The 72,089-nt window shown below is 35.0% G+C and overlaps 1 protein-coding gene and 1 non-coding gene across 2 annotated transcripts; both read left to right on the top strand.

Moving 5' to 3' along the window:
- The first annotated feature begins 42,017 nt into the window (after window positions 1-42,017).
- LOC141674251 (uncharacterized) lies at window positions 42,018-42,890 on the top strand. Its single transcript, XM_074480970.1, has 3 exons — window positions 42,018-42,354; window positions 42,496-42,557; window positions 42,609-42,890. The coding sequence occupies exons 1-3, from the start codon at window positions 42,018-42,020 to the stop codon at window positions 42,888-42,890; spliced, it is 681 nt and encodes a 226-aa protein (XP_074337071.1).
- An 18,014-nt stretch (window positions 42,891-60,904) lies between these two features.
- On the top strand, window positions 60,905-61,011 carry LOC141675405 (small nucleolar RNA R71). The gene has a single exon (XR_012556061.1). It is a non-coding gene; the product is annotated as a small nucleolar RNA R71 (small nucleolar RNA).
- The last annotated feature ends 11,078 nt before the right edge of the window (window positions 61,012-72,089 follow it).

Below are 72,089 nucleotides of genomic sequence, written 5' to 3'. Positions count from 1 at the left end.
TATAATCTATTGCTCCGTGCCTTCCTTGGTCTTTCACCAGCGGGTGGTCTCTTTCTTAGGAGGGTAAGTGACAAAACAGTCTTTTGTGGTTCGTCAATCATTCAGAATCTCAAATGATTCCTCTATTTCCTTTAGCCAGGCTCTTGCCTCGACTAGGTCAGCTTGTTCCATGGAACTCTGAGAGCTTAGCGACTTAAAGGTCCTGAAAGAATTTCTCACCGCACTGTCTCCTCAGGGTGGTGGTTGGGGATAATAGTCTAAGTTCTTTTAAGACAGGTCCATGAATTGCCGTATAGGAGTACCGTCTCGGGTCTCCTTTCCTTACTCGACTTTCTGTTTCCTTAGTATGAAATGTTTCATCCTACTCCCCATAATTGGGGTCATCTTTTAATTTAAAATCCTCATTTTCCACTCCATTATGTCATGGGTTCCTTCTATCTTGATGGCGACCTCCCTGACTATCACGTTCAGGGTTTGCTCTAAATCTTATTCCTCAAACTATGGCTCTCATCTAAGTTCTCATCCTTACGCTCTTGAACTTTCGGAACCCAAATTCTATAGGAATACCTCATTATTCCCTTATCATCTTTCTCGATATTAATCTTTTATCTAATTGTTGGCTCTCTGCCTTCATTCATAACTTTTTCTGGCACAATATGATCTTTTCCAATAATTCGGGCTGTATTGCAATCTCAAACAGCTTTTCGGTACCGGCTCCGGTTACCTTCACTACTATTTCCAAAATCTCTTATAAACTCTCCCAAAGACATTATCATCTTGAGTCTCTCCTTTTTTTACTAAGGGCATCAGCCACCACATTGGCTTTCCCCGAATGATAAAGAATCTCATAATCGTAATCCTTGATTAGCTCTAACCACCTCATTTGGCACATGTTGAGCTCTCTCTACGGGAAAATGTACTAGAGTACTTATGGCTTAGGTAAATCTCGCACTTCTCTCCATACAAGTAGTGCCTCCAATCTTTAGGGCAAAACTATTGCCACGAGCCCAAGCTCATGGGTGGGGATATCGAATTTCATATTACCTTAATTGTCTTGACATGTACGCGATTACCTTACCATGCTGCATAAGCACGCACCCTAAGCCCTTGTGCGAAGCGTCACTACACTTCACAAAATCTCCTTTTCCATCCGGCAACGCCAGCATAGGGGCCGTCACCAACCTTTGCTTCAGTTCTTGAGAGCTGTTCTCGCATTTCTCTGTCCATTCGAACTTCTCAGTCTTACGAGTAAGCCGCGTTAAAGGGGCTACTATCTTTACAAACTTGAACGAACCTCCGGTAGTGACCGGCCAATCCTACCTCTGGTAGTCGACCAAACCATGGTCATCAATTCATCAGTGGTCCTTTATCCAATCCTGTCAGGATCCTCCATGGGATCCTCCTTAACAACTATCCCTTCTAGGACAACATCATCAACCGCTACATCCTCAATATCAACATCATCCGGTCCTGCATTAGGACACTCTATCGGATCCACAATCCGATCTCCAATTAGTAATAAAATATCATCGCGATGTTGCTCCTCAACCTCAGGGTTCGGAGTCCCGCTACCATATACGATAACGAACTACGCTCCTATCACGATATTTATAAGGGTTCCCATAAGGGTTTTAACTGTCAGTACTACGTTAGGTAGCCCGACTATGAACTTGGCAAGAGTTCTTATTATCTTAGTGAACTTATTATCTTAACGTCCCATCATCTCTGAGGTTTATAACGCTTAGCTCTGATACCATTTCTGTAACACCCCCAGATCCGGGGTCGGGGATCCGGGTCGTCACGGTCTTTCTTTCCACAATATCACTTCACTTAATTAATAATAATAACCTTATGCTGTGACCCCACACTAACACACACCACAACCCGTTATAGTCTCAGAGATGAAATTTAAATAAGTACAAGTCTTTGAATCCACAATTTAAAAGTTATTACAACCCAAAATGATTTCTTGATAAATTTACAGTTAATTGCCATTATCTGCCACAAGTTATAATTATACATAATTGATTCTCAAAAGTAGATGATCTGATCTACAATAGATCTACCTCTGCAGCTATAGCAGCTACAACATCAACGAGAAGACGCGTGACGCTTCCCACGCGCTTGCGCTGGGTCTGCTGGAGTCTGGCCATCTTTCCTAACTGTTGTTGTGTGATGAAGAAATAAAGCAAGGGTGAGCAGCAAGCCCACCAAAATAATATGTATAATGATTTACAATATATGAGCCTTCTCATAGTACTCATGAAAGTCTTGGTCAAAAGAAATGAACCAAGTTTGATATCTTAATGCGATGAAGTCGCAAAATATTCAGTATATATACCTATATACTTTTCAAAATCTTGGAAGTCCTCGTCCATGCATAATATACACAGAGTTCCAGTGTATAACTGTATAAAAATATCGTTGCAAGGTGATCTCATATATCTAACCTTGTCTCAACGTTTTTCTGAAAATCTTTGTCATGCATAAGATAATCATTTACTAGATATAAGTTTAAAAGATGAAGTTACAAGATACTCCAATATACTTATATCTTTTCCAAATACTACTTGAACTACCACCGTTCAAGTTATAATTAGATTAAAAGTTCATCACATAGATGAGACTACAAGATAATACTTGAATAGATTCAACCTTTAAAATATCATCAAAATAAAATGAAGTTATGAGATACTTCATTTGATGCAAACATCATTTTAAAAACTTGACCCTTCCAACACTCAACAATCGCCCAACCATAGCCTTTCTATCGAAGTGCTCTGGGTAGTGTTGCAGAAATTATCCAATTGGATGATGAACTCATTACGGGAGTTTGCCGCGCCAGGAAGACCACTTACGATGATCAGTCGTAGTAGTACAACCCCACCATTTTCTACATGTAGAGGAGAACCTGTCGGATTTACTTGTCAACCGAACACTGAACTCCTAAGGAATGGACCGCCTTAGCGGAACTTCCAGGCCATTTGGGCCAATATAATAAGGCTGGGCCGGCGCTACTCGGCCACTTACGCCACTCCTAGTTCAGATGAAATCCATGACTCTGAAACGTAAAGCTCGTCCCCACTTTCCCCAAGTAGAAACTTGTTGATACGGCTTCACCAAGAAGTCGTATCTAGTTGGAAAGGAGAACTCACCGATATTTCCCAGGCGATGCCTGTTAATGGATTAACTTGTTCCAAGAATTTTACTTCCCGAGTGTTGGGTAAGTAATCGATTCATTTAACAAAACAGCAACCTTGTTGCGAATATAAAACACACCACAGAGCCGGATCCCTCAGGTTTTGAGCGAGTATTTAAATCCCCTTCGAAAGGAGGATCTTAAATATAAAAATGAGTTTTGGGATCCGCTCTAACTTTTAAAAATCATTTTGAAGACTCGCAAAACATTTTTAAGAATGTTTGGAGTGATGCTGATTTAACAAAATAAATCAGTCCCAATATATTAGAAAATATCTGAATATTATTATTTAAATAATATTCCCATAAAGAATAATCTTTATAAAAATAATTGAAATAGAAGTTTTAAAACTTATACTTGAAATGAATATTAAATAACCAAAGATATACCTATACGAAAGTACTATCTTTATTTGAATAATCAAAAGTGAGTTTGATTATCGACACCTTATTCTTTAATAAAATAAAGAATATATCTCAGCAAATAATCGGAGTCATAGATCCTCAAATGAATATTCAAATAATATTCAATAAATAAAATAAGCTGAGTCATAAGCCCTCGAATGAATATTCGAAATAATATTCATTAAATAATAAGCTGAGTCATAATACCTCGAATGAATACTCAAATTAATATTCAATTAAGTAAAATAAAGGTATCGAATAAACCTTATTCGATCCATAGTTATAAAAACTATATCCATATATATATAAATATATATATATATATATATATATATATATAATATACTCGGGAACATCGACTCCCGGTTTAGAAATATATTTTCACCTTTGGGTCCCTATACTAAGGGTATACGCAAATTACCGCTATCCTCTAGCATAGGTATTATGCAACGAATAAGCATTTGAACCAACAGATATATAAATCAAGAATACGAAACAGGCATGCATATATATACCATATCAGCATGCTTCAATATATCGCAACACTTGCTAATTAACCAACATGCATCTATCGCAAGATAATGCATATACATATATTCATCACAACAACAGTATAACGGGTAGAAAACTTGCCTGAGCGACTGGGGGTTACGAATGGCTCGAGACGAGTCTGGTAACCTATAAACAACAAGTAAGTTGGAATTAAACCAAAGTCACTTGTAAATCTATACTTTAACTAACTTAGACTCTAACGCTTGTTTTGCGCTTACTGATTTGCTTAAGTCACCCGGGTACCCTCGGCTCCACCATTTTTAATAATTTAATCCTTTACGAGTTTTAAGGCGATTCCTTCGCGAGTGTCTTACCAACTGCCTAACACACTTACCATAAATGTTTCATGCATTAATTAACCCTTTTTGGTCTTTAACCTATGTTTCAAAGTAAGGCGAGGGGAAAAGTTTCGTTCGCGAAACGCCGTTACTTGAAACGGTTGTTTCTCCTAAACCGTACATCGGAATCGAACGAACTATATATCAAAACGAAGCTCGTAACATGAGCTATCTAAACATGGCAGTGGTCATAATATAGCAGGGGGTTCTCGGGTCCTAATTCTATGCACAAAAACAGTCCAAAGAAAATCGGACGTTACGACGACTATGTTTACGCGATTTCCAATATTTTAAACCATTCAAAACCATCCCAAATCAACCTCAAATCCAACATACAACCAACATCCATCCTTATCACATCATAACAACCCCAACCAATTCAATTTAATCATTCATACTTATGCCTAAGCTTAACTTTAATCATACTTAAGTTCTTTTAATCAAAACAACAACATTTACCAATCCAACAACATCCCAAAACTCACTAATCTCTACATACACAACCATCAAGCCTCTCATGAACTACAATACTCATATTATGCTCTTAACATTCAATAACAAAGCTTGGTTAAGAGATTATACCTTCCTTGAAGCTTTTTAACACAACACAAGAACTTTGAATGCCTAAAGAACCTTGATCCTTGCTTGTATAACCTTAATCTTTCATAAAAATTCAAGAAAACTAAAGTTATTTCTTGAAGGTTACTATTCACCATCTTCTTCCTTGATTTATTGGAAGAGATTGTGAAGGAATTAGGAGCTTAAACTTATAGCATATCCATATCTATGTACAAGGAAGCTTAGATAATTACCTTGTGATTTAACAATGCTTGGAACTTGATTTTTGATTTTTCTTCCTTTGAAAAAGATGAAAAGCCGAGAGCAATGCTTGAAGAATGAAAAATTTTGTGTTTGCTTTGATTTGTTTTGGCTAGCTAGGTTGTTTTGGTTTTGTTTTTGGTTAATTACCCTTCTAACCTTGAACTTTGTGTGGTTTACAATCATCCAACAATTCCTTCCTTTTTTGTCATGCCTATGTCACCTTGCACATGTCATAATGCTCCCACTTGTCCACACCTTGTGGTTTGATGATGTCACAATCCCTGGCTTCTTGTACAAGCTTGTCTCTTGGTCACTTATTTGTTTTACGGTTCGCTTATCTTTCGTTCTCGTTTATCGTTTGAGGGATCATACCGGGGATCTTATTACTTAGGTTCCCTTAACCTTTCTCAATATATTATATTCCTTTTATGATCCTCTCCTATAATCCTTTAATTTAAATCCTTTTTTATCCTGTTATCTTTTTCTCAATTCTTTCCGTATCTAGTGGATTTCCGGGAAAAATCAAAGTGTTCGGAATTGGATTCTGACGATCTTTACATACACTTATATACCATATAGAGTACTAATAAAATCTCAGAATATCCATAACAGAACCCCTACATAGTGTGGCATGAAAAGTTTTCTCGTTCAGCAAAAACACTATTCATAAGGGTTTCAAAATTTCCCAAAAATTGGGGTTATTACAGAAAGGACGTCCAATGTTTTAAATGTGATTGAAAAGGCCATTACGCGTCAGAGTGCAGTTTAGGGAATCCCGGAGTTACCTGCTTCAAGTGTGGGAAGGTTGGACACATTGCCAGAAATTGTAAGGTCGCTACTTAGGGCAGTGTGGGAGGTAGTGCATCCCAAGGACCGACAACCAGCACAACAAGAGCCAGAACCTTCAAGATGACCAAGAGATCTAATGCTCAGGACTCGGATGTAGTTGCAGGTACGCTTTCTCTTAATTCCGTACCTGTTAAAGTTTTGTTTGATTCGGGAGCGTCTAAGTCCTTTATATCAAAAAAATGTGTGAATAAAATGGATTTAATGTTGGATGACTTAGCTGAGCCCTTGACCATAGAAGTGGCCAATCAGGATAGAGTTTCAATGAGCCAATTTTGTCCTAGGTTCCAACCAGAAATCCACGGGCATTCTTTTTTCAGCGAACCTAATACCCTTCGAGTTAGGAGAATTTAATGTGATTTTAGGAATGGATTGGTTATCCTAGCATAAGGCAATATTGATTGTAAGAAAAAGAAAATTGTGATGTATACATAAAATGATGACAGGATAAGTTATCAAGGAAATAAGCAAGAAAAGAAATTTCTCTCGATATTGGAAGAAAAGAAATTGTTAAGACAAGGATATGAAGCCTACTTAGCCCATATTGTAGACACTGAGAAAAAGCCACCTAATCTGGACGAGATTCCAATAGTTAGGGAATTTCTGGATATTTTTCCAGACGAGTTGCCAGGATTGCCACCAGATCGTGAAATTGAGTTTTCTATTGATTTAATTCCTGGAGCAGAACCAGTTTCAAAGGCTCCCTATCGTATGGCCCCAGTGGAAATGAAGGAATTAGCTAAGCAACTTCAGGAACTTCTGGATAAAGGAGTAATTAGACCAAGTGTATCCCCGTGGGGTGCACCAGTGTTGTTTGTGAAAAAGAAAGACGGAAGCATGAGGTTGTGTATCGATTATCGGGAGTTGAATAAGTTAACCATCAAGAATAAGCATCCCCTACCCAGGATTGATGACTTGTTTGACCAGCTTAAAGGAGCGTGTTATTTCTCGAAGATTGATTTAAGATCGGGTTATAATCAGCTGAAGATCAAGCCCGAGGACATACCAAAGACCACATTCAGAACCAGATATGAACATTATGAGTTCTTAGTGATGTCGTTTGGATTGACCAATGCACCAACATCTTTCATGGATTTAATGAACCGGGTGTATAAGGAGTACTTGAATAAGTTTGTTATTGTATTTATTGATGACATCCTCATTTACTCAAAGACTAAAGACGACCATGCCGAACATCTAAGGATTGCCTTGCAAAGGCGGAGAGAGAAGCAATTGTACGCTAAGTTTTCAAAATGTGAATTCTAGTTAGATGAAGTTTTGTTTTTGGGTCATATAGTGGGTAAGGATGGTATCAAAGTGGATCCTGTAAAGATTAAAGTTGTATCCAGATGGGAACATCCAAAGACCCCGACATAATGTAGAAGTTTTCTTGGGTTAGCAGGTTATTACAGAAGATTTGTAAAAGACTGTGCCAAGATCGCGACTCCATTGACCAAGCTGACCAAGAAGAATGAGAAGTTTGTTTGGACTGAGAAATGCGAAGAAAGTTTCCAGGAATTGAAGAAGAGATTGGTGACAACACCAGTGCTAACATTGCCAGATGAAACGAGAAATTTCGTGATCTACAGTGATGCTTCTTTGAAAGGTTTAGGTTGTGTGTTGATGCAACATGATAAAGTTATTACGTATGCATCCAGACGGTTAAAACCCCATGAGCAAAAGTATCTAGTGCATGACTTTGAGTTAGCAACAACAATGTCCGCGTTAAAGCTGTGGAGGCATTATTTGTACGAAGAGAAGTGTGAAATATATACGGATCATAAAAGCTTAAAGTACAAATTCACCCAGAAGGACTTAAATATGAGACAACAAAAATGGTTGGAGCTGATCAAGGATTATAATTGTTCCATCAACTATCATCCGGGAAAAGCCAATGTGGAAGTGGGAAGAGATTGCAATGGATTTCGTAGTGGGATTGCCAAGGACCAGAGCTAATTATGATGCTATCTGGGTAATTATCGACAGATTGAAAAAGTCAGCACATTTCCTCCCGATCAATGAAAGATATTCTCTGGAAAAGCTGGTTAAGTTGTATCTGGATGAAATAGTAACCAAGCATGGAGTTCCTGTGTCCATCGTATCAGATCGAGACCTGAGATTTAATTCAAGATGTTGGATTAAGTTTCAAGAGTGTCTAGGAACCAAGCTAAACATGAGCACCACTTATCATCCTCAGACAGATGGCCAAAGCGAGAGAACGATTCAGACAATAGAAGATATGGTGAGGGTTTGTGCTTTGGATTTCAAGGGAAACTGGGATGATCACTTGCCATTGATTGAGTTTTCTTATAATAACAGTTACCATGCTAGCATCGGAATGCCACCTTATGAAGCCTTGTATGGACGTAAGTGTAGATCACCATTGTATTGGGATGAAGTAGGAGAAAAGAAAGTGTTAGGACCTGAACTAGTTCAGTAGACCAAAAAGGCAGTGGCATTGATTCAGAAAAGGTTGGAAACAGCTCAGGATAGATAAAGGAAGATTGTTGATTTACATCAAAATGATATAAACTTTGAAGTAGGTTCACTGGTATTGTTGAAAGTATCACCTTGAAAAGGGTTAGTTCGATTTGCTCAAAAAGGTAAGCTCACTCCAAGCCCAAGGTATATAGGACCGTTTGAAGTTTTGAATCAAATAGGAAAGGTCACTTACGAGATAGCGTTGCCGCTGCAGTTGCAACATATTCATAATGTGTTCCACATATCCATGTTGAAGCCGTATATTCCTGATTCAAATCAAGCTATAGAATACGAACCAATCGAGCATCAGTCGGATTTGTCTTATGTGGATCAGCCAATCCAGATTTTAGATCGTAAGGAGCGAGTCCTTAGAAATAAGTCTATTCCTATAGTTAAAGTACTTTGGAGAAATCCTCAAGTAGAAGAGTCTACCTAGGAGTTAGAGTCAGATATGCTTGACAAATATCCTTATTTGTTTATGTAATAACCCCAATTTTTGGAATTTTTGAAACACTGATAAACAGTAACTTTTTGCTGATGATGTTAATTAAGGAAAATTATCAGACCACGCTATTAGGAGTACTGTTACGGAAATTCTAAGATCGTATTAGTATTCCATAAAGTAAATGAGTGTATGTAAAGGTCGTTAGAATTCGAATCCGGACACTTTGATTTTTTCCAAAAATCCACCGGATACTGAAAGAATTGAGTATAAGGTAACATAATTAAAAGGATTTTTAATTAAGGATTATAAGAGAGGAACATTAAAGGATTATAAAATATTAGGAAAGATTTAGGGAAGCTCAAATAATGAGATCATGGATATGATCCCTCAAACGGATAACGAGAACGAGAGTTAAGTGAACGGTAAAATAAATAAACGACCAAGGGACAAGCACATACAAGTAGAATGGGAAGGATGCTTCCAAGAGAAGCTAAAACATGTGATTAAAAGAGAAGGTGACATTATCACACCATGAGGATCGGGCAAGTGGCAAGATGATGAGGTAGGCAAGATGATGCAAGCAATTTGCAAGATATTTAGCCAATGATTGATATCAACCAAGCATTTTTATGCATAAAGATCAATAAAATAAATCAAGCTTCTCCCCCCACCCATTTTATCTTCTTCACTTCTAGTTTTCATGGAAATGGTGATTTGGAAATTCAAAACTCAAGCTATACTCCATGGAAAATTATAAGGTTTGTTTCTTTGGATCCTATATTTCATAACTAAGAAGAGCAAGTAGTTTGAGTGCTTGAATCAAAGGTTTTCTATCTCAAACAAATAATTTTAGTGGAGGGTGAATAGTAACCAAGTTAGTTGTGTTTTGGTTTTCTTAGGTTCCATTGAAGATCCAAGCTTCCTAAGGCCATATAAGCACCCTTTGAAGCTTTTAAGTGAATCCCCACTCTCCAAGGAAGGTACAAAGCCCTTGAACCCTTATAAATCAGTGGGTTTAATATGTTTTTAAGAATATTATGATAGTTGTGGGAGTATGCTAAGAATTGGTATGATTAGTGATATGATTTGGATGAGTTTATGCTTGGTTATTGCCATTAGTTAGTCAAGTTTATGCTTAATGATTAAAGTTATGGATCTTGAATCTTTGACCTAGAAATTGGTGCATTAGGTTATGGTAACATGTTTATGGTTGAATGATCTTATATTGGGGTTGAATGGCGGTGTAATGGTGTTGATTGGTGGTGGTTTGGTATTGAATTGATTTGGTAAAATTTGGGAATCGCTAAGTTACAGCCGTCGTAATGCCCAATTTTCCTTAGACTATTTTGTGCATAATTTTTGCACCCGAACACTCACTGCCATGAACTGACCATTACCATGCTTAGATTCTTTATGATTCAATCTTCGTTTAGATATGTGGTTCACTTAGATCCGATGTACGGTTTAGGAGAAACGACCATTTTAAGTTACGGTGTTTCGCGAACGAACCTTTACCCCTCGCTTAACTTTGAAACCTTGTTTAAGGCCCTTAAAAGACTAATTGGATTACGAAACAATTATGCAGGATTAATGGGTCAGGTTGTAGAGTATTCCCGAAAGAGTATCCTTAAAATTCGTAACGGTTAATTTATTAAAATTGGTGGAGCCGAAGGTACGCAAGCGATTAACGTAAATTGTTAAGCGTATAAGCGACCGTAAGCGAATGTTAGGGTCTATGTGGATAAATTCTAGTTTCTTAAGTGACCGTGGTTTAATTCTAGCTTATGTTATTGTTCATAGGTTACCGGACCCACTCTAAGCTTAAGTCTACCCCGGAGCACTCAGGCAAGTTTTCTACCCGTTATATTGTTGTTGTGATGTAAATATGTATATGCATTATCTTGTGATAAGTGCATGATTGTTATTAGCAAATCTTGCGATATATTGGAACATGATATATATATATATATGCATGCATGTGTCATAATCTTGCTATCTCATTGTTGATTCAATTGTTATAAACTGCATAATACCTATGCTAGAGATAGGCATTATTTGCATATACAATTAGTATAGGGGACCCACAGGTGAACATTTTTCTAAACCGGGAGTCAATGTTCCCGAGTATAATATATGTATATTTATTTATATATATATAGTTTTCTATAACTATTAATCGAATAAGGTATATTCGATGGTTTTGAATAATAATCAAACTTATTTTCGATTATTCAAATAAAGATCGTAATTTCGTATAAGTATATCTTTTGTTATTTATTATTCATTTCAAGTATGAGTTTTTAAAACTTTTACTTCAATTATTTTTATAAAGATTATCCTTTATGGGAATATTATTTAAATAATAATATTCAGATATTTTCTAACATATCGGGACTGATTTATTTTATTAAATCATCATTATTCTAAACATTCTTTAAAATATTTTCGAGTCTTCAAAATGATTTTAAAAGTTAGAGCGGATCCCAAAATTTGTTTTCAAATTTAAGATCTTCCTTTCGAAGGGGATTTAAATACTCGCTTAAAAATCTGAGGTATCCGACTCTGTGGTGTATTTTATATTCGCAACGAGGTTGCAATTTTGATAAAAGGAATTGATTACTTGCCCAACATTCGGGAAGTAAGTCCATCTAATTGAGTCGGCATAAGCGATAGGCCGGGGTACGGTCTATCAAAGTGTAAGTGGCTGGGTGGCAGTCTATTAACGCGTAAGAGGCCGGGTGGTGGTCTAGCACAGGGTCCTAATACGGCCAGGGTGATGACTGGTGGGGGATTTGTAATATCCGGGATATATCGTGTAATTATTTTTGCTATTATATAATTATTCTGTGTGTTCAGTATATATTCTGTGAGCTAATTGTTAAGTGTTATCTGTACTTGAATATTCAAAAATAATATTAATTGAGTATTTTAATTTTTATATGTCCAAAATAAAATATAGATAATTGTCATATCTTCCTAATTATTTTTATGTTGGTTTATGGATTTATAAGAATCATATGAAATTTCTAAAATCTTTTTCCGGGTAATTAAAATCTATTTTATAAAAACGGGAACCAACCGACGTCAACCGTTGTTATGTTTTTGGAACCCGAAACTCTTTCGAGAACTCCTTCCTAACCTAATTGTAATATTCCGAGCATATTCCATGTTTCGACTTTTTCGATCCGGCGTACGGTTTGTCCTGCGCGGGTCCCGGCGCAACATTTTCGATACAATATTCGTTTCGGTAAATCAATAAAACCCGTATTTTCGATAAACGGGAGCTTTTTATTAAACTATCACAATTATCACTTCGTAATTCGTGTAACCAGGCGCTGAGACCAAGACCGCAGTACAAATTGTACTGATTTGGATAATTATCCCGAAAACCGATACCGTTTGGATCAGTTTTTACAAATAAACGTACCGTTTTATATCCGGAATGATCCAACGGGATCCTAATTCTCCGTAATTATAAATAGCCTTTTACCATATTTTATTTCGTATCAAAATCATTTGCAGACAGATAATTATATAATTTTTAGAGAAAAACCCTAATTTCCTAAAACTGTTATAAGAATCAAACAAGCATTTGGAGGTGTTATTGAATTCGGTTTGGAAAGCTCGAGTAACCAATCTGAAGGTCTTGAAGAGCTCTACCAGATTCTGTAATCCATACACATGCAGAAATCAAGGTTATTTTTCTAAAAATTTATTTATTTTCGAATTTATTTTATTAAAATATGAATTTTTGTTCGGATGATTGTTTGTATGATTTGATGATTGCATGTTGTAGAGCTTGTTTTCCTGATGATTTTCATATGTCATACGTCTGATTTGGAGTTCAATAACATGTTCAAATTTGAGTTTGATTTTCGAATTTTAAAATTAGGGTTTATAACCCGTATGAATGTTCTTAATTGAAATTTGGGGGTTTCTTATTCTGTGATATATTGATGTTGTGTTATAGTGGGTTGTGTTCTCTGTGAAATTTGCAATCTAGTCGTATAAGTTTCATGAACCAACGAGGTCTGTAGAGCAGGGAGTTGTGTTTTGAAGTTTTCCGATGTTCGCCGGAAACTGGAAAATTTCACGGCCAAATTCCGGCCAACTCAGGGATTGTTAGGATGAATTGATTGCATGGTTGTGTTCCTGGTAACCTATAGATGTGATCTGGAGGTGTTGGTGGGGTGAGGACGCCGAGAACATGTTCTCCGGCCATCCCCGACTTTTTCCGGCGACTGGACTGCAAAATTGCAGTTTGGTCCCTGCAGTTTTGAAAACGATTCAGTTTGGTCCCTGTAGTTTCCAGACTTTGCAAAAATTGGATTTCTGTTTTAAAAATGTTTAAAAATCATATTTCCTATTTATTTTTATTATAAAAATTCGTTTTTAAATTTTGAAAATTCTAAAAATTATTATTTTAATTCTGAAAATTATTTTTAATTCACAAATAAATCTAAATTAATTAGTTAATTAATTCCAGTTAATTTCTAATTGATTAATTGGTCAATTAATTCGAAAATTAATTGATTTAATTAATTATTAATTGATTTTAATTAATTATTTAATTAGATTTAATTATTTAAAAATGATTTAAAAATTCTGAAAAATAGTTTCGAACTTTAAAATATTATTCTAAATTATTTCCAAGGCTCGATAATTATTCTAAAATTATTTCGGAGCCAGAATTGGCCAACCGAACCCTGTTTATTAACCCAAAATTGATCCAACGACCCGTTTTAATTCCGAAAAATGTTTTAAAAATCATTTTAAATACCAGAAAGCCTATTTATGACCCGAGACTTCTTTATAAATGATATATCATTGATTACGTGATGTATTATATGCTATATGTGACTTGTTAATTGACTATCGGTCTATATATTCTGTGTTTACTTGATTATTGCATAACTTTCAATCCGTTAATCGGATTTGGGTAAAACGAAGGGTAGATAGAAGTATGTGTTGAATAGAATTCCATGAGTAAATTATTGATAGATGCTTATGATATATGAGCAGAAGAGGCAAGACGTAGGAAAGGGAAACAGATAGTTGAGGAGTAAGACGCTTGTGATTGGAAGCGAGTGCAGTGTAGTAAGCTAATATCAGGCAAGTGTTCTGAACTTTCTCGAGATATTGTAGTATTTGATAGTCAGATTGATATTGCAAGTGCTTTGAAGCACTGAAACCTAAACTCTGATTCCAGTTATTGTTCTTGAGCCATAAACCTTATTCTTTCTAGACCATTGATTGTTGTATACCTAAACACAAATCTCAAGTATACGATATTACTCCACAAATACATGTAAACAAAATCCCAAACACTGAACTGAATTACTTGTACATTCAATCATTGTATCCTATGCTTTGAAAGCCCAAATCTTTGAAACCCTGAAATGTTGATTCCTTTGTTATCCAATTCTTTCATTACCCAGCATCCAAGCTTTTTAATTGCCTCATTGATCCTTACAAGGATTGAAACCCTTTCATTGTTAAACATTTATTGTTGTTAATGATTTCAGTTATTGTTTATTATTGCATATTCTGTTATTATGTTAGAATTGGATTGTTTTTATAAAATTGTGGACCAGATTCGTGGTCAGACCATATAATGGTCAAGTTAGGCCAATGTGTGCCTTGGATCCAGTAGTTAGAGCAATGCTGTGTGCCTTGCTCGGGGTTAGTGCGTGACTGATCAGCAGCCTAACCTTGGTTTTTAAATTAAAAGTATAGTATCCAATTCTAAATCATAATCCGTTGTTCACTTGATATCATAATCATATTCATCTGATGATCATTATTCTCAATTTTGTCATTGTGACTTGCTGAGCTAGTTAGCTCATTTGTGCGATGTTGTTTATATTCTTTCCAGTTAAAAAGGAACCAGTTGGTAGCAAGGATCCCCAGTCCAGCGCGAGAGCTTGGGGTTCAGGTTGAGAAAGCTGAGCTAGTAGGCTTCTTTTGGGATAATTTAAGTTTGTAAAAGTTTGTAATAATGTTTAATACTCAGTTGGAGTTTGAAATAGTTGGGATTTGAACGGTTTGTAATATATTAGTGTGTTTGGCTTGTGTGCATACTTTAACCTGTTGCGGTCCGTGGTGGTTGGTAAGTAGGGTCACTGCATATATTATTATTATCTTTATTATTGTTATAAACAGGTTATATTTAAGGTGTGTGTATGGACCCCAAACTTCTGACCCGGGTTTGGAGGGCGCAACAGGTTTGGTATCAGAGCTACAGGTTATAAGTCACTGACACAAGCCTAGGTTGACAAGAATGGGTAGAGGGATAGGATTAGAAGTAAGGTATAGGATGATAGAACGTTGAGAGGTTGAGTGTTATGGTATAACCGGTATTAGTATAGTTTGCGTCGTGGTACGAGATTCTTATATTACGATATGATTTCAGATAGCAGAGATGGCCGACTCTTTTATTTTCGTATCAGCTGATCACTCAGATCCTTCAGTTAGAGCACCAGCATCGGATCCACTTCCTATTATTCCACCAGCATTGGCTATTCTACCTCCATCGGTGTTGCAGCCCGTACCATTACAGGCTATTCCACCTCCAGGCATGAGGCCACCTGTCAGAGGACCCCCACCTGCTGATTCAGGCTTTACTAGTCATTCAGTCATAGGAGTACCTTTCAAGTTCTCTTCCTATCCTGTCCCATATCATCAGTTTGAGGCTTGCCTTATGGAGCAGCGATTCCTACAGGGTCAGATCCAGGAGTTATTGCATATCATGCGTACCAGAGAGATGGGGAGTGGTGAGAGGCGACTTAAGGAGAGGCTCCAGGCATTTCATAGAGCAGCTGCTGTGAGGATTGCTGAGGCTACACATGAGGACATCACCCCTGATTTCCTAGTGGAGTGGGCTAAGTGGGTTCTAGAGGAGCTTGAGGAGATAGGAGGTCCAGATTTGCCATGAGCCAGAGATTCTGAGATGGAGATGCTGAGCAGTGTTGTTATGATTATGTAGTATAGACAGTAGTGTGTAGTGTGTATCAGTAGACTTTTGAGTTGTATTTATAGACTAGCGATGTTGACTAGTGAGTAGGTTATTGTACCCTTTTTGCTTTTACTTTCGAAGCGTCTTTACGCTTGTACTACCCAAAACTTTTGATCTATATATCAGTACCTTTTCTTTTCCAACACTGTCATTTACTTTATCGCACCTGTTTTACTTTACCTTATTTATTGCACCAGTATACCCTGTGATACCATGTACCCTGTTTTCCATAACTGTTTATATTCTGTAAAGAAGCATGCAATTTACTTAGTTACAACTGTTTTCAAAAAGAGATATTCCTGTTTTACAAAACTTTTCTTTTATACAAAGATTTGATTCAAAAGCTAAATAAATTGATTGATTCTTTACAGAAAATGCCTCCCAGAAGAAATACCCGCCCCAACACCCAGAATGAAGAAACCAATAACAACCAAGATGATACAAACCAGAATGTGAACCCAGGACCCATGGACCCAGCAATAGCCCAGATTCTTCAAATCTTGGCCCAATAAATAGTTGACCTGGCACAACAACAGCAGAGACAGACCAATCCCCAGGTAACTTTCAAAACTTTTCAGGCAGTAAACCCACCAGAATTCAAGGGTTCCTTAGAGCCAATTGAAGCAAATGTGTGGTTAAAGGAAATAGAGAAGGCATTTGCCTTGGTAAAAGTGAAAGAGGAGCAGAAGGTTGAATTTGCAAGTTACTATCTGAAGAATGAGGCCACCTATTGGTGGGAGATGGTGAAGACATTGGAAAGCACAAATGTTATTACTTGGGAAAGGTTTAAGGAATTGTTTTTAGAAAAGTATTTTCCTCAGTTTGTTCAGGATCAAATGGAGCTAAAGTTTTTAGAATTAAAGCAAGGGAACATGTCGGTAACAGATTATGAGGGGAAGTTTGAGGAATTGTCAAGGTATGTGCCGTCGTATGTTGATACTGATAGAAAGAAAGCTAAGAGATTCCAGCAAGGCTTGAAGCCATGGATCAGAGGGAAGGTAGCTATTTTTGAATTGGATACCTATGCCGGGGTTGTACAGAAAGCTATGATCGCAGAAACAGAGAGTGAGATGTTCCAGAAAGAAAAGGAAAGCAAGAAAAGGAAAGTTGAGGGAAGTGAGGGTCAGTCACAAACAGGGAAGTTTCCAAATTTTAAGAAGGACAAGTTTCAGCCAGGGAGAAATTTTAATTTCAGGAGACAAAATGCAGGAGACGGAGGCCAGGCCAATCGTCCAGCTAATGTGAATCAGCCGAATCAGTTAAGATTAACTTTTCCAGATTGTCAAGTATGTGGAAAGAAGCATGGAGGAGTTTGTAACAAGTTGAATGTGGTATGTTTTAAATGCAACCAGAAAGGGCACTACTCGAGGGAGTGCCAAAATCAGCCAGCAAGAGAGCCAGCAAATAAGGATCAGCCTATCCGGAATCCAGCAGTGAAAGTTCCAGTAATTGGATTTACATGCTTTAAATGTGGGAAGCCAGGACATATGGCCAGGGATTGCAAGACACCAGCCCCAGTCAGTAATGCATTGAAGATTATGGGATCTACCCCAACAGTGAATGAGACTCCGAGGGCTAGAGTTTTTGACATGTCGGTGAAGGATGTGATCCAGGATGCGGATGTCGTGGCAGGTACGCTTAATGTGAATTCTTTATGTGCCAAAGTGTTAATAGATTCGGGAGCAACTCGATCGTTTGTTTCACAAGATTTTGTTAGTAAGTTAAATTATCCAGTTGGATATTTAAATGAAATAATGACTGTGGAATTAGCAAATCAAGAGTGTGTAACTGTTAACCATATTTGTGGGAATTGTGAGATTGAGATTTCTGGTAGTAAGTTTTGTGTAGATTTGATACCGTTTAAGTTAGGAGAATTTGACGTTATATTAGGAATGGATTGGTTATCTAAGCATGATGCTCAGATAGATTGTCGAAATAAGAAAGTAATGGTGAAAACGCCAGACGAAAGAATAGTAACGTTCAAGGGACAGAAGCAGGTAAAGAAGTTCTTAACGATGATTCAAGCCAAAAAGTTACTACGACAAGGATGTGAGCATTTCGTAGCATATGTGATCGACAGAAGTCAGGAGCCAGCAAAACTTGAAGATATTCCAGTTGTGAAGGAATTTCCAGACGTATTTCCCGACGAGTTGCAATCGACTTAGCACCTGGAACCGAACCAGTATCCAAGGCCCCGTATAGAATGGCGCCCGTTGAGATGAAAGAGTTAGCAAAGCAATTATAAGAGCTGTTAGAAAAAGGAGTAATCAGACCCAGCGTATCCCCGTGGGGTGCACTGGTATTATTTGTCAAGAAGAAAGATGGAAGCATGAGACTATGCATCGACTATAGAGAGCTCAACAAGTTGACAATCAAGAATAAGTATCCGTTACCCAGAATTGATAATTTGTTTGACCAATTGAAGGGAGCCAAGTATTTCTCCAAAATCAATTTAAGATCGGGATATCATCAACTAAAAATCAAACCAGAAGATATACCAAAGACAACTTTCATAACAAGGTATGGACATTATGAATTTCTAGTAATGTCTTTTGGATTGACCAACGCCCCAGCAGCGTTTATGGACCTGATGAACAGAATTTTCAAGGAATATTTGGACAAGTTCGTTATAGTATTTATAGACGATATTTTGATTTATTCAAAGACGGAGGAGGATCATGCGGAACATTTAAGGACAACTTTGGAGATTTTAAGGAAAAAGAAGTTATATGCTAAATTGTCAAAGTGTGAGTTTTGGCTACAGGAAGTTCAGTTCTTAGGACACATAGTCAGTAATGAAGGGATCAAAGTGGACCCGGCAAAGATCGAGGCAATTACGAATTGGGAAAGACCGAGAACACCCACTGAGGTAAGAAGTTTCTTGGGATTGGCAGGATATTATCGACGATTCGTTCAGAATTTCTCAAGAATTGCAACACCATTGACAAAGCTTACACGAAAGAATGAAAAGTTTATATGGAATGACAAGTGCGAAGAAAGTTTTCAGGAATTGAAGCGGAGATTAATCACAGCACCTGTTTTGTCACTTCCAGACGATCAAGGGAATTTCGTAATTTATAGCGATGCTTCTTACAAAGGATTAGGATGTGTTCTTATGCAGCATAACAAGGTGATTGCGTATGCGTCAAGGCAATTGAAACCAAACGAACAGAAGTACCCTACTCATTATTTGGAGTTAGCAGCTATAGTTTTCGCTTTGAAGATTTGGAGACATTATTTGTATGGAGAAAAGTGTGAGATTTTCACGGATCACAAAAGTTTGAAATATATATTTACCCAGAAGGAACTTAATATGAGACAAAGGAGATGGTTAGAATTGATCAAGGATTATGATTGCTCGATTAATTATCATCCCGGTAAGGCGAACGTTGTAGCAGATGCGTTAAGTCAGAAGGAAAGATTAAATGTGTTATCCGTACCTGAAGAGATATATAAAGAATTTCAAAAATTGGAATTGGAGATTAGAATTTGCAAGCCTGAGGAAGCAAAAGTGTACGGTATGATTTTCCAACCGGAGTTATTGGAGAAAATAAAGAAATGCCAGAAAGAGGTAATGGATCAAGATATAAATAGTTTGGTAGGTGAGGAATTATGCACGCAACAAGATGATCAAGGTATTCTTAGGTTTTCTTCAAGAATTTGGATTCCACCAGTGACGGAGCTGAAAAATGAAATTTTACAAGAGGCACATAGTTCAAGATATTCCATCCATCCAGGGAGTACCAAAATGTACAAAGATTTAAAGAAGAATTATTGGTGGCCAGATATGAAGAGGGAAATTGCGGAATGGGTTAGTAAATGCTATACATGTTAGAGAGTTAAAGCAGAGCATCAGAGACCAAGCGGATTGCTACAGCCATTGGAGATTCCAGAGTGGAAGTAGGAACATATTACCATGGATTTCATAGTTGGATTACCAAGGACAAGGGCTAATCATGATGCCATTTGGATTATAGTAGATAGACTTACCAAGTCAGCTCATTTTCTGCCTATAAATGAACGATTTTCGCTCGACAAGTTAGTTCATATGTACTTGAAAGAGATCGTAGTTCGTCATGGAGTTCCAGTGTCTATTATATCTGATCGAGATCCAAGATTTAATTCAAGATTTTGGAAGAGTTTTCAAGAATGTTTGGGAACAAGATTGAATATGAGTACGACCTATCACCCCCAAACGGATGGCCAAAGTGAAAGAACGATCCAGACAATCGAGGACATGCTACGTGTTTGTGCTATTGATTTCAAAGGAAGTTGTTGAAATTATCCAGAAAAGATTAATAGCCGCACAAGATCGTCAAAGGAAATATGCAGACCAGTCAAGAAAAGACATGGAATTTGAAGAAGGAAGCTTGGTATTATTGAAAGTATCACCGTGGAAAGGACTAACAAGGTTTGGGAAGAAAGGGAAGCTAAACCCAAGATATGTCGGACCTTTTGGAGCACATTCACAATGTTTTTCACATATCAATGCTTAAGAAATATAATCCAGACTCCAGGCATGTAATAGAATATGAGCCAATAGAACTTCAAGCAGATTTATCATATGTAGAGAGTCCGATAGAGATTCTAGAGGAAAGAGAGAAAGTATTGAGAAATAAAGTGGTAAAGTTAGTAAGAGTATTGTGGAGAAACCCAAAGGTTGAAGAGTCAACCTGGGAGTTAGAAAGTGATATGAGAGAAAAGTACCCTCATTTCTTTTCTTAGAGATTCTGAGGACAGAATCCTTTTAAGGGGGAAGGATGTAATATCCGGGATATATCGTGTAATTATTTTTGCTATTATATAATTATTATGTGTGTTCAGTATATATTCTGTGAGCTAATTGTTAAGTGTTATCTGCACTTGAATATTCAAAAATAATATTAATTGAGTATTTTAATTTTTGTATGTCCAAAATAAAATATAGATAATTGTCATATCTTAATAATTATTTTTATGTTGGTTTATGGATTTATAAGAATCATATAAAATTTCTAAAATCTTTTTCCGGGTAATTAAAATCTATTTTATAAAAACGGGAACCAACCGACATCAACCGTTGTTACGTTTTTGGAACCCGAAACTCTTTCGAGAACTCCTTCCTAACCTAATTGTAATATTCCGAGCATATTCCATGTTTCGACTTTTTCGATCCGGCGTACGGTTTGTCCTGCGCGGGTCCCAGTGCAACATTTTCGATACAATATTCGTTTCGGTAAATCAATAAAACCCGTACTTTCGATAAACGGGAGCTTTTTATTAAACTATCACAATTATCACTTCGTAATACGTGTAACCAGGCGCTGAGACCAAGACCGCAGTACAAATTGTACTGATTTGGATAATTATCCCGAAAACCGATACCGTTTGGATCAGTTTTTACAAATAAACGTACCATTTTATATCCGGAATGATCCAACGGGATCCTAATTTTCCGTAATTATAAATAGCCTTTTACCGTATTTTATTTCGTATCAAAATCATTTGCAGACAGATAATTATATAATTTTCAGAGAAAAACCCTAATTTCCTAAAACTGTTCTAAGAATCAAACAAGCATTTGGAGGTGTTATTGAATTCGGTTTGGAAAGCTCGAGTAACCAATCTGAAGGTCTTGAAGAGCTCTACCAGATTCTGTAATCCATACACCTGCAGAAATCAAGGTTATTTTTTTAAAAATTTATTTATTTTCGAATTTATTTTATTAAAAATATGAATTTTTTTCGGATGATTGTTTGTATGATTTGATGATTGCATGTTGTAGAGCTTGTTTTCCTGATGATTTTCATATGTCATACGTTTGATTTGGAGTTCAATAACATGTTCAAATTTGAGTTTGATTTTCGAATTTTACAATTAGGGTTTATAACCCGTATGAATGTTCTTAATTGAAATTTGGGGGTTTCTTATTCTGTGATAGATTGATGTTGTGTTATAGTGGGTTGTGTTCTCTGTGAAATTTGCAATCTAGTCGTATAAGTTTCATGAACCAACGAGGTCTGTAGAGAAGGGAGTTGTGTTTTGAAGTTTTCCGATGTTCGCCGGAAACTGGAAAATTTCACGGCCAAATTCCGGCCAACTCAGGGATTGTTAGGATGAATTGATTGCATGGTTGTGTTCCTGGTAACCTGTAGATGTGATCTGGAGGTGTTGGTGGGGTGAGGACGCCGAGAACGTGTTCTCCGGCCATCCCCAACTTTTTTCGGCGACTGGACTATAAAATTGCAGTTTGGTCCCTGCAGTTTTGAAAACGATGCAGTTTGGTCCCTGTAGTTTCCAGACTTTGCAAAAATTGGATTTCTGTTTTAAAAATGTTTAAAAATCATATTTCCTATTTATTTTTATTATAAAAAATTCGTTTTTAATTTCTGAAAATTCTAAAAATTATTATTTTAATTCTGAAAATTATTTTTAATTCACAAATAAATCTAAATTAATTAGTTAATTAATTCCAGTTAATTTCTAATTGATTAATTGGTCAATTAATTCGAAAATTAATTGATTAATTGATTTAATTAATTATTAATTGATTTTAATTAATTATTTAATTAGATTTAATTATTTAAAAATGATTTAAAAATTTTGAAAAATAGTTTCGAGCTTTAAAATATTATTCTAAATTATTTCCAAGGCTCGATTATTATTCTAAAATTATTTCGGAGCCAGAATTGGCCAACCGAACCCTGTTTATTAACCCAAAATTGATCCAACGACCCGTTTTAATTCCGAAAAATATTTTAAAAATCATTTTAAATACCAGAAAGCCTATTTATGACCCGAGACTTCTTTATAAATGATATATCATTGATTACGTGATGTATTATATGCTATATGTGACTTGTTAATTGACTATCGGTCTATATATTCTGTGTTTACTTGATTATTGCATAACTTTCAATCCGTTAATCGGATTTGGGTAAAACGAAGGGTAGATAGAAGTATATGTTGAATAGAATTCCATGAGTAAATTATTGATAGATGCTTATGATATATGAGCAGAAGCGACAAGACGTAGGAAAGAGAAACAGATAGTTGAGGAGTAAGACGCTTGTGATTGGAAGCGAGTGCAGTGTAGTAAGCTAATATCAGGTAAGTGTTCTGAACTTTCCCGAGATATTATAGTATTTGATAGTCAGATTGATATTGCAAGTGCTTTGAAGCACTGAAACCTAAACTCTGAATCCAGTTATTGTTCTTGAGCCATAAACCTTATTCTTTCTAGACCATTGATTGTTGTATACCTAAACACAAATCTCAAGTATACGATATTACTCCACAAATACATGTAAACAAAATCCCAAACACTGAACTGAATTACTTGTACATTCAATCATTGTATCCTATGCTTTGAAAGCCCAAATCTTTGAAACCCTAAAATGTTGATTCCTTTGTTATCCAATTCTTTCATTACCCAGCATCCAAGCTTTTTAATTGCCTCATTGATCCTTACAAGGATTGAAACCCTTTCATTGTTAAACATTTATTGTTGTTAATGATTTCGGTTATTGTTTATTATTGCATATTCTGTTATTATGTTAGAATTGGATTATTTTTATAAAATTGTGGAACAGATTCGTGGTCAGACCATATAATGGTCAAGTTAGGCCAATGTGTGCCTTGGATCCAGTAGTTAGAGCAATGCTGTGTGCCTTGCTCGGGGTTAGTGCGTGACTGATCAGCAGCCTAACCTTGGTTTTTAAATTAAAATTATAGTATCCAATTTTAAATCATAATCCATTGTTCACTTGATATCATAATCATATTCACCTGATGATCATTATTCTCAATTTTGTCATTGTGATTTGCTGAGCTAGTTAGCTCATTTGTGCGATGTTGTTTATATTCTTTCCAGTTAAAAAGGAACCAGTTGGTAGCAATGATCCCCAGTCCAGCGCGAGAGCTAGGGGTTCAGGTTGAGAAAGCTGAGCTAGTAGGCTTCTTTTGGGATAATTTAAGTTTGTAAAAGTTTGTAATAATGTTTAATACTCAGTTTGAGTTTGAAATAGTTGGGATTTGGACGGTTTGTAATATATTAGTGTGTTTGGCTTGTGTGCATACTTTAACCTGTTGCGGTCCGTGGTGGTTGGTAAGTAGGGTTACTGCATATATTATTATTATCTTTATTATTGTTATAAACAAGTTATATTTAAGGTGTGTGTGTGGACCCCAAACTTCTGACCCGGGTTTGGAGGGCGCCATAGGATTCATCCATCTACTAGTAGAAAGGGTTACTTAATTGGTATCATTGCCTGATCAACAAGATATCAGGTTTATGCAAAAGTTTTCTTCTTTCCAAATTCATTGGGTATTATAACTCTGTTTATACTTTTCATAACAGAGGGTTTCAAGGAATATATGATATATATAGGTGTATATATATATATAGGGTATTAATGAAGTATCTAGTAACTTCATTTCTTTAAATGATATTTCAAAGATTAAATCTATTTGAGTCTTATCTTGTAGTCTCATCTATGTGATGAACTTTTGAAACTGATTATACCTTGAACGGTGGTAGTTCAAGTAGTATTCCGAAAAGATATAAGTATATTGGAGTATCTTGTAACTTCATCTTTTCAACTTATATCTAGTAAATGATTATCTTATGCATGACAAAGATTTTCAGAAAAATGTTGAGACAAGGTTAGATATATGAGATCACCTTGCAACGATATTTTATACAGTTATAAACTGGAACTCTGTGTATATTACGCATGGAAGAGGATTTCAAAGATTTTGAAAAGTATATATACATATATACTGATTATTTTGTGACTTGGTCGCGTTAAGATTTCAAACTTGGTTCATTTTTGCTTGACCAAGACTTTCATGAGTACTATGAGAATGCTTATATATTGTAAATTATTATACATATTATTTCGGTGGGCTTGTTGCTCACCCTTGCTTTATTCTTTCATAACACAATAACAGATAGACAAGATGAAAAGGACCAAACTCCCAATTCGTGAGCGGATAGGAAACGTTTCGCAGTTTCCTGTAGGCGTTGATGCCGCTGTAGCTGAGGTAGGAACTACCAATAGGCTAGGCTTTCAACTTTTAATGTACTAGACTTATGTATATTTACGAATTGTAATAATGGCAAATAATATGAAAATTTATTCTTTTGAGGTGTAATGACTTATAATTGTGGAATAAAATGACTTGTGTTATTTTTGGTATTCATCTCTGAGACTATAACCTGTGATGTGTGTGTATATTGTGGGGTCACAGTACGCAATAGTTGGTTGTTTACTAAGATTGAGTGTTATTAAGGGAAATGGAACTCGTGACAACCCGGATCCTCGACCCCAGATTTGGGGGTGTTACAGTTTAGTTAAGTCAGATTTTGGGGACAAAATCTTTTTAAGGGGGAAAGATATAATGACTCGTATATTTCTGTATTATTAAATGTGTAATTATTGAATAATTAATTAAATAAAATGTATGAATTGATTATGACAGCTATGTTTGGTTTATTATTATTTATATATGATTGTTGGTCTGCGAGGATTATCCGCATAATTGTTTGTTGAACTGTATTTTTTTTTTCACTTTTAAAAGTGGTTTTATTACAAAGTTATTTTCATAAATATTTGGATTGTCTCTAATATTGTTTTTGTGATTTTATAACTTCAATAATTATTTTTGGGATTTTATAAAATTTAGAAATCAATATTTCAACAATTATTTATCTTTAAATGATTTCCTGATTGCATTTATTTGTAAATTCTGTATTTAATTACAGAATGCTTCATAAATTAGAAACTCATATTTTATTAAGTTTTTAATATTCTGAGAATTTTAAAAAAAAATTGGAAAATTTTTGGATTAAAATCACCTGCGCGTATATCCGCTATTTTGTAAAAACATGGGTATGTTATATGTTCAATTTTTTTTAATTAATTATGAAATTTGTGAAATTTTAAAAGTACTTTTGGGAATTTTCGAGATATTTTACCCGCAAGTCGGGTCGTTAAGTAGCAAAATGCGGTATAGAATCGGGCATATAATTCAGCAAAAGGACACGTGTTAGTCCATCAGCACTTCGTGGCAATTATTTGGACACGTGTTTCGACCCGGTTTAATTTCAACTCTCACAAATAAAACACACACAACTCACACTCTCTTCTCTCTTCATCTCTCTCGCACATCTCTCTCAGTCCTCTCATCTCTCTCCCTTTTCTTTTTCTCTCTCGGTTTTCACTCCTCCTCCACAGTTTCTGTGGTTTCTTCGGTGCCTCCATGACTCCGATTCCGGTAACCGACCGTGCTCCGCCATTTAGTTCTCTGATTGTTGTCGATTCTGTGTATATACACACGCGTGTATGCGTGTGTGTATATCGATTTGGTGTTTGTGTGTATGCAATTTTTGTGCGTGTGTGTGTTTTGTGTGGGTTCGAGTGTGTGTGTGGTGCAGCGGCGTGGCCGAGTGGTTCCTGGACTGTGTTTCTTGCTTCTTCGTGGTTGATTCTCTGTTGGGCTTGGTTAATTGGGCCTTACTTGTTGGGCCGATTGTGTGTAATTTGGTTTGGGTTGTTATAATTTTAATTTTGATTCCCTTTTTTTATTGTAGGGGATTTATTGATTAAAAATATGTGATATTAAATTCAATTTGTATGGAAAATGGTTTTCTTAATCGATAGAATTTATTTGTGTACCCGAATATTTTCGAGCACCAATAAATTTTGCCGTCGTCCGCGATGAATTTCGACGAGCGGACGGTGGACGGTGATAATTTTTATCTGAGTCCTAAATGAATAAAATAAATAAAATTATTTGTATAAATTAGTTTCGAGTCGCAAATTAAATGTTTGTGTTATGAGTCGTATTGAGTTATGAGTTGTGAATTGAGATTTGTTGGGAATTTTTTGTTGATTATATTTCGACGGGTAGGCTTATAAATAGAGGAGTCGCTGTTCGAATTTTCTAAAACTTATTTTAAATACGGAAATACGAATCGAGCATTTATATTTGTAAATAAATACTAAACGAACCCTGATTGTTACGTATATTATTATTACGTGTATTATTATTACATGTAAGTACGAGTCAGGAATTGTTATCGTTCGGGTAAAGTGTTTATCGAGGATATGTCAAGCATAACTGGTCGTCTAACCTAGGATGTTTCGATTCTGTAGGTTCAAGTCGAAGGACTCGAAAGTTAAAGTCAGATTAAAGTCGAGCTAGTATTAGTTGTAAAGCTTCGCAAGGCAAGTATGCCTGACCATTCTTTTATGGTTAAGCATATATGAATATACTGTTGTTTTATTCTCATAGTGGAACATAACGTTTTAAGTTACGTATCCCTTGTATTTAAAAATATTTATTTAAATTATAAATGTTTTGGGGAAAAGTAACTTCTGAAAATGCCTATCTCTAAATTTTGATTAAAATTGGAAAAGTTTTTGGAAAGTGTGCTGTGATATAATTGTTTTAAAAGAGATAGGTATAAGTGATTTTGGAAACTGGATAAAATGGATCAGATATTGGATGGTTGCGTAAGAGGCCCGTAATGACCCAACGAGTTTGCGTAAGAGGCTAAGTCGGTTGCGCGCCCTATTCGAACCGATTAGTCCAGCGTGACAGAGACCTAGCTAGTCTCTGAGTTCCGGAACAGGTTTGTGGTGGGATAGACTGATCAGCTATCCCTAGGATTCATCCAAATATATATCTAATTTTGGTTTAGTGGTTCCTGTAACGGGACAAACAATTTTGTATTTCCTCTAATGGAACAGTGGATTTAAAAATAAAAATAGCATGCTAAAATTGGACTCTGGTATTCACACAACACACAAGTGATGATACGTTTTACAGAGCATGCTAGTTGTTGATATGTTTATACATGTTATACTTATTTTCGTAGATGAGTTATGATTTCTGTTCCTATAACTGCTTTTATAAACTGCTTTACGTGTTATTCATATAGTGGTACTGTTGAGCAATTGATTGCTCACCCTTGCAGCTTATTATATATATATATATATATATATATATATATATATATATATATATATATATTGCAGATACCTAGATGACCCATCCGACCTTGGCAGAACCGAGTCTCGGCCCCTTCCGGACCTGGCTCCTCTGAGGTAGTTTGTATCAGACCATCAGGTCTGATGAGTTGCTGTAATAAGTTAGAGGGTCAGACTTGTTGAATAAGTAGTTTTGCTTTTGTAACCTAAATAATACTTGAACCTGTATCGGATCTTGATTTTTGGGGTCGTGTTGGTATACTAATGTTTAATTAGTAGATTATATTGTGGTTTGCTATAGTTTTGGTGACATCAGCTCCTGACCCCGGGGTTGAGACCGTCACACTTAATCAGCCCAACAAGTTTTCAAGAATCTGGCCCTATAGAATTTGACAAAATATTTTAACTCAAAGCATATATTACAATAAAAGAAGCAGAACTGCAGAAGCACGTGGGTGATTGTGACATACTGCCTTCCTTCTTTAAAAAACAAACCCTGTTACTTACAAAGAAAACAAATCCCCATCCTAGATTAAATATGAGAGGTGATATGTGCACACCCTTCATGTATAGGTGCACACCCTTTATTGATATTGAGACTATAATACCCTCGGGCACACATTTAACTCCAACATCTCTTAATATTTAATAAGGACAATTTGGTCCTAATTCCAACGATGTGCACGTATAAATGGAGGGTGTGCACATATCAGCTCCCTTAAATATTAGGATGCCTTTTGTTTATCAAAAACATTCTTTTCGCCTGTCCTGGTTCACTTTTCTTTCACAAAATCAATGTAAGTTTGTTAATCATATATTTTAACTATGTCGATTAGTTTATTTATATGTATATGTTCTCTTTTTGTTTATAACTAGCATAATAGCCCGTGCGAGCCACAGACCATTCTTTAGTACTCATCAAAATATATGTCGACTTTCATTTTGGATGTGAGATGTTAAATAAAAAAAATTCATTTTGTAATGAAATTTCTACGTTCTTCATCATGCAAGCTGAATGTGAAAGAAGTAGGATTAAACCAGAAACTTAAAGTTGCAATTATCCATGACATACAAACGAAAGGAAAAACAAATTGTAAAATACAAAGTTCTAAAATATGGATGTAGAATACATAATATCTTTTTATATTAAAAGGAAAAATATCTTTGTGGACGATTCAGGATCCTTCTGTTTTTCAACTTCGTACCAGAATCATTATTGTCGTCAACTTTTGTAATTTATAAGCACTACAAGACACATGTGATTATATATTTCTCAAAGTGTTGGATAACAAAATATATTTATGATTTTAACTTGGAATGCAAAGAGTTTCAGAATGATATTCTTGAAATAACATCAAGTATTTTTATAATATTTTCAGTGTGCTAAATATTAAATTGGTCACTAAAATGGAGCCCGTATATCAGTTTTGTTCGCCGATCTCAACAAGTTATCATTTGCAGTAACTTAAGGTGGTCTAATTATCAGTTTTTTTATCTTTCAATTTTAAAAATAGGTGTAGATATATTTAAAAAATAAAAAATAAGAAAAAAATATGGCCATTAAAATTATATACAAAGTTTTGTTCTTAGATTTTATCTTAAAAAGACAAAAACAATTGCTTTTATTTTTTAAAAACTTTAGTACGGGTTTTGTTAGAAAATAAAATGTATAGTACTTAATAATTTACTTGAAGTGTAGTAAAAATATCACTCTAAACGGCTTATACCCAATGATTGTTTATACTTTTTATTGATGAAATATTTTATAGTGTTTCAGTTTTTTTCTTTTCAGTCTTTGATGATTCTGGTTATGATAAATATTTTGGGTAGATGTAATCTTTGAGTTAAAGATTTGTCGATACTATTTGTAGTTTGTGTAGGTCAAATATTTATGGGTATATAGTAATTGAAACTTGTTGTATATGGAATTGACTATGTCTCCATCCAATTTCATTGATATCGTATTAAAGTGTCCATACAAAATTATTATATTCATGTCGACGACGTGTACTTAACTATATATGTATGTCACATGAGATATGTATTTGAGAATATGTTATAGATAACTGTGTTGACATAGGTCATACATGGATTGTTTTTTAGTATATATTTTAATATAACTTTATTTTATTCGTTGACGAATTTTATTCGTGAATGATTTCAATCTTTCTCCATATACTAATTCAATAATAATATTTATTTATTTATTAAAATTGTTTTCATAAAATTCGACTCAACTGTCATAACTATTTGTTTAAATTTATAAATCATTTTAGAATTTTATAAAATAATTCTATGACATTTGTCGTAAGTAATATGATTATATTTCTATAAATATTATAGAATGAATCCAATAAAATAATATAATTTAATGTGTTTATATATATTTATTAATTTAAATTTAATATATATTGTCAGTAATAAATTGGGATAAAATATATCTATTGAACTATTATATATATTCCATCGTAAATGTATAATACTTGATTTTAATTTAATTAACCATTCTTCATATCATGTGTATTTAACGAAATATGACATATATGTTAATTAAAAAAATATTATATAATAATATGATACAAAGTAGCAAATTTAAAAAGAAAATATAATTATAAGTTATTAGTAAGTCTCAATAATTGAAATACCAAATATTTATTCGTTTGAAGACACACAAGCATACTTAATATGTGTATAATTAACAACACATATGGTTTAAGTAGTTCAGTGGTTATAGCTCTTACAAAGCAATTGTAAGACCTATGTTTGATTCCCTAGAAAAACATTTTTTCTAATAAATAACACATACAAGGGTAAAATAGTCATTTTAATGAGAATAAAAAATCACATGAATTTTATCACCATGTTCTCTTATTATATATAGAAGAGATTATATAAGGTATAAATTTAATGTAAATAGTTAATTGTTAGAACAGATTGTCAAAACGTTATACGTTAATTAAATTAAATAGGTTAATCTTTTAATATTAATGTATTTTTTAATAATTTAGATAGAGTGTCGGTATTTGGAATGAGTGATGGCTGTTGGGAAAAAAAATTAGTGACTAGTGCTCTTTAAAATATAATTTTGATTGGATACTAACACCTTAAAATTATATTGTTGAGTATCTATGTGTTCTTTAAATTTATAGACATTTTGAATTTAAAATAATATATTTTAATATTTATGTGCTCTTTAAAATTCAAGACATCGTAAATTTATTCTACTAATTCTTTTTATTTTGTTGCAGAAATCAAGGCCGGAAAAGAAAAACATTATTTTCTTATTTTCCTACTTCCAATGTTACTCTTGCAAATACCCCTAGTGCTACAACTACTTCAATGTTTTTCCTAATGTTACTCCCACCTACCATTGATCCTACAGCTACTGTCAGTATTACACCTATTGCTAGTCATGATCTTCCTAGCGCTCCCGCCATAGCTACAGCTACTCCTAGTGCTCCTCCTACATCTAAAACTAGTCATATTGATCTTGCATCTCTTGAATGCGATCCACGCCTTCGTCGTCCTATTTGGAAGTATCCACCTAATATTCATGATGATATTAGGCATGAGTGTATTAGACTGGGAGCATGTCAACCTAAATTACACAAATATCAATATCCACCTACTGAGTTTGGAAGTCAACTTCGTCGATTTCAAGCATCTTGGTTCAACTCATGGCGCTGACTAGAGTATTAAGTTTCAAAAGATGTTGCATTCTATTTTTCATGTTTTCTATTTGAAGGATTCATCTTCCCAAGATGAATTTACTATTGATGGATTCAAGAATTGGAAAATAGTTAATGATAATGAGAAATGTCCTTTCTTGGTACATATTGGAAAAGGTAATTCACCTCATAAAAAAGCAACGAGTTCTCTTGACGGGTTGACCAATGTTACAAGACATATTGACAAGGTCATAAATTGTCAATTGTTGGAAGATGTAAAGAAGAATAGACTGCGCTTGAGAGCTACTATAGATGTTGTTCGATACTTAAGTTTGTAAGCATGTGCATTATGGGGTCATGATTAATCATCAACTTCTCGTAACAGAGTTAATCTTATTGAGATGATCAAAGTTTTTGGTAGACTAAGTGTTGATATTTCAAATGTTGTTTTTGAAAATGAACCAAAAAAATGCCATGTATACTTCTCCAAAGGCACAAAAAGATATTTTGCACATCCTTGCTTCTAAAGTAAGAAATAAAATCCGTGAAGAAGTAGGAGATTCTAAGTTTTGCATTTTAGTTGATGAATCGATAAATGCATCATATAAAGAACAGTTGGCTATTGTGCTTCGGTTTGTTGATGTTCATGGTATTATTCATGAGTTTTTTTGATATTGTTAATGTAGCTGATACTACCTCATTAACTCTTAAGAAAGAAATATCTGACATTCTTACACAGGATAACTTGAGCATTCATAATATTAAAGGTTAGGGATATAATGGTGCTAGTAATATGCGTGGTGAATTTAATGGTTTAGAAGCTCTATTTCTTAAAGAATGCACGTATGCTTATTATGTACATTATTTTGCTCACCGTTTACAACTAGCATTGGTTGAGGCTGCTGAAAAACAAGATTCTATCTGGGAATTCTTTTCTATGTTGTCTAATGTTATAAATATTGTTACTGGTTCTTCTAAATGCCTGTTGAAGTGTTAGATATATTTATGATGTCATGTCTAATCTGATTTGTTTAGTTTCAGAACTTATCATCAGAATATCAGAAATTAACTGGAAATCAGAACTTACTGAAGACAGGAAGTTATCAGAACTTAAGGTGTCATAACATATATCAGAACTTAAGTGCGGATACAATTCAGGGATGAAAAGCGGCTGATTTACAGGAGAGGATCTGGATTAAACAAAAGAAGATATGCTTAGAGAGTTGGACAGCTAAAGGACTACTGAAGATAATATCTGATTGATATATTTTAGGAAGAGATATATTTCATATCAATTAGAAGATATCTTGTAACTGTGTACTATATAAACACAACTTAGGGTTTACACTATATGTGTAATCATTCACAAAAAAGATTTATTCATTTTAACCCTAGCAGCTCTTAGTGATATTCATACATCATTGAGAGAGTAGTTTAACCTACTTTGTAACAGAGTTTATTATATTGAATAAACTTGATTATTGTTACATACGTGTGTTCTAAGTCGATTTGATTATATAAACACTATATTCAACCCCCTTTTATAGTGTTGTGTGACCTAACAAGTGGTATCAGAGCCTTTCTATTAACATACATACAGTAAGATCCAAATAATGATCATGTCTGGTCAATAAAAAACACAAGACCCTTAAGAACCTGCAAAGGTTCAACCCATTCATAACACCAGTAGATATGAAACCATTAGGGTTCTTATGCTCAGGGTGTCTGAGTACCCTGTATGGAGTGTGAAGATGGCCATGTTTTTGGAAGCTACAGATCCAGAATATTTAGACAGGATTAATGATGGTCCACACAAGCCCACAAAGCTTTCTGTTGCAGTTGGGAATGAGCCACAGAAGATGATTCCCAAAGAAAAGAGAGAATTCACCTCTGAAGACATCTCTTCAATAGCCAAGGATGCAAAAGTAAGACACTTGCTCCATAGTGCACTTGACAATGTCATGTCAAACAAGGTGATTGGATGCAAGACTACAAAAGAAATCTGGGATGCATTGGAAGTGAGATGTCAAGGAACCAATACCATCAAAAAGAACAGGAAGACAATACTCACACAGGAGTATGAGCACTTTGACTCAAAATCTGATGAGTCACTAACTGAGACATATGACAGATTCACAAAGCTGTTGAATGATCTGTCACTAGTGGATAAGGAATATGATCCAGAAGATTCAAATCTGAAATTCCTACTAGCTCTTCCTAAAAAGTGGGATTTGAAAGCTACTACAATAAGAGACAACTATGAACTTGCTGATATGTCTCTTGATGAAATCTATGGGATGCTCAAGACTCATGAACTTGAGATGGAGCAAAGAAAGAAGAGGCATGGAGGGAAGACTAAGACAGTTGCTTTGAAGGCTGAAGAAAAGCCAATTGTCTCTAGGAAGGCAAAAGGAAAGGCTCTCATCATACAGTCTGATTCAGAGTCATCAGATTCTGATGATGATGATTCAGAACCTGAAAATTTATCTGAAGTGGATGTTGATGCAGAGATGATGCAACTGTGTGCTCTTAAAGTGAAGGGTATCACAAAGATAGCCTACAAGAAATTCAGAAAGGGTAAGAAGTTTTCCAGGAAAAGTGGAAGTTTTGAAAAGAAAGGGTTCAGAAAGTCTGAAGGCAAAGGAGGAAAGTCTGACAGAGGAGACAACTCAAATGTCAAATGCTACCATTATGGTGAAAGAGGCCACATCTCTCTAGATTGTAAGAAAGGAAAAGGTGATAAAGGCTAGACACTTATCACAAAGAAGAAAAACTGGGCAGACACTTCAGAATCTGAAGAAGAGGTGAACTATGCCTTAATGGCAAATGCTGATAGCAGTTCTGATGCTGCTAAACTTGAGGTACCTCTATCAACTCTTGCTTTTGATACAGATGATATTACTGAGTTGAGATTATTTCTGAAAAACATCTATATTAGCTATAGAGATCATACTTTAGAGAATGAAAGATTAAAATCTGAAAATCTAAAGTACAAAAACAGAAATAGCTATCTTGAAGAAGAGTTAGTCCACCAAAACACTGTTCAGACAGAGAGAGATAATGCTGTGTATGTTAAGAATGAATTGCTTAAACAAAATGATTATCCAAAAACTGAACTAGAAAAAGAAAGATAAATCATCAGGACTTGGACTAACTCAGGCAAAATAACTCATAATATTCTAAGTAGTGGAAACTGGAAAGAGGGGTTAGGTTATAAAGATGGCAAAAGTGAAAAAGGGACTTTGCCAATTAAGCCAAAGGTAAATCCTGTTAAATTTGTTGCAAAAATTGTTGTGTTTGATTTTGAAAAGATGAAAGACTCTAAAACAGAAGTCAAAGAAAAGTGAACTTCTAACAAATTAAAACAGGGTAAACCAGCTGTAGTAAATATAGGCTTAATGACAAAGAAGCAGCTTAAGTATAAGCTGAAAGAGATTAAAAATGTGAACAAGGTAAAGGGAGCTAGGAAAAAATGGAAAGGAAGGTGTGAATAAAAATAATAATTATATGCCTGTTCCTTATGCTCCTAGAAAGAAATGCTATAATTGTGGAAACTCTAACCATCTTGCTTCTTTTTACAGGAAAAATAAAGATATAAACTCTTTACCTCCTAAATCAGGAGTTAAGAGTCAGTTTGTTTGATTTAAACCACAAAATCCTTGTTTTCATTATGGTAGTTTATGACATTCTATTCATACTTGTAAGGAATATCATAGTTTGTACTATGATTATTATAAAATAAAACCTTTTTTTAAAGAAAGTTAGTGTAATTCCTTCTAGTGTAAATTCTGATGCAAAGTCTGATTTAAAGTCTGATAAAAAGCATGTTAGCATAAACTCTGAAACTAAATCCGCTACAAATGCTAACAAACTTAATAAGGCCAAAGGATCCAAGCAAGTCTGGGTCCTTAAAACTAATCAATAGTGGTCTTTGTGATTGCAGGGCAACAAGAAAAACATCCTGGTTCTGGACAGTGGATGTTCAGGACATATGATTGGAAATAAAGCCCTGCTATCAGACTTTGTGGAGAAAGCTGGCCCAGGAGTTTCTTATGGAGATGGCAACATGGGAAAGACTCTGAGATATGGAAATATCAATCTTGGGACTGTCATAATTGAAACAATAGCTCTTATCTCAGGACTTAAACACAATCTGCTAAGTGTGAGTCAAATTTGTGACAGAGGTTATCATGTAGATTTCTTTAAGGAACACTTTGAAGTTGTAAGTAATTCTACATGCAAAGTGGTTCTGAAAGGTTACAGATATGGTAACATATATGAAGCCAGACTTTTAACAAATTCTGATGGTTCTGCAATCTGTCTGTTAAGCAGAGCATCAATTGAAGAAAGCTGGAATTGGCACAAGTGACTCTCTCATTTAAATTTCAACAACATAAATGAGCTAGTAAAGAAAGATCTTGTGAGAGGACTGCCAAAATCAATATTTTCTCTTGATGGTCTTTGTGACTCATGTCAAAAGGCAAAACAAAGAAAATCTCCATTCAAGAGAAAACTGAATCCTCAATTCTTGAGCCTTATCACTTACTGCATGTTGATCTATTTGGTCCAGTCAATGTCATGTCTATTGCAAAGAAGAAATATGCTATGGTTATAGTGGATGAGTTCACAAGATAAACTTGGGTATATTTCTTGCACAAGAAGAATGAAACTGCATCTACTCTAACTGATCATGTTAGACAGCTGGATAAGTTAGTCAAAGATTCTGTTAAAATAATAAGAAGTGATAATGGCACTGAGTTCAAGAATTCAATCATGGAAGAGTTCTGCAAAGAGCATGAAATAAAGCAGGAATTTTCTGCACCTGGAACTCCACAGCAGAATGGAGTTGTAGAAAGAAAGAACATGACTCTTATTGAAGCTGCACGAACTATGCTTGATGAAGCAAAGCTACCAACCTATTTTTGGGCTGAAGCTATGCAGACTGCTTGTTTTACATAGAATGCTACACTCATAAACAAGCATGGAAAAACACCATATGAGATGGTGAAGAAAAAGAAGCCAAATCTAAAATACTTTCATGTATTTGGATGCAAGTATTTTGTTCTTAAAACTCATCCTGAACATCTGTCAAAATTTGATCTAAAAGCTGATGAATGAATTTTTGTTGGATATCCACGTTCCACAAAAGCCTTCAGAGTCTACAATTTAAGAACAAGGGTTGTCATGGAATCTATCAATGTATCTTTTGATGATAAAAAGATTACTGGACTTTAAGATTTCAATGATCATGATCAGCTGAGATTTGAAAATGAAGATGTAAATTCTGATTCTGTAAATTCCGATGACCTAAATCCTGATCCTGTAAGTTCTGACGGGTTAAATTCTGATGTCATTGAAACTATGGTAATTGCTCCAAAGGAAAATGCACATGTTCAGGGGGAGCAAGCTGATGATCATAATACATCTCAAGACTCTCAAGAAGCATCAAAACCTGTCACTGACTCTTCAAGTTCTGATTCATTAAGTGCTGATGAGTCAAATTCTAACAATTCTAGAAACTCTAGTTCTTCAATTCCTGAAGGATCCAACTCAAATTCTGGAATCTCAGAGAGCATAATTCAGGGGGAGCATCATAAAATGCTGATGGAGACAACACAGATCATTGGAAAGGATCCAGTTCTAGAGATCAACTTCCATCTGCAAGGAAGTGGACTAAATCACACACACCTAACTTAATAATTGGAGATCCTGAAGTAGGTGTCAGAACTAGAACATCAACAATAAATGAATGTCTCTATCATTCCTTTCTATCTCAGACTGAACCAAAGAAAGTGGAAGAAGCTCTTCAAGATGCTGATTGGGTACAAGCAATGCAAGAAAAGTTAAATGAATTTGAAAGAAATAAAGTCTGGACCCTAGTGCCAAGACCAAAGAACAGATCCATTGTTGGTACATAATGGGTGTTCAGAAATAAAACTGACAGTGATGGCATAATTACAAGAAACAAAGCAAGGCTGGTTGCTAAAGGTTACTCTCAACAGGAGGGTATCGACTATGATGAAACATTTGCTCCAGTTGCTAGATTGGAAGCCATAAGAATCTTTGTGGCTTATGCTGCATATAAGAAGTTTAAAGTTTTTCAAATGGATGTGAAAAGTGATTTTCTCAATGGAGAATTGGAATAAGAGGTATATGTTGAACAACCTCCAGGCTTTGTAGATCCAAAATTTCCAAATCATGTCTACAGGCTTGACAAAGCACTTTATGGCCTAAAGCAAGCTCCTAGAGCATGGTATAAGATACTGACACAATTTCTTCTGGAAAGTGGATTTCACAGAGGCACAATTGACAAGACTTTATTCTACCTCAACCATGGAAAGGACTTACTTTTGGTACAGATATATGTTGATGATATCATCTTTGGCTCTACAAATACAAAACTTTCTGAAAGATTTTCCAAGTTAATGCAGTCAAGATATCAAATGAGTATGATGGGAGAGTTGAGTTATTTTCTGGGAATTCAAGTCAAACAAACTGAAGAAGGTACTTTTATCAGTCAATCCAAGTACACCAGAAATCTACTCAAGAAATTTGGAATGTAAGACAGTTCTACTGCATCAACTCCCATTACTAACTACAGAGGTATGATTGGCTCTTTACTCTATTTAACTGCAAGTAGACCAGATATCATGTATGCTACCTGTTTTGTGCAAGATTTCAGGCTGATCCAAGAGAACCTCATCTAATTGCTGTGAAAAGAATTTTCAAGTACCTCAAGAGTACAGCTGATCTAGGATTGTGGTATCCTAGGGAATCATATTTTAAGATAATAGGTTACTCAGATGCAGATTTTGCAGGATGCAAAATTGACAGGAAAAACACTAGTGAAGCTTCCAATTTCTTGGAGGCAGATTGGTTTCTTTGTTTAGCAAGAAACATAAATCAATTTCCACATCAACTGCAGAAGCAGAATATATTGCTGCAGGAAGCTGTTGTGCATAAATTCTTTGGATGAAGAATCAGTTACTGGACTATGGGTTAGAATTTTTGAAAATACCCATTTACTGTGATAATCAAAGTGCTATTGCTATGACAGGAAATCCAGTTCAAAACTCAATGACAAAGTACATCAGCTTTAGGTGCCATTTCATAAGGGAACATATGATGGAAGGTACAGTGGAATTGCATTTTGTTCCAACAGATCAACAACTAGCAGATATCTTCACAAAACCACTATGTGAAACTACTTTTACAAGACTGGTAAATGAACTTGGAATGGTTTCAGGTTCTTTCTCAAAATTTGTTTAGTTTTTGTTCTCATACATCAGACTTTATGATCAGTGTTTACAGTTGTTCTTATCTCAATGTAATATGTGCTTAAATTGTAATATATTAAACACTGCTTGTTATCTGATATGATTCTATAAACTCTGAAAGTGTTTTGAATGTTCTGTTTTGAATGTAGTCTTTAACAAAATATATATCCCATGTTTGAATTAGTTATTTATGTGGAAATCCATAACACAAGCAAATTCTGATTTTGATCTTAGTCAAATTTACTTCTTGTATCTTATTACTAAGTCACAAACTAGATTATTGCTTCTTATCTGTCAAATTCTGATGTCAGTAAATCTTAAGAATGAACTACATACTTGATAAGCCTCACTTATCTAAAAAAAAAGCAAAGAAAAATTGAAATCAGGTACTCCTTTGAGATCTAGAGTAAATATGTGAAAGGGAAGACCCAAATGCATTGCTGGTATTAAGTAATATGCATTAGAAAAGCAAATTAATTTTTCTTGGTGACTTTTCACATTCTCTGATTACTGGAGAAATACTTTGATAACAACATAAATTTTGGTGGCAGTTGTAACTCATTTACAACTGAGAAGCCACTGTCTAAAGAATTTCAAAAGATGCATAAAATGAGCACAAAGAGTTGAGGTGGATTCTTGCATTACTTTATTCTACAGTAGACTTCATAATTAAAGACAAATTTTAAGCATTTTTCTTAGTTATGCCTTATTTCTAAGATAGACTGAAGTTTATCAGACTTTAATCTCTATCTGGTCATTTGCACATACACACACTATCACTCCATATGAATGATGAAAATTACTGTGGTGATTAAGTTGTTTCTGATAAACAGTTAAGCATTATTTGCATAAATTTTGAGGACAAGTTCTGATTATGTTCTGATGATTAAACTCTGAAGAAACCAGTCAGTATTTGTGTGAAGAATCACATAAACATTCATTCACTTTTTGAGTACAAAAGCCATGTTCTGATGACCGTTAAATTCTACTAATAGTCAAGTTCTGATGCAAACTTTGATGCTTACGTGTCACATTTTAATTGCTTGACTTACTTTTAGTTTTTACTGTAACAGTTATATTTCTTAGAAAATAATTAAGTGAGATAAAAACAGTGATAAAAGAAAGATCTGCCACAGAGATTCCTAAATCAAGGACTAGATCTCAAACTACTACTGATCCCAAAGATAAGGGAAAAGGAAAAGTTGGGGAGATAGTCAAGAAGCAGAAAATGAAGATTCCTCAAATTCTGATGAATCCTGTGTGCAAGATGGTTCAAGTCTTTGATGATACTACTGCTGAAGATGAAACTGTTGAAACTCTGAAAAGAAGAAAGATGACAGAAGAATCTAAGACAACCTCTGACATAGCTCAAGTTGTTCAGAGTGAAGATATTTCAGAACAACAAGCTATAGAAGAATCTGCAAATCCTGAACAAGTCATCAAGACATCAACCTCTGACAGAGCTCAAGTTGATTTGAACAAGATGACAGTTGTTGGTAAGAAGAAACTCCTATGGAAAAATGTTAATCCATCAGATCCTAAGAAAAGTCAACTGCTATCTGATTTCATGACTGTTGGATTGAATGCCAGAGAAGCAAGAGACAGATCTGGGTTAGGATCAAGCGAAGCCAAGATCAAAACAGGAGTTGAAGTAACTATCAAAGATCCATATTTATTAACTGACAAACCACTTGAGGAAGTTACACAGAAACACCTTGACAAGGTTATATCTGTTCAAGTGGTACTGGATACTCATGATAAGAGTAAAATCAAGGAAAAGCTGATTCTATATCTTAAAGATGGAAGAACATACATAATGTCAGAATCAGATGTGCTGAACAAATATCTTAAAGAACTTCAATTCTTTCATTATCTTTTAGAGGTAAAGTCTGAGGTTACCAGAAGATGGTCAAATTTCATAATGAAGACCATAAGGGATAAAGCCAGGATCTCTAGATCAAGGGTTGCATAATTTATTCCAAAAATAGTTGAAGATGATGGAAGAGAAATTCCAATGAAGAAGAATTCTGCTAAGATGGAAGTTATTATGAAAGAGAAATGTCTATGCTACAATGAAGACTCCTCTCATCCAAGGGTAATCAGACTAGGTGATGGATCGGAAAGAAATCACATTTTAGCACTTAGGACTGCCATCTACCAGATTGGAAGTCAAGATGAAGAACTGATGCAAGTCAAAACACAGATAGCTCAAGTCCTGAGAATTGCAGAAAAGAAGCTGATATCAAACTTTGTCAAGAATCATTTTGGATTCAGGTTGATTCAATAAGATTGGTAAAAGCTGCAAGGACTGTATGTTATAGTTAGTTGTCTAAATAAACTCTCATTGCATTTGTACTTAAATGTTTTTGACATCATCAAATCTATTAACTTGTATATTTTTCATAATTTACAAGTTGGGGGAGATTGTTAGATATATTTGTGATGCCATGTCTAATCTAATTTGTTTAGTTTCAGAACTTATCATCAGAATATCAGAACTTAACTGGAAATCAGAACTTACTGAAGACAGGAAGTTATCAGAACTTAAGGCGTCATAACTTATATCAGAACTTAAGTGCGGATACACTTTAGGGATGAAAAATGGCTGGTTTACAGGAGAGGATCTGGATTAAACAAAAGAAGATATGCTTAGAGAGTTGGACAGCTAAAGGACTACAGAAGATAATATCTGATTGATATATTTCAGGAAGAGATATATTTCATATCAATCAGAAGATATCTTGTAACTGTGTACTATATAAACATAGCTTAGGGTTTACACTATATGTGTTATCATTCACGAAAAAATTATTCATTGTAACCCTAGCAACTCTAAGTGATATTCATACATCATTGAGAGAGTAGTTTAACCTACTTTGTAACAGAGTTTATTATATTGAATAAACTTGATTATTGTTACATACTTGTGTTCTAAGTCGATTTGATTATATAAACACTATATTCAACCCCCTTCTATAGTGTTGTGTGACCTAACATGGAGTTACAGACTGCACATGGAATAGAGGTTGACAATTATGCGGCAAGTGGAGAACGTGAGACTAGTAGGGGACTTAATCAGATTGGGAATTTACAACGATCGGGATCCACAAGGTGGAGTTCTCACTTTAATTGTATTTGCAGCTTGATTGATAGGTTTGGTTCAATAATTACTTTATTGGAAAATATTAATAATTGTAGCAGTTCTTCTAACTATGAGCGTGGAGAAGATAGAGGTTCTTTAAAGGCACCAAAATCATTTGACTTTCTATTTATGCTATACTTGATGCATAAGATCATGGGCCTTACAAATTTGCTTTGTCGAGCATTACAAGGTAAATCAATTGATATCTTAAATCCCATTGATTTAGTTGCAACAACAAAAGAATTGCTATAATCTCTAAGAGATGAGGGTTTTTACGTTCTTTTGAATTATGTAATGTCGATGTGTATAAAGCATAAAACTGATATACCAGATATGAATGCTCGTTATATGGATATGTATCCGTTCTGTGTGATACAAATAGCTGATATATCAGTTGGGCATCATTATCATTATAATGTATTTAATTATGCAATTGATTTTTAGTTAGAAGAGCTACGTTATAGATTCGATGATGATGTTGTGCAACTTTTGAGATTAAGCACATCTTTGGAACCAAATAACAATTTTAGGTTGTTAGATATTGAGCATATTTGTACACTTATTGCTACCTTTTATCCTGATGATTTTGGACAACAAGAGATGTACCAGCTTAAACTTCAATTTGATCATTACAAGATTGATGTGGTTGACCATGCTGAATTTCAGTATTTGTCTACTCTTTCTGATTTATGTCTACGACTAGTTGATACGGGAAAGACAAAATAATACAATTTAATTTATAGGTTAATTTGTCTTGTTTTGACACTTCTTGTTTCTACAGCAACTACGAAAATGATTTTTTCCACCATGAAATTAGTTAAGACTGATCTTCGAAATAAAATGGGGGAAGTGTATCTGAGAGACACTATGCTTATCAACATAGAGAGGGAGTATGTCGAAGAAATTGAACCAGATGAAGTGATTGATGAATTTTATTCTCAAAAGAATCGTCAAGCACAACTCAAATGATGCAAGTAAATGTTCCTTTAATTTCATGGTAAACTAGTATCTTAAGTACTTATTTTTTTGCATATTTTGGATTTCAAATTAATAGTATAATTAAATTTAATGATTTTCATTTTATATGTGTATGCTAGTTTACTCACATATAATTTCATTGAATCGCGCAAAAAAAAATCACTCAAGCCCCTGTAGGTTTATAATCCTGGGTCCTCCCTTGGTTACATCATTTATAATATTGCTCATGATACTTAAATCTTATACTAAATTTATCACTAAACGGTTTATCAACTTTTATTTGGATCACTAAGTGGGGGTAAAAGTAGATGTTTGAAAGAATTATATATTTTTTTCAAAAAGGTTATTATTTGTTTAATTTAATTAATTTCAAATTATTAAAACATAAAAATATTTAAATATAATTAAAATATTTGTTCTCTTATATCGATTTACATGCCTATGAATTAAATGGTATTATCCATATCAGAAGTTTACATTCTTTTACTAAATATATCAGAATTTTCCATTATTAAAATCTTTGACCGAATTTTTTTTAATCAGTGACTCAATTAAAAGCTCCAAAACAGCACAATGACGACTATGTCAAGAAAATTCATTTTTTCCTTTACTTCTGTAAAAAGTGAGAAATGGACCAAAATGGCACAATGTGAATTCATGGCCCAAAATAGAACTCATACACGTCAAATCGTGTAGCATTTTTGACAAACGCTATAGGACACATCGTTTTGCATTCTTTTTTTATTATTTTTAATGACCATCACGTTGCATCATGTAGCGTGATGCGCGTATTCTGTATGTCTTTTATTACTTGAGCAACTCATTATGTATCATTTTGGAGGCCGAAGACACCAATTAATTATACGTTTTTTTATAATTTTTTTTATTTAATATTTTTTATATTATGAAAAAATTGAATAAAAGAAATATCTTATTTAACAATTTTAACATTTTAGGGTTAACCAATTCCCTTTTAAGTTTTAGAAACATTAAAAAATATTTATAAAATTGTAATATTAATAACTTTCGATATATATATATATTATGTGGATGAATGGTTTATTATGTGGTTTTATGTAATTTATGTGAATCATAAAAAGAATATTTAAAAATAAATTATTCCAGTGTGACGAGCCAACTATAACTTGAAGTGTGGTTAATAAGTGTTCTTGAATCGAGTCGTCAGTTGAGACGTGACCCGTAAAATATTGTGAAATGGATTTCGAGGTATCAAAGAAAAGGGTATAAAGAAAAATGAGTAAAATGTAGAAAAGTATATAATGAGCTCTCTATGTTTACATGATTAGTCGAGTTAAAATATTTAACATTGAGTCGATCATTGAATTATTGTGTAAAGGTTAATTCTGAAAAGAATTATATAAATAGAGATTAAATAGACATTTTGTTAATATGAGATTTTTCCTAGTTGGAAATGTAAATATATGTTACTGGAGTCATATGTGACTGATTTTTCCTAGTTGGAAATGTGAATAAATTTGGATCGGATCGACCTAAATCCATATACATATTTTTTTATTGTTTTCGGATCCATTCAGATCACGGATTCCGGATCGGATATCTGTTGTACAAGACATGTCTGTATATAACAAGACTAAGTCATCTTGACAACCCTAAGATAAAGTTGTATGATAATAAATATTTATATTATGTAATTGTATTCTTTGAGTCTCTAAACATGTTTAGTAGATTAGACTGGGGGATTTTTCTATGAACAATTTTCAAACTAAGGAATAAATTCTGGAAGAAGATCAAATCATGATCATGCCTCAGAGAAAAGTGTGGAAGCTTGGAGTTAAATAATGCTGTTCTAGGAAAAATGTTCTAAGTCAAGATATCGACAAGTCACAGATCAAGGGATATCGAGAAGACAGTCGAGAAGTTCAATATGACTTGTAGAGAAGTCCGAAGAGATATCGACAAGTCATTTCTGCATGTAGAGATTCAAGATATCGACAAGTTAAATGAAGATGAAGAGAACTGGAGATATTGACAAGTCAATTCCTCATGTAGAGATCTCAAAGATATCGACAAGTCAAATTATGCATGTAGAGATCTCAGAGATATCGACAAGTCAGATTCTTCATGTAGAGGTCTAGAGATATCGACAAGTCAAATCTTCATGCAGAGAACTCAAGATGTCGACAAGTCAAAAGCCTATATCGAGAACTAGAGATGTCGACAAGTTATTCTACATGTCGAGAACTAGAGACCTCGACAAGTCATTTATATATGTCGAGAACTCGAGATATCGATAAGTCATTATACTTATCGATATGTCACTTCTCAACAGAACAAAATGAGATCTTGACATACTATCTCAAATTTTGAATACAGACAAGTTCAAGATTCAAGATTATCAGTGAACAAACAATTCATTCACTGAATTGGAAAGACTACAAAAGAAGCTTGAAAAATATAAGATCAAGGGCCAAGATTCATTGGACAAAGGATGTCACAGACCTGCAAGATTCTGCACAGATTTTCTAACACTAGAAAAGGAAATAGATAAGGTTGCTTTAGAAATTGGTTTAGTACATTTTATTTCAAGTTTTTTAAACCAGTGTTGCTAGTCTATAAATCATGCACGGGTCCTTAGTTTATAAAAAAATAGGTCTAAAAAAATCTTGTACTCTCTCAAGATAGTAACTGAGTTCTTATTTTCTAAGAACACAGATTTGTAGCAAGATAAACTTAATTAATACAATTTAGTGAGTTTTTGATATATTATGTTTGTGTGATTTCTGTTAAACATAATATCTCTACAATTCTTAACTGCTTTATTCAACCATTATCCAAACAGTTTTAATAGCCAAGTGAAATCCAAAAAAACACTTTCACCCTCCCCTTCCGTGTTACATTTCTTTGTACTCAATATCTAACAAGTGGTATCAGAGCAAAATCTGAAAGAAAATAGATAAAGATCTTTAAAGAATGAGTGCTCAGAAATTAAGCAGTATCAAGATACCTTCTTTGACAAGATCAACTACACACTATGGAAAAATAAAATGATACTATTCATAAGGATGGCCAACCCTATGTACATTTAGATTCTCAAAAATGGACCTTTCATTCCTATGGAAAGGGTTTCTGAATCTACAGATGGAGACATGGTCATACCAACACATTTTGCACCTAAAGATCCCTTAACCTACACAGAGCCTGAAAAAGAAAAGGTTTCACTGAATAGCAGTTTATAACTCATATTAATTGAGTCTCTTGATAATATAATGTACAACAACATTATCAACTGTGATTCTGCTAAACAGATTTGGGAGAAAATTGAAATAATATGTGAGGGAACCGAAGAGGTTAGATCTAATCAAAGAAGGATCTTGGTGTCACAGTATGAGGGTTTTATGGCTAAACCTAAGGAAAGTATAATTGATGTTTTTGAGAGGTTCAATAAGCTAATAAATGATTTGCAGCTTCATGACAAGTACTATGAAGCTAAAAAGGTCAACCTTAAATTCTTGCTCACCCTTCCTGACCATTTGGAACAAAAAATATATGCTATTAGAGAAGGAAGAGATTTAAGCAGAATGACACTGGAAGTCTTGTATGGGATCTTGAAGACTTATGGGCTGGAAATGTTACAGAGGAAGTCATTGAGAGCTGGTCAATGACATGTTGTTGATGGAACTAGTGCCTTGGTTGCCAATGACAGTAAGTCATCTGAAGATGAACTAGAAGCTCAAACTCCAGCTGTTCAAATTGTTGAGCAGAAAATAGGGAACCACAGAAGCAAGTCATACTGGAAATAGAAGAGGATGAATTTTACACCCTTGATAAACTGGATGAGATGGACAGTCAATGGCTTACCTTGCAAGAAAATTCTCTAACATAAGAGTTAAGAAGCCAAATTTCTCCAAGAGCAAGGGTCAGACATCCAACAACAACAGCAATTGGAAAGGAAAAACTCAGTTCAACTCAGCTGACATAAGTTGCTACATAACAACATCTGTTGACAAATCAAAGATAAGATGTTATAACTGTGATGAGTTAGGTCACTTTGCTACTGAGTGTAGAAAGCCAAAGAAGGTGAATAAAGATAAAGCTTATTTGGAATTGGAAGCAAAATATGAAGCACTCTTGAGAAAGCAACAGGGAAAGGCCTACATTACAGAAGGCAGGAGTTGGGATGATACAGATAAAGAGGATGACAATGAAAAATTTGGAAATTATGCTCTTATATCTCTTGAGCAAGGAGAATCATCTACATCCAAATCAGAGGTACCAACTCTAACCATAATTGATTTAAATACAAGACAATATAAAGTAATTGTTGAGAAAATAAGTGTAGAGATATTTCATATCCACACAAGAATGATGGCAGCTGCTAAGGAAGTGAGTAGGCTGTCAAAAATAAATGAGAAGCTTGAAACTGAAAAACAAGAGCTAGAACTGCAGCCTGAAGGTCTTGAGATAGTCAGACAGGAAAATGAGTACCTCAAGAACAAGCTAAAGTGTGCTAGAAATATAGAAACAGTGTTGAGAGAGAAGATTGAGAAAAATGATTTGAAGCTCAAATCATACATGAATGCATCTCATTTGGTTGGACAATATCATGAGAAAAACAAACCATGTGCTAGCATAGCTATTGGTTTGGACTATGAGGCCTTGAATTCTCACAAGAAAGTTGAAGTTAACATAGGAAAAGAAACAGTGAACCATGATATTCCTGTGATGCTGAAAAATGTGGGTGCACCTCTGTTCAAAGCCTGTGAGGTTAATTTCAGTGAAGTTGAGTTGGTCATCAAGCAAGAAATTGCAGATGAGGATAATGAGAAGAATAATGCAGAAACCACTCCTACTGCTAAAAATAAAAAGAAGCCATAGTAAGTCAAGCTACCAAGATGCAAACCAAGGAGATGAAGAATGAAAACACTGGGAAAAAGAAAATTAATAGGAATGGAAAAATAAGTATAAACAAAAACAAAAATTATGCCTATGTTGTAGATGCTTCAAGGAAGTAATGTCAAAAAAATGGCTCAACAAAACATCTAACTCACCTTTATAGTAAGGCTGTTAGTGAGCCAAAAGTGGGAGCATGCAAGTATAATGAGGTTGTGGCTGAAGATCCCCATTTCTTCTATGATAAGTTTGACTGCATTCCTTGCAATATGAAGGTTATGACAAGTTTTCATAAATTGAGAAAAGATCTCAAGGAAGCCAATCTTGGATATGAGATTAAGAAGGAAATTGTTGATCAAACTATGAGTGATGTTCTTTTTGAAAATTCAAATTCTACTTCTGCAACTTCTGTGGAAAAGAAGAAAGTGCCAACACTGTTTGGGTAGTTAAACACACTTAATCCTCATTATGTGCAGGGCAAGAAGAATAAAGTCATATGGATCACTGACAGTGGATGTTCTAGGCATATGACAGCTAATAAAGCCCTGCTATTACAGTTTGAGGATATGGCTGACCCATTGGTGACTTTTGGAGACAACATCAAAGGATTCGCAATGGGATATGGCATATTAATATTTGTAAATATTGTCATTGAAGATGTAGCATTAGTTGCTGGCCTTGAAGTAAATCTTCTAAGCATCAACCAGTTTACAAACAAAGGTTTCAAGGTAATATTTGACAAAGAAGACTGCTCAATCACTAGCAAGAAAACTGGTGAAGTTTTGCTGAAAGGAGCAAGGAAAGGAAGTCTGTTTATTGAAGACCTAAATTCAGCAAACACGGATGAAATATATTGCTTTTATACCAAGGCATCCATTGAGCAAAGCAAGCTGTGGCACAAGAAACTCTCTAATCTGAATTACAAAGCAATTAATACCTTGGTGAAAAAGGAATTAATGAGAAACATGCCAACTCTGGAATTTGCTCAAGATGAAGTTTGTGAGGCTTGTCAAAAAGGCAAAATGAAGAGATCCAGTCACAAGAGCAAGACTGTAAATTCAATAAGTGCATCATTGCAGCTTATTCACATGGACCTGTTTGGATCAGTTAATGTCTTATCTATTTCCAGAAAGAAATATGCACCGGTGATGGTGGATGACTACACAAGATACACTTGGGTGGAATTTATGCATTCAAAGGATGAAACTCCACACATTATCATTGAACACATAAAGAAAGTTGAGAAACAGATCGAGGATCAAAATTGTGTTAAAAGATTGAGGAGTGATAATGGCACAGAATTCAGAAGTGCATCTTTAAGTGAATTCTGCAAAGATAAGGGCATTGTTTAAGAGTTCTCATCTGCAAAAACACCCCAACAAAATGGTGTGGTTGAAAGGAAAAATAGAACTCTAGTTGAAGCTGCAAGAACAATGCTGCAAGATGCCAATTTACCAATAAGCTTTTGGGAAGAAGTTGTCAATACTGCATGTTATACTAAAAATAGATATTTAATCAACAAAAACCTTGGCAAATCGCCTTACTTAATTTTGTCAAAAAGAAAGCCTATTGTAAAGCATCTACATGTGTTTGGAAGCAAATGCTTTGTGCTCAAAGATAACTCTGAATATATTGGAAAATTTGATTCTAAAGTATTTGAAGCTATTTTTCTGGGATATTCATTGAAAAGAACTGCCTATAGAGTTTATGTGCTTGAGAAAAAGAAAATTATGTAAAGCACATATGTGACCTTTGATGATGACAAGTGTCAATGCTTGGAATGCCGTGATGAAAATGAAGCTGATGCCCTAAAATTTGAAAATTTGAACATTGATAATGATTCTGAAGATGATGCTGAGATTAACACAAACAATAGAATGGAGGAAGAAACAAATGAACCAGTGAACTGTGAAGATGAGGACTCATCTCAAAGTAGAAGCTCACTTGAATTTGATGGCACAAACTCAGGGGGAGAAAGAGATGACAGTTCTGCAAGTCATGAAAATAATGAAAAAAATGCATGTAACTTTAGTCAACAAGATCACACCAGAAAATGGGACATGAGTCACACAAGAGATGCTATAATTGGTGATCCAAATACTGGAGTGAGGACTAGGAGTGAAACTTCAAATGAATGCTTGCATGCATGCTTTCTGTTGTGAATATGTTGTGAACTTGATGATTTTATTAACAAAACACCTTAGTAGATTTTACTTAGTGAAAAATGTAGCACTCGACGGATAAGGATTGTAGTCCCGACGGATGTCTAAATATAGTCCCGACGGATGATGATTTATTATCCATCGAGTGAGTAGCTTGTGTAATAATAAGTCTGTAGCACATTTATGCATACACATTATTTAGATTTTGTAAGTAGTACTCAAGTCATGTTGACTTTAACTAGATATATAGAATAGGTTGATTAATTGTACATAGATGATGTCTTGTAATTCTGCATAAATAAAATGAAGTCAAGTGCCAGATTGCTACCCGACGGATAAACAACAATGCCATTCGACGGATGACCAAAAAGACAACCCGACGGATGATCATGAACTCGACGGATGATCATGAACCTGACGGATAAAGAATTCAAACATCTGTTGACAGTGATAACACAGTCACATGCGTCGAGTGTATACAAATGGAATATGGAAGCCTGTTCAACTGGGTTTTAGAGAACAAAGAAGCATTGCCATTTCCATGCTATTATGAAGATACTCAAAGATGCTGGAATAGAGTAATGAAGCAGCATAGTATTAGACTTGATAGTTTTTGTTTTATTATCTTGTCTTATTACTTTGTAATCTTGGTGTTATATAAACCAAGAAGTAGCAAATAGAACAACTAACTAAGCAACCAAGAGAGAAACATTTATAAGCTGTATTCTTAGCATTTATCTACAATTTTAGTTGTTGACAATTTGTAAGCAGCTGTGAGCTAATTGCTACACAAAGTTCACTTAATATATTATATATCTCTGGTGGATACATTCAAATCCACCAGAAAGTTTTTAAAGACTTGTGTTTTTAATTACTTGTGTTTTGATTCATTTCAAGTTATTATTCCGCACTCTGTAAATCAATTCACACTGACATATATATTTAAGTTAAAATTCAACCCCCCTTCTGTAATTCTTGTTGCATTGTTAAGGGACTAACATTTTCTTTCACAAATTGAGCCTAAAAAAACTGAGGAAGCTCTACTGCATCCTGACTGGATATCTGCCATTCAAGAATAGCTAAATTAATTTGAGAGAAATAAAGTTTAAGAATTGGTTCATCCACCTAAGAACCGGAGTATCATTGGAACAAAGTGGATGTTTAGGAACAAAATGGATAAGAATGGAATTGTGACAAGAAACAAAGCAAGACCGGTTGCCAAAGGCTACTCACAAGAAGAAGGAACTGACTATGATGAAACTTATACTCTAGTTACAAGAATTGAAGTAATAAGAATTTTTCTTGCATTTACTGGACACTCAAATTTCAAGGTGTATCAAATGGATGTGAAGAGTACATTCCTTAATGGTGAATTGGAAGAATAAGTCTATGTTTAACAGCCACCTAACTTTGAAGATCCAAAATTTCCAAACTTTGTGTATAAATTATTGAAGGCTTTTTATGGATTGAGGAAAGCGCCTAGAGCATGGTATGACACACTGTCAGAATTTCTACTCAAACATGGATTCATAAGAGGGATAATTGATAAGAATATATTCTACAAACAACACGATGATGAAATTATCCTAGTTTAAATCTATGTGGGTGATATAATTTTTGGTTCTATAAATGAAAAGCTATGTCAAAGATTTTCAAGACTCATGCAGAGTGAATGTGAGATGAGCATGATGGAATAACTAAGTTACTTTCTTGGCCTTCAAGTTAGCCAAAGAAGTGATGAGATCTTTATTAGCCAAACCAAGTATGTCAAAGATCTTTTAAAGAAAATTTCGAATGGTTGACTATTCACATGCATCAACACCTACGTCTACAGCTACAAAGTTGGATGAAGATAAGAAAGGAAAAAGTGTAGATATTTCAAGTTATAGAGGAATGATTGGATCTTTGCTGTACTTAACTGCTAGTAGACCAGACATCATGTTTGCAACATGTCTGTATGCAAGATTTCAAGCAAATCCTAAAGAATCACATTTGATGGCTGTCAAGAGGATTTTCAGATACTTGAAGGGAACAAAAAACTTGGTATTATGGTATCCTAAGGGAACTTGTTTTGAAGTTATTGAATACATAGATGCAGATTTTGCTGGATGCAGTATAGATAAAAAGAGTACAAGTGGGAGCTGTCAATTCCTTGGTCAAAGACTTGTATCTTGGTACATTAAGAAATAATAATCTGTATCAACTTCCACAGCTGAGGCTGACTACATGGCTGTTGAAAGTTGTTGTGCTCAAGTGCTTTGGATTAAAAATCAATTAATGGACTATGGCCTAGTGTTACATAGAATTCCAATCATGTGTGACAATACTAGTGCCATATCTATTGTTGCTAATCTAGTTAATCATTATAGAACTAAGCACTTTGATGTAAGGTATTATTTTATTAGAGAACATGTTGCAAATGGTACAATTGAGCTTATTTTTGTTCCAAAAAAACAATTAGCTGATATTTTCACTAAACCTTTGGATGAAGCAACTTTCACCAGACTTGTAGGTGAAATTGGTATGCTAAATTCTTCATCGTAAAGGCAAGAACTCAGCTAATGTGCTTGTTAAGAATATGTTGTGAACTTGATAATAAGCTAAACAAAATACTTAGTAGATATCATTTAGTGTATTTGTATCTTTTAACGGATGATCACTTTAACATGAAAGAGTAGCTTATGTTACAATAAGATTAGTAACACATTTCTGCATATTGTAATGCCTTAGTGAACTAGATGTTGTAGAATGCTTAAGTCATGTTGACTACTAGATTGATATGCAAGATAGGTTGGTTAATTGTAAATACTAGATGCCTTGCAATCTTGTATATATGAAATGGAGTTAACTTCCATGAAGACAGTCTCAACGGATGTTTCACTAAGCTTAACGGATGATCAGCCAAAGCTTTAACAGATGATCAGCCAAAGTTTCAACGGATGATCAACCACAGTTTCAACGAATGATCAATCTGAGTTTCAACGGATGATCAAATTCAAAAGAGAAGTTGATAGTGACTTGACAGTCACATGCGTTGATTGTATGCAAATGGAACGTGGCAGCCTAATTACAGGTTTTAGAGAACAAAAAAGCATTTCCATTTCCATGCTTAACTGAAGATATTCAAAAATGATGGATTGAGAAATGAAGTAGCATGAAATTAGACTAGAAACATTTTGTCTTATTTGTTTGTCTTTTTATCATGTAACTTGGTGATATATAAACCAAGTGTAGCAAGTAGAAATCTATCCAAGTTAGTAAGCAATTTCCAGAGAAATAGAAAAGGCTAAATCTGTAAAGAATTTCTCTGTTCTTGTAGTTCAACTTGTAAGCAGCTGTGTACAATATTATAACACAGAGTTCTCTACTTAATATATCTCTGGTGGAAAAGTTCAATCCACCAGAAAGTTTTTAAATACTTGTATTTAATTACTTTATGTTTTGATTTCATCAATACTTTCATTCCGCACCATAGCCAAATCAAACACAGTTATATAGTTATAGTAGAACTGTTCTTAAAATTCAAAAAGTAGCCAGAATTACATTTAACCCCCCTTCTGTAATTCTTTATTAGATTATTTGGGAATAACAATTGGTATCAGAGCAAGCTCTTGAAGAACACAAAGTTTAAAGATCACAACAACTAACAAGATGAGCTAGAAAAGATGTTGGAGTAAAGATTCCATTTCTGGACAAAGACAACTATTACCATTGGAAGGTGAAGATGCACCTGCATCTCCTATCTCAAGATGAAGGATATTTGGAATGTATTGAAAAAGGTCCACATGTTCCCATGAGAGCTGCTACAGGAAATGAGCCATCCATCCCAAAGCCTAGAGCAGAATGGTCTGATCCAGATATTGAGCAAGTCCACAAGGATAAGAAGGCCTTGAATATTCTGTTTAATGGTGTTGATGGTGACATGTTTGACAACATCATAAACTGCAAAACTGCTAAGGATGTCTGGGATACAATTCAAATTATATGTGATGGAACTGAGCAGGTAAGGGAAAATAAAATGCAACTCTTGATTCAGCAATATGAGCATTTCATTGTGACGAAAGTGAGTCACTCACTGACATATTTAGTAGATTTTAAAAGCTACTAAATGCTCTAAAGTTGCATGGAAGAGTCTATCAAACAAAGGACTCAAACCTCAAATTCCTTAGATCTCTACCAAAGGAATGAAAGCCTATGACAGTCTCACTAAGAAACTCTCAAGATTACAAGAAATTTACCTTGGACAGACTGTATGGGATTCTAAAAAACTATGAGCTTGAAATATAGCAAGATGAGAAGCTGGAGAAAGGAAGAAAAAAAGGAGGATCCATTGTATTGGTTGTTGAGCAAGAGAAAGAGAAGGAGAAAAAGGTTGAATCTGTTAAATCTGCACCATACCCTAGAGTTTATGAAGGCAAGGGAAAAAGGCTAGTAGATGAACATGAAGAACATCTTAGTCAAGATGACTTAGATGAACATCTGGCTTTTCTATCCAGGAGGTTTGCCAAGCTCAAATTCAAGAAGAAATTTGGAGCATCCAAGTCAAACAGAAACATGGTTGACAAGTCAAAATTCATGTGTTTCAAGTGTGGCTTAACATGTCATTTTGCTAGTGAATGCAGAAAGTATGATTCCGACAAAAAGAAGTTTGAGCCTGTGGATTACAAGCAAAAATATTTTGAGCTGCTCAAACAAAAGGAAAGGGCTTTCATCACATAGGAAAATGACTGGGCTGTAGATGGACTAGAAGAGGATGATGATACAAGCTATGTCAATCTAGCACTTATGGCTAAATCAGATGAAATAGAAGTTAGTTCATCCAATAATCAGGTAATCACCACTAATCTAGCACATTTATCTAAAGCTGAGTGTAATGATGCTATAAATGACATGTCTACTGAGTTATATCATCTACGTGTTACACTCAAATCTCTCACTAAAGAAAATACTAAAATTAAAGAGAACAATTTGTTTTTAAGTGAAAGAAATAATGTGTTAGAGACTCAATTTGTTGAGTTTGAAAAATTGAAGATAGAATGCAAGATTGCCAAAGATGAACTAACTGAATCCTTAAAGAAAAAGGAGATTTTAAGAAAGCAACTTGAACGAGAACAAGAGGTAATTAAGGCATGGAAATCATCTAGAGATTTCCATGCTCAAATTACTAAAGTTCAAGGTATAGAATCCTTCTGTGATGAAGCCTAGAAAAAGAGCAAGGAAAAATTTGATTCCAATTTGGTTGAAGGACTTTCAACGGATGTGGATTCGACTGGTGATGAATGTTATCCGTCGAATGATCAAAAGAATTATCCATCGTAAGACAAGGAACCACATCCGTTGAGTGAAAATAAGCCAGTTAGCAAAGCCAAGCTAGCTAAATTAAATGAGAAATATGGATCAGTTTCTAAGAACTTTGTTCCAGGAGAAATAAGTCAAGTGAAAAAGGACAAGAGAGTCAATGTAGGGCATATATCAATCAAGCAATTGAATGACAGATTGGAGAAAATTGTGGTTCAAATAGAATCTAAAAGGGAAAACTATAGGAATGGGAAAGTAGGAATTAACAAACATAACAACTACACACCTGATAAGTATGCACCTAGAAAAATCTGTTTGAAGTCTGGTAGTGTTAATCACTTGTCCGTTAATTGCAAACTTGCTATTCCTGCTCCCATGTCTGCACCTCATTCATTTCCTAGTATGCCTACAATGCCTGTAAATGTTATGCCTGCACATAGTTTGAATGCACAGTTTGCTAATATGCCATTTGCACAAAATCCTTATTATTGTTAGGGCGAAAACACGTGCTAAATCACACGCAAGTATACGCGACCATAAGTAGTAAAAGATATAAATCAGATTCGTTCCCACAGGGACTCTTTTTAGTTAACTTAAGATTATGCACCTATGCAATAATGGTATGGCTATCGCTCAATGCTAAGATAATAACAAGTTGGGTTGTTTATAACTAAGATTAAACTAACATGCAATTAACTAAGAATAAAAGTGATTGAATGAATTAACTATATGAGACAAACATGGAATTCTAACTTTATTACTACTTCATTCAAAGTCATTATTCTTAACCTTAGCATGCAATGGTGATGGCAACTAATCAGATAATACGAAACTAGTAAACGCCAACTTTCGTTGTACGAATACCCTACTACCAGACATCCACAAAAGAGATAGAAGCTGAATATACACTAATTATGTTGAGACCCTAGATATCTATAGAATTTGACAACATAAAGGTTTAATGAACAAGTTATCTATCGTGATTACATAGGGCAATTAAGATGGTTAAAATTACCTACGAATCATGCATAATAAATACATGAACCTATGCTAGCATGGCAAGTTCTAAATCTCTATTTTCACTTTCGCTTCAATAGAGATTAACACGCTATCTTATATGTTAGATACGCACATAAGACGAATAAGCACAACCAATACTAGGATATCAATCAATCACCACACACCAAGATATTGAAACAAATTAACTATAGAAATCCATAAGTAAATCCGTTAGAACCCCACGATAATGATTAGTTCATAACCGAACTCATCGTCACCATGGGTTCCAATGAAAACACGATAATAAACAATATAAGAGAATTAGGGTTCAAGAAAAATTGGAAACAAGCATCCAAAGTATCAACTATATTGAAGAATACGAAAGTTTTCTTCTCCATAGCCGTCTTGTGCTCTCTAGGTCTTCGTATTACTCTCCTTCGTCTCCTTGTTCTTAAAAACGTCTTTTTATCACTATATATAAGCCCCTAATGGACCTGGACCTCAAAATCATCAAATTATACTAAAATCAGGATTCTTGGGCAAAAAGGGCGGGGCGGGCGCGCTAAAATCAGCGCGGGTGCGCTGTTCTTTTGGCAGAAAGTCGGGGCGGCTGCGCTTGGTTTCTGGATTTTTTTGCTGATTCTTCTTTTGGACGTATCTTGAGTTCTGCTCGTCAGAATTAGGCGATTCGACTGCCCATACAAAGCTAACGAGATTCTCTACAACTTGAGAATGACCTAGGCTTTCAATGATTAACTTTTTTTAGCATATTTCCTTGAAAAGCTCCTTTCTTCATTTAACTGATGCCTGAAATACAATAACACAAAAACATATCAAATATACCAACAACTTGAGTCCAAAATACCAAATTAAGCTTGTAATGAAGCGTTCCAAGTAGATATTAGATCCACTTATCACACCCCCAAACTTGAATCGATGCTTGTCCTCAAGCATAAACAAACTCAAATCTATAAAACAAACCTAATGCATGAATGCAACTACGTGAATGCGACTAAATGATAATGCAATCGATCCCCTCAGAATAACCATAACCAAATGAATAAGCCAACGCCTCTAAGAATGCAATAGCTTAAAACAAAGTTTGAATAAACCCCACAAACCAACTCACAAACCAGAAACGTGCGTGTGTGGAATGCTTAACAGATATACCCTCAATGCTAGATCCATAACCATAACTTATTTATCATCAAAACAATCACAAGTTTATAAACAAAATAGATGTTTAATGCATAATGACTCACAACACCTCCATTCTAATAGGGTTATACAAGGATTCATGCTATTATTGAACACATAACAAGGATGCTTATTTGACCGTGCAATGAATGAGGTCCCAAAAGACTTATGCAAAAATACCCATGTAGCGAGCGTTATGTTAGCGGATCCCAGACTATAGAAGCCTTAGGTCACTAGGCACAAAGTCCCATAGAACTTAATAACTCGAGTATTAAAGAGCCCACTCGTGATCAATTCTGCATAATCACATACTTTTTTTGTTTTTTCTTCTTTATCTGCTTTCTTTTTCTTTTTTTTTCCAATTTCTGAATGAGTGCGTTTCGCTCCATCTCATTCAACCCTAGACTACTCATAAAAATATGATCCAGCTACTAGCCATTTGACGCCTATCCTTATTCACAACTAACAATGAAATCCAAGTTTTTCTCCAATTTAAAAATCAGTGCTCCTACGTCATTACGAGAATACCAAAAATTCTAAATATAAACAAGTGATTAAATCTCAACGAATAAACAAGTATAATCATGATCTAGCTCAAAAGCAAACCTATAAGACTTGTGATTTTTTTCCTGGCATGCAAATCAATTCATTAGGACTTAAACAACCCTTTATTCGCCATCACTACACTCAAATCAATATCAACTTATCAGACAGAAATAACTCAACCTAAGGGATCATGTAATATGCATGCAAATGCAACTATATGAAATCACATAAAAATACAAACAAATATGCAAACAAATATGACCTAAATGGACAATCATGCAAAAATATGAATGAATTAACAATTATACATGCAATATGAATCTATATGAACTATATGGACACACACAAACTAATCATTACATTATCACCCCAAACTTAAAATTTTCAATATCCTCATTGAAGGTAGTAATAAGGATTTCAGGCATACCTAGTTAGCGGGATAATCACCCTCTTCGGATGGAGGATCAGGTGGCCAATCAATCTCGACACCAGTGGCCCGAAAAACAGTGCCCAAAGCCCGTGTCAAATCTGCAGCAAAACAACTGTGAATATCGTGCAAGGCCTCCACACGCCTAGTCAATCGCCTGTACTGCTCATCACCAACACCAGTCCTATCAACTGTCTGTGGTGAATGAGAGGGACCCTCTGTAAGCACGGGAGGAACCGGTCGGTCACCCTTTAGATTATCATAGATATATTCCAACCTCTTGTCATGAGGTGAACCTAAGAATGCATAACTCAAATGATCTGGCAGTGGGTTGAGCTCAAATATGGGCTCTTCTTCAATAGACGGCTCGAGACGCTCCTGAGTAATTTTCAGCTATGCTAACCCAAGAGAATCGAATGGCATATCCAACTTCCTCTTCCACGGAGGTACATTCAAAACCTGCAGTTTCTCTGCTCCTTCTTCATCTTCAATAACTAATTCCCCTATTAAGGATCTCTCTATGGTATCTGACTTTGGCAATTGCTCAAACTTCAAATTTATGACAGAGTCAACCCGCTCTACTTTAAAGCACTGCCCTTTATCTGTGGGCAACTTTATTGCCTTGAACACATTAAAAGTGACCTTCTGATCTTGAACCTTCATCGTAAGCTTTCCTTTTTACACATCGATCATAGTTCGACCTGTAGCCAAGAATGGTCTTCCCAAGATAATGGGAATCTTCTTATCCTCCTCAAAATCTAGAATTACAAAATCAGCAGGGAAGATGAGTTTGTCCACCTTGACCAAGATATCCTCCACTATCCTCGTGGATAAGTGATAGTCCGATCGGCCAGCTGCAAAGACATGTTTACAGATTTTGGATAAGGCAAACCAAGTTTCTTGAACACAGATAAGGGAATCAGATTGATGCTAGCTCCCAAATCATACAAGCATTTGTTGAACGATATATTGCCAATGGTGCAAGGTATCGTGAAGCTTCCTGGATCTTTAAGCAGAGGAGGTAGTTTCTGTTGCAGAACAGCACTGCACTCTTCCGTTAGAGCAACGGTTTCCAACTCCTCAAGTTTTAGTTTCCGAGATAGAATACCCTTCATGAACTTAGCATAGCTCGGCATCTGTTCTAGAGCTTCCGCAAAAGGTATGTTGATATGCAGCTTCTTGAAAACCTCCAAAAATTTGGCAAATTGCTTATCGAACTTATGCTTTTGAAGCCTTCTCGGATACGACAGAGCCGGATAGACTTATTTATCCCCTATATTACCCTCAGTAGGATTGTTTGCAATAACTTTCCTCTTTGGTTCCACCTCGGCATCCTTCTGCACCACTTTTTAGCTACAATCTCATTTTCTGGAATTGGAAAAGGTGCAGACGCACCAGCATTCTGGACATAATTTTCATACTCTTTGTCTTGCTGAATTTGGGGGCTTGCGACCTTTCCAGACCTCAAGGTGATGGCGTTCACCTGTTCTTTAATTTCCCTCTTGCCTGGATTAGCTTCTGTATCACTATGAAGCGTTCCTGGTGGTCAATTCAATAAGGTATTAGCAATTTTCCCTATTTGGTTCCTCAGAGTCTTGATAGAAACAACCTGGATTTAGCATATAAGAGCCTGGTTTTTGCACATAAGCCTCAACTCCTCCAGTTCAGATTTTTCATTCGAAGATAGACCTGCACCTCCATGAGTTTGTTGTTGAAGTTGAAGTTGTTGTCTTGGTGCAAATTGTTGCTGAAAACCAGGAGGATTGAATTGCTTGTTTCCAAACTGCTGATAAGGATGTTGCATCGCATTCTTCTTGTTGCTCCAGCTGAAGTTAGGATGATTCCAGTTATTAGGATGATAAGTGTCTACTGGTTGCTGCGATCTCTAAAAGTTGCTCACAAACTGAGCTGATTCACTAGATTTAGCGCATTACTCCGTCGCATGTGAACCTGCACACAGCTCACAAACACTGGTTATCTGATTAACACCATAGTTAGCCAAAGAATCGATCTTCATAGACAACGCCTTTAGTTGAGCAGTGATAGCCGTAACTGTATCCGCTTTCAGAACTCCTGCTACCTTGCCCTATGGCAATCTCTAGGTTGGATACTGATATTCATTAGCAGCCATCAGTTCAATTAGACCATAAGCTTCCTCATAGCTCTTTGCCTATAATTCTCCACCTGATGCTGCATCAAGCATGGGTCTAGACTGTGCTACCAAACCATTGTAAAAACAGTTGATGATCATCCAATCAGGCATGCCATAATGAGACAACTTCCTAAGAATCTTCTTGTAGCGCTCCCAAGCTTCAAATTGAGTTTCTCCCGATTGCTGTGCAAATTGAGTAAGAGCATTCCTGAGTGCATCTGTCTTTTCCATAGGGAAGAATTTAGTAAGAAACTTATGAGCAAGATCCTCCCAAATAGTGATACAACCAGCTGGTAGAGGGTGTAACCAGCTCATAGCCTTGTCCCTCAGAGAGAATGGAAACAGTCTCAGTTTCACAACATCTTCAGAAACATTATATAACTTGAAGGTGTCAAAGATATCGATGAAATCCCTAATGTGCATATTGGGATCTTCCATTGAAAAACCCACAAACTGGACTGAATTCTGTACCAACTGAATCGTGCTAGCCTTGATTTCAAAAGTATTAGCCGCGATGTCTGGTCTGACAATGCTAGACTGAATGTCATTGATCTTCGGTTAAGAATAATCCATCAAAGCTTTCGGATTTGCTACTAGTTCTCCCATTGCAATGATAACTAGAGTACCTGAAATACACGACTAAAGTAAATGTAATAACCCCAATTTTTGGAAATTTTTGAAACCCTTATGAATAGTGTTTTTGCTGAATGAGAAAACTTTTCATGCCACGCTATGTAGGGGTTCTGTTATTGATCTTATGGGATATTATTAGTACTCTATGTGGTATATAAGTGTATGTAAAGATCGTCAGAATCCAATTCCGAACACTTTGATTTTTCCCTGAAATCCACAAGATACGGAGAGAATTGAGTATAAGGTAACAGGATAAAAAGGATTGAAATTAAAGGATTATAGGAGAGGATCATAAAAGGAATATAATATATTGAGAAAGGTTAAGGGAACCTAAGTAATAAGATCCCGGGTATGATCCCTCAAACGATAAACGAGAATGAAAGATAAGCGAACCGTAAAACAAATAAGTGACCAAGAGACAAGCTTGTACAAGAAGCCAGGGATTGTGACATCATCAAACCACAAGGTGTGGACAAGTGGGAGCATTATGACATGTGCAAGGTGACACAAGCATGACATAGAAGGGAAGGAAGTGTGGTTGAATTATAACCACACAAAATCAAGGTTAATTAAGTCATTAATCAAAAACAACACAAAAATCAACCAACCAAGCAAATCATTTCATTTTCATCAAACAAAACACAAAAATCTCTCTTCTTCTTCTTCATTCTCTCGGGTGCTTTTCTTAAAAAATGAAAGTCCAAGCTCCTCCACTTACTATTTAGCAAGGTAATTATCTAAGCTTCCCCATGGATAGTTACATACTTCCTATAAGTTTAAGCTTCTAATTCCAAGCCAATCTTTTTCTATAAATCATGAAAGAAGATGGTGAATAGTGTTTTTCAAGAACTAAAATTTGTGTTCTTGAAGTTTTGTTTAGATTAAGCTTGGATAAGGACTTTAAGGGTGATTCCAAGCCATTCTCTTGATTCTCCACTCTCCAAGGAAGGTATAAACTACAAACCCTAGCTTTAGTTTTGAGTAATTAGGATTGAATGTGTTTGATATAGCATATGTGAAGCATGATGCTTGATTGGTTGAAGTTTGGTTGAGTTTGTAGAGATTAGTTGGTTTTGTTGCATTGTTGGAGTTGTAAATCTTGGTAATTAGTTAAAGAACCTAAGTAAAGCTTTTAGTTCATGTGGGGAATAAGTATAAATGGTTAATGTGGATTTGTTGGGGCTGTTATGATGTGGTTTGGAGGGATATTGGTTGTATGATTGATTTGGGGTTGATTTGTGGTTGGTTTTGAATGGTTTAAAATTGGGAAAACGCGTAAACATAGCCGTCGTAACGTCCGATTTTCTTTAGACTGTTTTTGTGCATAACATTAGGACCCGAGAACCCCCTGCTAGATTATGACCACTGCCATGTTTAGATAGCTCATGTTACGAGCTTCGTTTTGATATATAGTTCGTTCGATTCCGATGCACGGTTTAGGAGAAACGACCGTTTCAAGTAACGGCGTTTCAAGAACAAAACTTTTCCCCTCACCTTACTTTGAAACATAGGTTAAAGACCAAAAAGGGTTAATTAATGTATGAAACAATTATGGTAAGAGTGTTAGGCAGTTGGTAAGACACTCGCGAAGGAATCGCCTTAAAACTCGTAATGGTTAATTTATTAAAAATGGTGGAGCCGAGGGTACTCGAGTGACTTAAGTAAATCGTTAAGCGCAAAACGAGCGTTAGAGTCTGAGTTGGTTAGAGTATAGATTTACAAGTGAATTTGGTTTAATTCCAACTTACTTGTTGTTTATAGGTTACCAGACTCGTCCCGAGCCATTCGTAACCCCCAGTCGCTCATGCAAGTTTTCTACCAGTTATAACTGTTGTTGTGATGTATATATGTATTTGCATTATCTTGCGATAGATGCATGTTGGTTAATTAGCAAATGTTGCAATATATTGAAGCATGCTGCTATGGTATATATATATGCATGCCTGTTTCGTATTTTTTCCATATATATCTGTTGATTCAGTTGATAATACCTATGCTAGAGGATAGCGGTAATTTGCATACACCCTTAGTATAGGGACCCAAAGGTGGAAATATTTTCTAAAACCGGGAGTCGAGGATCCCGAGTAGATTTTGTATATATGGATATATATATATATATACTTATATATATATATATATATGGTCATAGTTTTCAAAACTATTAATCGAATAAGGTTTATTCGATTACTTTAACTTTATTTTATTATTGAATATTATTTCGAATATTATTCGAAGGCGTATGACTCCTTTTATTTTATTAATGAATATTATTTTGAATATTCATTCGGGGACTTATGACTCCTTTTATTTATTTATCTGAATATTATTTGAATATTCATTCGAGGGCTTATGACTCTTTTATATTATTTATTGAATATTATTTTGAATATTCATTCGAGGGCTTATGACTCTTTTATATTATTTATTGAATATTATTTGAATATTCATTCGAGGGCTTATGACTCAGTTTATATTATTTAATGAATATTATTTGAATATTCATTTGAGGATCTATGACTCCGATTATTTGCTGAGGTATATTCTTTATTTTATTAAAGAATAAGGTGTCAATAATCAAACTTATTTTCGATTATTCAAATAAAGATAGTACTTTCATATAAGTATATCTTTGGTTATTTAATACTCGTTTCAAGTATAAGTTTTAATACTTCTACTTCAATTATTTTTATAAAGATTATTCTTTATGGGAATATTATTTAATTAATAATATTCAGTCATTTTCTAAATATTCTGGGGACTGATTTACTTCATTAAATCAGCTTTACTCCAAACACTCTATAAAGTGTTTTCGAGTCTTCAAAATGATTTTTAAAAGTTAGAGCGGATCCCAAAACTCATTTTTATATTTAAGATCTTCCTTTTTAAGGGGATTTAAATACTCGCTCAAAACCTGAGGGATCCGGCTCTGTGGTGTATTTTATATTCGCAACAAGGTTGCAGTTTTGGTAAATGAATTGATTACTTACCCAACGTTCGGGAAGTAAGTCCATCTATTGAGTCGGCATAAGTAACATGGGCTCAGTGGGCGTCCATGATAGTGTAAGTGGCTCAGTGGGAGTCCATCAAATGCATAAGTGGCTGAGTGGCAGTCCAACATAAGGTCCTATTGAGACCAGGGTGATGACCAGTGGGGAATTCGTCCATCTACTAGTAGAAAAGGTTACTTATGGGTATCTTTGCCTGATCAGCAAGATATCTCGTTTATGCCAAAATTCTTTTCCTTTCCAAACTTATTGGATATTGCAATTCTGTTCATACTTTACATGACAGAGGTTTTCAGGAAATGTATAAAGGAAGATGTATATGTGGATATATATATATATATATCAGACTTAATGAAGTATGTCATAACTTCATTTCCTTTAATAATATTTTAAAGATTTAACCTATTCAAATCTTGTCTTGTAGTCTCATCTATGTGATGAACTGGTAAAAGCTCATTATACTTTGAACAGTGGTAGTTCAAGTAGCTTTATAAATGATATAAGTGTAGTCAAGTATTTGGTAACTTCATCTTTTAAACTTATATCTAATTAATAATTGTCTTATGTATGACAAAGATTTTCAGAAAAACGTTGAGACAAGGTTAGATATATGAGATCACCTTGCAACGATATTTTTTTTATACAGTTATACACTGGGACTTTGTGTATATTATGCATGGAAGAGGACTTCCAAGATTTTGAAAAGTATATATGTATATATATATATACTGAATATTTTGCGACTTCATCGCATTAAGATATCAACTTGGTTCATTTCTTTTGACCAAGACTTTCATGAGTACTAAGAGAAGGCTCATATACTATTAATCATTATACATATTATTTTGGTGGGCTTGCTGCTCACCCTTGCTTTCTTCTTTCATCACACAACAACAGATAGAAAGGATGAACAGGACCAAGCTCCCGATTCGCAAGCGATTAGGAGACGTTCCGCAGTTTTCTAGAAGCATTGATGCCGCCGTAGCTGAGGTAGGAACTACCAATAGGCTAGGCTTTCAACTTCTAATGTACCAGATTTATGTATAATTATGAATTGTAATAATGGCAAAGAAATGTAAATTTATTCAGAAAACCTTTTAAGGTGTATTGGCAGATAATTGTGGAATAAAATGACTTGTGGTTATTTTTGGATGTTCATCTCTGAGACTATAACGTATGGTGTGTGTGTTTATTGTGGGGTCACAGTATAGAGTAGTTGAGTAATTATTAAGATTGGGTGTTATTAAGGGAAATGGAACTCGTGACAACCCGGATCCCCGACCCCGGATTTGGGGGTGTTACAGTAAACCTTGTAAGTAAGAGAGTACGAGTCAGTGAACTTTAAGGACCACTGATGTCAAGCACATAAACTAAAAATTAACACTGAATCCCCGGCAGCGGCGCCAAAAACTTGTTAGGGCAAAAACACGCGCTAAATCACACACAATTATACGCGATCACACGTAGTATAAGATATAAATCAGATTCATTCCCACAAGGACTTTTTTTAGTTAACTTAAGATTATGCACCTATGCAACAATGGTATGACAATACTAACAAGTTGGGTTGTTTATAACTAAGATTAAAATAACATGCAATTAACTAAGAATAAAAGTGATTGAATGAATTAACTATATGAGACAAACATTGGATTCTAACTTCATTACTACTTCATTCAAAGTCATTGTTCTTAACCTTAGCATGCAATGGTGATGGAAACTAATCAGATAACACGAAACTAGTAAACGCCAACTTTTGTTGTACGATACCCTACTACCAGACATCCACAAAAGAGATAGAAGCTGAATAGATACCAATTATGTTGAGACCCTGTATGTCTATAGAATTTGACAATATAAAGGTTTAATGAACAAGTTATCTATCGTGATTACATAGGGCAAGTAAGATGGTTAATATTACCTACGAATCATGCATAATAAATACATGAACCTATGCTAGCATGGCAAGTTCTAAATCTCTATTTTCACTTTCGCTTCAATAGAGATTAACACGCTATCTTATATGTTAGCTACGCATATAAGACGAATAAGCACAACCAGTACTAGGATATCAATCAATCACCACACACTAAGATATTGAAACAAATTAACTATAGAAATCCATAAGTAAATCCGTTAGAACCCCACGATAACGATTAGTTCATAACCGAACTCATCGTCACCATGGGTTCCAATGCAAACATGATAATAAATAATATAAGAGTATTAGGGTTCAAGAAAAATCGGAAACAAGCATCCAAAGTATCAACTATATTGAAGAATATGAAAGTCTTCATCTCCATAGCTGTCTTGTGCTCTCTAGGTCTTCGTATTGCTCTCCCTGGTCTCCTTGTTCTTAAAAATGTCTTTTATCACTATATATAAGCTCCCAGTAGACCTAGACCCTCAAAATGATCAAATTCTACTATAATCAGGATTCTGGGGTAAAAAGAGCGGGGCAGCTGCGCTAAAATAAGTACAGGCGCACTGTTTTTTGGCAGAAAGTGGGGGCGGCCGCGCTTGGTTTATGGATTTTTCTGTTGATTCTTCTTTTGGCCGTATCTTGAGTTCTGCTCGTCAGAATTAGGCGATTCAGCTGCCCACGTGAAGCTAACGAGATGTTATACAACTTGAGAATGGCATACGCTTCCAATTTTTAACTCTTTTCAGCATATTTCCTTGAAAAGCTCCTTTCTTCATTTAACTGATGCCTGAAATGTAATAACACAAAAATATATCAAAAATACCAACAACTTGAGTCCAAAACACCAACTTAAGCTTGTAATGAAGCGTTCCAAGTAGATATAAAATCCACTTATCAATTATGGTGCATTTAGTGTGCCACAAATTCCATTTAACATGCCTTACTGGAATACCATGTTTTCTCAAAATATGCCTTTCCATGTTAATCAGCATGTGCATGATTAATGATGAATGGCTTCAAAGGTCCTACTTAAATGACAAAGGATGAAGCTCAGATACCTAAGTCAAATGAGGAAAGGTCTAAGAAACCTAAGAAAAGGGCTAACAAAATAGGACCCAAGGAAACTTTGGTACCAAAATTAACTTGATTTAATTTTGTTGTGTGCAGGGAAACATAAAAAATCTTTGGTATTTGGATAGTGGGTGCTCAAGGCACATGACTGGAGATTCTACCCTGCTCACTGAGTTCAAGGAGAGAGCTGGCCCAAGTATCACTTTTGGAGATGACAGCAAGGGTTATACTATGGGATATGGCTTGATTTTAAAGGATAATGTCATCATTGAGGAAGTTGCCCTAGTGGATGGACTCAAGCACAATTTGCTGAGTATCAGCCGGTTTTGTGATAAGGGCAACTCAGTAACTTTCAACTCTGAAGCCTGTGTTGTGACCAAAAAGAAAAACAACAAAGCGGTTCTCACTAGAGTGAGAAAAAGAAATGTGTATCTAGCTGACTTCAACTCATCAAATGCAGAATATGTTACTTGTCTATTTAGCAAGGCAAGTCAAGATGAAAGTTGGCTATGGCACAAAAAGTTGTCCCACCTTAACTTCAAGACTATGAATGAGCTAGTCAGGAAATATTTGGTAAGTGGCATTCCACAAGTGGAATTCTCAAAGGATGGATTGTGTGATGCCTGTCAAAATGGAAAACAGATCAAGGCATCATTCAGAAAGAAGCTTGATTGAACAATTGAAGAACCTTTACAACTACTGCACATGGATTTATTTGGACCAGTCAATATATTGTCCATCTCAAGAAAAAGATACTGCCGAGTAATTGTGGATGATTTCTCAAAGTTCTCTTGGACATATTTTATCAAATCCAAAGATGAAGCTAGTGAAATCATCATCAATCACATAAGGCAAGTCAATAATCATCCTAATCTCAAAGTAAGGAGAATCAGGAGTGACAATGGAACTGAATTTAAAAATTCCGTGATGAGATTGCTTTGTGAAGAGAATGGGATCATGCATGAGTTTTCAGCAGCAATGACTCTACAACAAAATGGAGTGGTGGAAAGGAAGAACATATCTCTTATTGAAGTTGCAAGAATAATGCTAGAAGAATCAAAGTTGCCAACATACTTCTGGGCAGAAACTGTAAATAATGCATGTTACACTCATAATATCTCTTTGGTTAATCAAGCAAAATGCATGACATCCTACCAATTGTTCAAGAATAGGTAGCCAACATTAAACTTTCTTCATGCCTTTGGCTGTAAATTCTATATCTTAAGGAATTAACTGATCAACATGGAAAGTTTGATGCCAAAGCTGATGAGGGAATTTTTTTTGGATATACAGTTGGAAAGGCATACAGAGACTACAATCTCAGAACCAACATTTTTATGGAATCTGCACATGTTGTGTTTGATGATAAAAAGATTGAAGGACTGCAAGATGGAGATTTCCATGAAAGCCTCAAATTTGATAATGTTGAGATGATTTGTGATGATAGTGATGATGAAAGTGATCAAGAAATCAAATCTAAAGATAATGCAGAAAAATCTATAACTAATGAAACACATAACTCATCATCCGTCGAAAGACCTAGTGCATCATCCGTCGAAAGACAATCTGCATCATTCGTCGAAAGGAAAAGATCAACATCCGTTGATCCATCAATAGGGGTTGAAAGCTAATACAGATCACAAGAAGAAAATACTCCCGTTCTACAACTAATTTCAATCACAGCAATGGCACCCGTAGTCAAAATCATGTCCTTAACTGGGTACGTTTATGAAAAGAACAAATTTTTGGCTTTGGTGAACAAACAAATTCCGGAATCTAAAGACTATCACAAAATGATGGACTTAATCCTGAACTGCAAACTGAGTTATGCCATGCTTGAGTCTCCAACCATTTACTGTGAAGTTGTCGAGGAAATTTGGACTACAGCAGTGTTCAACTCAAAGGACAAAACCATTACCTTCACTCTCAAAGGTAATGAACACTGTATTAACTGTGATGCAATTAAAAAGTTCTTTAAACTTCCTGAAAATAATACACTTGCTCCACACACAGACACTGATGTGAGTAACATGCTAATTTCTATGGGCTATGCACTTACTGCCACTAAGTTAGGTGATGTTAGAAGAATGGGTCTTAGGAAAGAATGGGTCTTTCTATGTGATTCCTTTATTAAGGTGTTTTCTGGTAAATTTAGCAACTTTGATGTTGTGACTTATTCACTTGTTAACATGCTTTATATGCTTTTAAGTGATAAGTATTTTAATTTCAGTACTTCTGTCATATATGAATTAGGGAGTAAGTTAGGAAATATAAAGAAGAGGTCTAAGAACATCTATTATGCTAGATTCTTTTTGATGTTAGCTAATTTTGTTTCTGAGGATCTCTCAATTGAGAACCCAACAAACAAGTTAGATTGTTGGGTCCAAGAGAGAAGAATTATTGCTGACTTGAACAAGGCAAATCACCACAAGGATGTTCCCCTTATTTACATGCCAATCATGGAACAGCCTCAGGTAAGTGAAGTAAATATTTTTGTCCCTAATACTTCTCAACCACCTATTTATTTGCAATCAAATGTGGCCATGTCACCTGTGAAAGTGACCAAACAGGTGCCTACCCAAGCCACAAGACCAAGAATTTCAAAATCCAAGTCAAAGAAAGCCCCCTCTAGTTTCTCTCAAAAGAAGCTAGTTGTAACATCCACCAAGAACCAAGAGGGGAGTGTGAAGGGAAGTAAGTCTGGTGAGGGACAGGGTGAACATCAAAGAAGCCCTCAGAATAAGGAGGGAGAGGTGTGTGTAACCCAACCTAGCCACATTGCAGTCTCCTAACAGACTGTAGTGCTTAATAAGGACTCAAGCTCATTACTAGTTTCATCCTCCCAAAAGGTTATTACTATTGAAACAATCTCTCAACCAAGAGCAAAGGCCCAGAGGGTTAGGGACACAAGCTCAACCCAAACTTATGCTAGAAAGAAGAAATCTAAAACACTTGGGGATACACAGGGTGCACACACTGTGAAAACTGCAGTCAAAGACTCAGTTACAACACATTCTCAAAGTCAGGTTGATGTGACTCCTGTAAATGTGGAGTCACAACCAAAATCTTTGATAATAGAAGCACCTCACACACCAAACTCACCCACAAATTCTTTGGATGTGGATATGATTCACACATCAATTCTTGATTCTCCATCTTTAACTCTCATTGAGAAGCCAAAATCTACAGCAAGTGAGCATCATCTTTTAGATGATTTGTTGGATCACTTTTTAACATTCGGGACATAGCGTGTAATTATTTTTATCAATAAATGATTATCATGTGATTATTATATGATTATTATGTGAATTTTAGTGAATTATCTGATGATTGATAATAATATTTGGATGTTTATATATGATAAAATGTGAATATATTAATTTTAATATGTACAGAATAAAATATAGATAATTAAGGTATTTTATGGTAATTTTTGGTGTGTTATATGATTTTATAATGATTTATGAATTTATTAATTATTTTCTGAATAATTACGAAACTATTTTATAAAGCCGGGAATCGTCCAACTTCAACCGTTTTTACGTTTTTACAACCCGAAACTCTTCCGAAAACTCATTTCTAACCTAATCTGGTAATTCCAGACATTTTCCGTGTTTTGACTTTTTCGATCCGGATTACGGTTTGACCAGTACGCGTCCCGACGCAAGATTTTCGATACGATAATCATTTCGATAAATCAACAAAACCCGTATTCTCGAAAGATGGGATAATATTACATTATTTTCGTATAAAGTGTTTTATAAAAAGCCCGGTTTGGATAATTATCCAATACGGGTATCCAATCAGATCGTTTTTGCAGTTACTTAGCGGCTAAGTAACTAATTTATCGATCCAATACGATCCAAAATGAACCAATATTCCATAAATATAAATAGCCCTTTTCTTATTTTATTTTATTCGTATAATCATAATCAGTCAGTTGAAACCGATAAAATACAGAGAAAAACCCTAAAACGTTACGTTCTTGAGAATCAATCGTACAAACGAATGCATTATCCAACTCCAATTCGGGCGTGCAATATATCAAAATAAAGCTCTCGAAAAACTCTTTCTAATCAACCATCTATTTGTGTGCAGAAATCACGATATTTTTCCTATTTAATTAATTTATTTCGAATTATTACTAATTGATTGTACTAATTGATTTAATCACGATATTTTGAATTGATTTTCTGAAGTTATTACTAATTGTTGATTGATTATGACCATATTATTAGATTGTACATGATTAGAGCTTCGTTTTTATATATCAATCATCGAATTTGGTTTAGTTTTGCGGGTAATCGGATTTTTTCTAATTTAGTTCGTCGGGTTGTGGCCGGAGAATCGGAGTCGGCGATTGTTTGTTGTGATGCTGTTAGAAATCGAACTTCTGGCATGATTCTAGTCTGAATTCTCTAAAAAACTAGACCGAACGGGACTGTTTTGGCCGGCCGAAAAAGCCCAGCTCCGCCGGTTTTAATGGCAGTCGCCGACAGCTGCAATTTCCGGCAGCCGGTGTTCGTTCAGACCCGAGGTCGGCCCGGTTTTGACCCGGTTGTTGACCCGGGTTTAATTCTGTTTTTGTCCAAATCAAAATCTGAATTCTGTTTTTACAATTTAAACCCCCAAGGTTTCTTAACTTTGCACATTTAGGATGT

Source organism: Apium graveolens, chromosome 7 (genome assembly GCF_009905375.1).
Source record: "Apium graveolens cultivar Ventura chromosome 7, ASM990537v1, whole genome shotgun sequence".
Taxonomy (NCBI): domain Eukaryota; kingdom Viridiplantae; phylum Streptophyta; class Magnoliopsida; order Apiales; family Apiaceae; genus Apium; species Apium graveolens.
Note: the sequence above shows the minus strand (reverse complement) of the source record. Positions and strands in the feature narration are given on the sequence as shown.

Bases quoted from the DNA above. Each gene is read 5' to 3' on its own strand.
- LOC141674251 (XM_074480970.1), top strand. From the start codon at position 42,018: ATGGAGTTACAGACTGCACATGGAATAGAGGTTGACAATTATGCGGCA. The intron at 42,355-42,495 runs GTAAATCAATTG...CTGATATACCAG, and splicing joins GCTTTGTCGAGCATTACAAG to ATATGAATGCTCGTTATATG. The intron at 42,558-42,608 runs GTTGGGCATCAT...ATTGATTTTTAG, and splicing joins TACAAATAGCTGATATATCA to TTAGAAGAGCTACGTTATAG.